General features: G+C 34.4%; 2 long non-coding RNA genes and 2 other non-coding genes across 6 annotated transcripts; 2 read left to right on the forward strand and 2 right to left on the reverse strand.

The window, feature by feature from the left end:
• Positions 1-22,881: 22,881 nt before the first annotated feature.
• TRNAA-AGC (transfer RNA alanine (anticodon AGC)) lies at positions 22,882-22,954 on the reverse strand. Its single transcript has one exon. It is a non-coding gene; the product is annotated as a tRNA-Ala (tRNA).
• Positions 22,955-30,915: 7,961 nt separating this feature from the next.
• Positions 30,916-38,682, reverse strand: LOC143252566 (uncharacterized). 3 transcript variants are annotated; one of them, XR_013029044.1, is made up of 6 exons: positions 37,913-38,682; positions 36,842-36,915; positions 35,500-35,597; positions 34,160-34,357; positions 32,924-33,043; positions 30,916-31,840 (listed from the first exon to the last, which is right to left on the reverse strand). It is a non-coding gene; the product is annotated as an uncharacterized LOC143252566 (long non-coding RNA). The 3 variants fall into 3 exon arrangements; XR_013029045.1 differs by lacking the exon at positions 34,160-34,357 and having other exon boundaries at positions 37,913-38,679; XR_013029043.1 differs by lacking the exons at positions 32,924-33,043; positions 34,160-34,357 and having other exon boundaries at positions 31,234-31,840; positions 37,913-38,670.
• LOC143252567 (uncharacterized) lies at positions 38,561-40,364 on the forward strand. Its single transcript, XR_013029046.1, has 2 exons — positions 38,561-38,697; positions 38,901-40,364. It is a non-coding gene; the product is annotated as an uncharacterized LOC143252567 (long non-coding RNA).
• Positions 40,365-43,737: 3,373 nt separating this feature from the next.
• Positions 43,738-43,809, forward strand: TRNAE-UUC (transfer RNA glutamic acid (anticodon UUC)). The gene has a single exon. It is a non-coding gene; the product is annotated as a tRNA-Glu (tRNA).
• Positions 43,810-65,410: the final 21,601 nt, after the last annotated feature.

Raw genomic sequence — 65,410 nt, forward strand, 5'->3', positions numbered from 1 at the left:
TAATATTTTTCCATCTCATTTTAAATTTGTATATTTTGAATTAAAATCAAAGCTGTTTCCAAATTGAATTGTGGTTCTGTGGCATTACCACAAATTTTTCACCTTCTAGTTTCTGTACTTTGTCAGCTTTAGGCATTTAATCGGAAACTTCTATAATACATTATTTGTCTGACATCTTTGTTGCTTCTAAGCATTGTAAAATCACGTGCTTACATTAAAAATATCAACAATGAATTAGTTTCTTAGCAACACAGAAATTAGGAAACTTTTATAACCTTAGTTACATAAAACATTTAAATTTTAGTGCAAATAGATATAAAGTTATAGTGGAGATGAAATTATATTTACAAACATTTATTTTTATCACACTCGGTGCTTTAATAACCGCATTGCCCGCACAAACAAGAGATAAACGTGAAGGTATTGAACTCAACGCCTTGAACAGCTTATTGTATTAAGTAGCTAATATCTATTACTGAGTATATCTTTCACTTTCGGACGACTAATTTAGAGATGGCTCGCGCAGCCACTCTCATGTAGCTTTGTGCGAAATTCAAAGAAACAAATCTTTAATTTTGATCTAGGAAGATATCTTTATCTGTAGGATCAACGTGTCAATGAGAAAGCAAAATTTGAGAATGAATAGAGCACTTTGTATTGTTCTCTCTCTTGGGTTTTGGGTATCATATGTACTCTGAAGGGTCAGGTGCTCTTTGACCTCTTCCGCTGTTCTTTATTTATATGATCATGCAGTGTTGGTTGGTGTTAGTTCCTGCTTTAGAGTCAGAGTGGGCTGAATTTACTCCGACCCTTTTAAGATCAATGTCCATGTACTGGTATACATATACAGATATTATTTTGCCTTGTCAGTAAGAAGTCTAGTTTGATGGTGGCCCTTTTTTAAATATATATTATTATTTTATCTTTTTTTCATTCATTTTTTGTGTGTTTAAAATATGTGTTGATCGGGTAGAAGTGTTTAGGACTACCTTCATCATGTACGAGGTACCTCTCTAGTTCCATTAATAATTCATTTTTCATCCAATCTTTATCAAAATACTTTTTTGTACGATGTAAGAGTCTATTTGGTATGGTTGGTATGTTTAAATATTTGTGTATGAATTTGAATGCTGCTTCTCTGGGAACTCTATATGCTGTTGTGAGGAGTGTGTTTTGAATTGTTTGCAACTTCATTTTAATTGTTTTGTCACTTACTATGCTGGAGCTGCATAGTCACTTACTGGTCTGATGCATGTTTTGTATATTTTTCGTATATTGTCTGTTGATGCTCCACTATTCTTGCAAATAAGACTCCAAGCATAGTTGGTTCTTCGCCAGACTTTAATTTCGTTTACATGGTTAGTTTTGTGTCATAGGCTAGACTTAGAAATTTTGCCAATGTGGTAGGCAGAAGTAGTGTTCCATTCACATATACTTCAGGCTGAAGTATTTTTTTGTATCTTGTCAACTATGTAAAGACGACAAGTTGCGTTTTTGCTGTATTTATTTTTATTTTGTATTTTCGACAATAATCGTTTTTATTCTGTTTAGTTTTTGTTGTATGTTTATGGCTGCTGTTGTTGGTGCTGTGGCACTTTTCCATACTGCCACATCATCAGCAAACTATGAGGAGAATCCATGCTTAGGATCCTTCAATGGCAAATTGTTTACATACATGATGAAGAGTATAGGGCTGACCACCCCTCCCTGAGGTACACCAGCTTCTGAAGTAAAGTACTCAGAAAAGGTTCCCTCTACATTTACTCCACATTTTCTATTTTTGAAAAAGGTAGATAACCAGCGAATAATTCCACGTGGTAGTCACATTTCCTTCACATGTAACTGTAGACCATTGTGCCATGCAGTATCAAATGCTTTCTCAATGTCAAGAAAGCAGGAGACAGTGCATTGGTTTTGTTAAAGCTGTCGACTATCTCTTCAGTGAGTCTGACTAAGTGGTCAGTTGTTGTCTAAATTTTCTGAATACGTTTTGTTCTTCTGGTAACTTTCATGTTATCTCCAAGAATGTGGAGAGTCTGTTACTGACTATTCTCTCAGGAATTTTGCCTACACAGCTGATCAGGCTGATTGGTCGGTAGCCATTAGGTTTATCTGCTGGCTTTCATACCTTATGGAACATTAGTACATTAACATGCATCCAAGAAATTGGTATGTGTTCTGAGGATAGTGATAAGTTAAAAAGTGCTTTTTGGTGATCAAACAATTTCGGAGTGCCCTTTTTGGGAGGATGGCTTGTATCTCATCTTCACCCGGAGATTTGTTTCTGTGTTTTTTATTGCTTCAAGAAGTTCATGTATGAATATTTCTTTCATTAGGATCGTGTCTTCATAGTTTATGATGTGTCTTGTATTTGCCTCAGATACACTTGTTAAGAAAAATTGGTTCAAATTGTTCTTTGTTGTTTAGTATATAATTTGTGACTTTGTTGTAAAAATATGCATTTATATCCAGATCTGTATGCATTTTAAATGTATTCTGTGGTTGGTTCACTTAATTTTGTTTGTTTTAAATTTCGCACAAAGCAACACGTGGACCTGCTGCACCAGCCGTCTTTAATTTAGCAGTGTAAGACCAGAGGAATGGCAGCTAGTCATCACCATCCACCACCAACTCTTGGGGTACGCTTTTACCAACGAATGTGGGATTGACCGTCAAATTATAACAAACCCGCGACTAAAAGGTCGAGCGTGTTTGGTGTGATGAGGAATCAAACTCGTGATCCTCAGATTACGAGTCGAGTGCCTTAAACACCTGGCTATGCTGGGCTATTTACAAAAAAAAGAATACTGAACAAAATTTGTGTAGATATTATAATGTACATCAATTAATTGATAAGGAAGTGACTGAAAACAGAAAGGAAAAGAAAACCTCTAGAAAATTCTTAAATCTTCTCAAGTGTGAAAACATTTAAAACTTTGCTAAACTAGTTTAAACACCTGGCCATGCCGGGATCTGTTTACTCTCTCTTCTGTAAAAGATGATAAACTCAAGATTTCGTAAATAATTTTAATATTTTTGGAATATCTTCTTTCAAACATTTCCAGTCACTTTATGTTTTTCTCTTATTGTGAAAATGTGTTGTTCTTATAGCAAAGCAACAACAGGAAATCCTCTCTGTCTACCAATGGGAAATCAAACGCTCGATTTTAGGATTGTAAATCCTAACTTATCATTAATTATGAATGTATTTTGAGTTGAAACCTGTTGTGATTTACAATACCACATATATATTTTAGGCTCATAACAAATTATTAACTACTTTTCTTCAGGAAAGCTCATAAATCAAAAATCCTGTTAGATATAAACAAAGTTTAACAAATGTAGTTGATAGTTTATTTTGCTCTGTACCTATTTAATAAAAAGTATTTTATCGACTTCTAGAAGTTTGGTATAATAATATTAATGCCATATCAGTTCAAAACAACCCACCCTCGTTGCATAGCGATATGTCGGTAGACTTCGAGTGTTAGAAATCGAGTCTCGATATCCGTTATCCATGGTGGACAGAGCACAAATAGCTCATTGTTTAGTTTTATGTTCATTTTGTAGGGTTGTATCGCTTCTCTGTCTTCATGAGTCATTAACTTTTGAAGTGGAGTCGTGCTTATCCTATTTACTAGTACAAATACCCAGCATACATATGATGTAAAATTTGAGGACTTAATTTATTATTTATAATTTATCAACATGTACTGGTCCCCTAGTAGAACTGGTATCAACAGAAACAAAAGTATGAGAAGAGCAATTCTCTCCCAAAGCAAACAACTTGGAAGCATGAAAAGTAGTGGAAAACTAAAACTCCTGAAATGGTGTGGAGTATGACAGACTAAAATAAAAAGTGTTGAAAAAAAAGAAAAACAGAGATTCCAAATGTCTTCTCATTGATTACATTCTCACTTAGAAACATTGTTTTACTGAAAAGAAGAAGAAATCACTGGCAAAACCCATGAATCTAATTTCCTGAAAATTAAAGTCTGCATATAACGTTGAACTAAATTCCTGGGAATTCTTACCAGAAGCATGTTCAGCTATAATGGGAATTTCTATCGTCAATACACTGATCATATATTACTGCAGCAGTAATTTGGTTTATCAACATATTAGATACCCAGAGCTCTCAAGATTGTGAACAAATGTTCTTAATGTAAGGCTCAGGGAAAAGAGGAAAAATATCAAAGACAGGAATTTTGTTTCTTTTGTTGTTGTGGTTTTATTTCTGAAAATATTTTTGACTATTTGAAAGCTGCAGGAATATTCTTCTATGACATCATATGTTTATTCTGGTTTATCAAGTGCAGTATGTAATACTTAACTGATTGAAATCCAAATTATTTATTAGATAAAAATTCATCTTGACCAAAAAATATAGAATTTAAACTTTTTATATTTGAAAAGAAAGATATAAACCCTTAACAGAATTAGATTTATCTTCATTAATTTTCTACGAGGTACAACATACTAAGAAACCAAATAAACACAGCCATAAAACTATGCTCACCAGATAAAATTAACGATGAATTAGACAAAATAAAACAATACTTCATCAACATCAATAAGTTTCCTCCACAAACCGTAGAAAACATTATACGCAAACACCTAGACAGAAAGCAAAATCAACCAACTAAAGTAAATACAGCTCACGAATCAAAAAACCACGAAACCATATACTGCTGTATACCATATATTCCTGACATCAGCAAACAAATAACCAACATTTGGCAAAAAATAGTAACAAAATATGACATTCCAGTTAATACCAAATTTATTCAAAAACCAGGCACAAAACTGAGGTCTATACTATGTAAAACTACACTGACAAACACCACACCAACATTATTTATAAAATACAATGTGATAACTGCCACGACTTCTATATTGGAGAAACAAGTAGAAAAATGGAAACCAGATTCAAAGAACATAAAAAGTCACCTTCACACGTTTTCGAACACTGCAAGTCAAATAAACACAACATAACCATAGAAAACACTCAAATACTAAATAAAGAAACAAACATAAACAAACGCAAAATTAAAGAAGCCTTACTTATACAACAACTTAAACCCAAAATAAACCAATATAAAGGAACGCCTTTATACCTATATTAATATAATAAAATAAATAAAATTATATATTCAAACATCTAATACCGCCCTCTACATTTCGACACACAGTTACACAACCCCTTTCAAACATGTGGTCAGCTTCCGGTCAGTTACCTCTTTCTTTGTGAACCTGACGATGACCGAAGAAGGTCGAAACGTTGTTCGCTCTTCTATGTAAAATATTTTCTCAACCCAAACGAGACGTTTTTGCATATAAAACATACTCTACTGTCACAGGTGGCAGCAGGCTTCCTATTAATAGTAGAACACAGTCTTCAAAATTGACAGAAAAGAAGCACCAGAAACAGGAAGTGTGAGGAGAGTAAAGTATCTATCGGAAATATGTTTTCAGTGTAAGGAAATATTAACATTGATACGATATCTTACCAAAAAAACACATAATAACAGGAATCACATTGAGAAACTCACATTGACTAGGTGGAGGAACCTAGACGAGCACCCCTCGGAAAGTGTCCTCAGGATGATGTTCGAGTGTGACTTCTCTTCTTGGAGGAACACACTAGTGAGATAACGCACAAACAAGGTATACTCTTCTCCCATGTTGAAAGTACGAGTCACTAAGTTGGGTGTAAAAATGACATTCTTAACTGTAGATATGGTGGTCGGTCCACCTTTTTTCCCATGTTGGGAGGAGGGGCATCTTAGCAAACACAATACATATAAAGTAGTCCACCTTCTTTCCCAGGATAGGGTGAGGAGCATGCTTACCAGCGCAATACCTCTAAACGGGTCCACCTCCTTTCCCTTGATAGGGTGGGGAGCATCCTAGCGAATACAGTACATCTCAATAGGTCCACCTATTTATTATGATAGGGTGGGTAATATCCTAGTTAAAACATTACATCTAAAGTGGTCCACCTTCTTTCACATGATTGGGGGGGAAGCATCCTAGCCAACACAATACATCTAAACTGGTCCACCTCCTTTCCATACAAGATCTTCAAAGAACCAACCTGCAGGAGATGGTATGAAAGGAGTTTCTCAGCCGACTGGTATATTCTTTGGCTGGTTCAGCTCCTTCTGAAACAGGACAAACCTTTTTAACACAGATGAGGTATCTTCTCTGTTCGTTTGCCTTAAAGATTTGCTCTCTAAGCAACTGCCATCTTAACTCAAGAGATTATTTATAATACAGCATATGTCTTCCAATAATTTCAGAAGACACCAACTTCCTATTTTCGAGATATCTCTATAGTTTTGCGCTCGTGAAACTTAAAAAACTTGTGTTTTGAAAATTTACTAGTTTTTAATGAGAGAGATTTGCTTTGTTTTTCGATTTATATTTTTTACAAGTTCATATTACTATTTCTCTCTCCTAAGTGAACATCTCTATCCATTGAGGACAGTATTCGACCATTCTCTCATTAAGCTGCATAATTTCTCATGTATGTATTTGGGATCTTTCTTAATACCTTTTGTATAAAAGTAATCCTGATGCATTTCTTGTTTTTCCTCTTTTATTTACATTTGCAAACATACTGATTTAGTTTTAGACCAACTACGTTCTTAGAACAATATGTCTGGTCCTAGTAGTCCTACTAATTCCTTCATTAAAAAACTGTAGTGATTCACAGACTATGGCATACATTTTGAATGTTTGGAAAGCTGATGCATTAAGTCCAGTTCAACTATCCAGCACACAATTACACCATAACTCCACTGTTCCTGATAGATATTCCCCTCGTGTTGTCTTGAACGAAATTAGAAAACATACTATTTCTAATTCCTTTTTTTTTTTTTTGCATATCAGGTTTTGTCAGTCTCTTTTGTAATAAACCCAAGAAATCACACCCCTTTAAGTTTGTGTTTGTCGTTATTTTTACTCCTCTCGTCCCACATATCAACGAACGGATGGATCACCATCATTCTAACACATGGGCTTTCACTTCAATTTTATTTTAACTTACTATCAGTTCTCAACCTGTTCAGTTTCATCATCTTTAGAATATATTCTATCCTCTTTAGGTGTGAAGAAAATTACCAACCCTTTTACAAGGATTTACTTGTGATCCCTAAGAACACCAGGGAAGCCGTTTGTTTATTAATGTGTCCAACGTTTTTTATTTGAAAAAGTTCTCTTCCATTTATTTGGCTGTTACTCCTGGCCAGTTACTCCAAAATCAGGTCCATATCTCTAATGTCTTTTTTTTTTATATTCCCATTGCAGTCCTCCAGATGCTTCCTTTTCTTCATCCATTGCTGTTATGTTTTCATGTTTCAAACACTACTTTGACTTCTATGAGTTCAGTCATATGGTCATAAACTTTGCTCTATATCTTTTTTGACTTGGCCTATGGTTTTATGACATGCAAAATGACCTTCTCTTTTCATACTCATGGAAAAAGTCCTCCAGCCATATCTTTATTTTTCTGATGGTGGTAACCCATCTTGGGTAAAATTGTTCAAATCCTTACTCATTCCCACTCAATACATTATCCCATTGACCCAACCATTTTTCTTGTCCCCTACTGTGCTCGAGAAACGTATATAGTGAGTAGATCAATCCATTACCACTATTTTGGCTCCTCTACCTCAAATCATACCGAAATTACACCTCTTCAGAAATGTTTATTTTTACTGGCTGGTAAAAATTATTGAACAACACTCTCACCTCAGACATATGTACCAACATAAGCAGTTCCTCCACATCAATGTGCCCGACCTCTGTTCTGTTCATTAAACTTTGTATTCCTTACCTCTACTAGTGGATTATTTGAATATGATCCATTCCGACAATTTCATGCTGATTTTTACATCAATCATAGAGCAGGTATAAGATTTTTAACTGTTTCAAAACACTCGACCTTCTTTATTTCGCACCTATCCAATGGATTTGCAGTGTAGATACTCATGTATTGGAAGCGATGAATCATGTTCTGCCTATCAAATAGCCGCTTCACCCACAAGTTTTCTGATGCGTGTGTGTCTTTTTAGGTAATTACGACTTATTTCCTCCTCAATAATGAAATTTCATGAGTATAGAGGGAGCTAGTAAACAGGGAGTTCATGTTTCTCTCCTATTGAGAGAGGGATTATCCATTAATAAGAATCACGTGACTTTAGGTTGGAGTTGCCTAAAAACTAGTGTCATGCAGATACTCAAGGTAGATGTTCACAGAAGATATAATCTCTGTGTAAAATGGTAAGTACCTAATGGAAACACATTTTCATGTGGAAAATGTTAATTTTCCAAAACCAAATGTTTTCTGAACTAACCAGCAGGAGATTGTAGAATGAGGGTTCCTATCTAACTCTCTACATTTGACAGAATAGTTTTATGATGTGTTAAAATTTTTCTTCCTGCTTCTACTTTAACGTTTATCATGCTGTTTATTACTTTTTATTTTGTACAGTTATTAAGTAACTGTAGTTTCAAAATTCACTCCAGTTGAACACGAATCTAAATTTATATTACTTTTCATACCCTCTTCACCTTTTCTCAACACATTTTGTAACCAGTCTGAGTTTTTGTTTTTAATGGAACCTTGTAGCCATTCCTTAGTTACTATCAGATCCTTTGTACCGTGTGTTCTTTCAATACCCAAGTATTCTGATAGTTATCCAATCAGTGAAATACTCAACATCTGTACACATGTTCCACCCATCTCAGTATGAAAAGTAACACGTTTTTGGATTTCAGTACCTCATCGTTCTGCATAGATGGTAAATTCATTTTATTAAGATTGGACCAAGTTATTATATATATGCATGTTTCCCATCACTCACTCCACACCAACATATGTCCTTTTGATAACACCTTTACGGCAAGCTAAAACTTAATTTCCAGTCCTTATCCTTGTTCAGAAAACATCCTCCTCAGTACTTCCCCCTTTAAATATCACTATTTCATCAGACTCAGTGTCAAATTATCATCCCGTTATCGCCACTCTCTGTTTTGAAACGTTGCTTCTGGACTAACTGCAGATATAGCTTATTTAATTTTCATTACCACATATCATTTCTCCTTTGTGGTATGCTAGAGGACGTTATAACTGGTGGGTACAATCTCCTGCTAGTTATTTTGAGGAAGAAGTGGTTTTAAAAAAGATACTGGACCAACCAAATAATATTAGTTGGTTAAGAAACCACCGTCATATCTTCTCCAACAGATTGATTCCCGGGAGGTCTGATATGAAAAGGAGATAGACCAAAATATATGTACTGTGTTGGCTAGGATATCATGGGAAAGGTGGATAAACTATCATATTTACAATTAAGGATGTCATCCTCTTTTTAACACTCAGTTTAGTGAAACATACTGTCAAGATGGGCGAAGACTGTACCTGGTTCATGATTATTTCGTTCTCCTTTTTTTTTTTCTCTAACTAGAGATGTCACACTCCACAGAGATGAATTTGGGTGCTCCACTAGGTAAATTATACACAGTTTCCTCAACCAAGTCAATGTGAGTTTAGGTAGGATATCGTAATAATTTCTTACACTGATACCTCGACTCACACTTCCCACTTCTGGTACTTCTCTTCTTGGAAGCAGCTGCGACAGAAGTAGTAAGGGTGGGTGGAATTTTCAAGAGTAGTTGCGGGCACAAACTAAACGAAAAAATGATCATATGAGAAGAGGTATCTATCGGAAATATATTTACCGTGTATGAAAATACTAAGTTTTCATAAATTTACAATCAGCCTATAACAGCCTTTTGTTTAAAAAACATATAGATGCTACAGATGTAAGACAAAGCTGAAAATCGACATTACGAAAAATGTATTCAAATTTTATGTGTATAATGTTATGTTTATATAAATAACTATACAGAAACCTTCATAACATGTTCATTCCTACCCGATTCATTCAATACCAGAAACTGGGCAAGAAAACATTTCTACATTTACTGAAATATTGAAATTGTTCATGTGTGATGATTTAATACGATCACATTTTATATTTTTAGTAGACACACAGGATCAGAATGTTATATTAAAATTATTTTGAATAACCAAATCAACATCTCGAATGTAAAGTTCCACTGGTTCAACAGCAACAAAGCTATATTTCAACATTATTTGGTATTTAGTATATAGTTTGATGTCACTAAGACTGTTATATTTTGGAAACTGTGTGATGTTCAGGAAAATTAACCAAGTCCGTGGATTATGAAGATGTGTTCAGCTAAAGGACTTTTCAAGAATCCCTTTCCCACCAAACTTGTTTATCCTTTAACTCACTGAAGCCTTATAAAGTTACGTTTAGTCCCACTGTTCATCACTAGGAGCGTAGCTTAAGAGTTGGTGGTGAGTTGTGATGTCAAGCAGCCTTTCCTCTAATCCTTCACTTATAAATTAGGGACGGCTAGCGGAGATGACCCTCTTGTAACTTTGAGCGAAGTTCAAGCTACACCAAACCAATTAACACAATATCACTGGTATGTCTTATTACGAAACGGATATATTTGACTTTTATTTCGATATAGTTTCGTTGAAGTGGGTGTTTAATGTAAACTACTGTAATAATACCGTTTTTACGAAATTCACACCAATAACAGCTTTGCCTCAGTCACATTATCATGTTGATGTCTCAGAAGTCACACTGACACCTGTAGAGGTGGCGTGACTGACAGCAGGGCTAGTTTTACTATTGGACATTTTGTTTGTAAACATGACGACTTTCTGTAACGTTTATTGTATTCAGGAAAACTCTGTGTTTACAGCTTTGACTGATGATTTAGATGAACCGTCGCTACAAGGTAAAATGTTAGTAATTTGGAATGTCTATGACGAACCCGAATTCCAACCTTCCAATAATAACCAGAGACTTAGTTGGCGGTTCATTAATGTTGTTCACAGAGAAACAGTTACATAAAACTTGTATTCTAACGTTACGTTACATCTACATTTGTATTTCATTGACCATGTACCAGTAAAGTTTTTAATGTATGATTCTATCCAAATATTCACATTTCTCATGAACCAAACACAATCTACAGGCTGCTAAGTATACTTACAGTTTCTGATCTAATGTGTTAATTATATATATGTAATTAATTTATTAAAATGACCTAACACTCACAATTTATAACAAATGTTATATTTTCATATGAGTGAACTACCGATTCTGTTTGACAATAAAATGATAAAAACATTAGGACCAACACAATTATTAAATTACCAGTAGTTCACACATTAACAAACGTTTTATAAAAATGCTATATTTCATATAATAGCTTGTATATATAATCATAACTGTAGGCTGAGATGGAGTATTGTGTTAGATGGGGTTGGTTGGGCATGTAGCAAAACATGTTTCCTGTTCTTGAAGCTTTGGGTTCTATTATTAATATTCATAATGTTCTCCGGTGAGACAGTGAAATGTCTTCAGATCTACTTTGTGCATTTAAAGGTTCGATTCCCCTCGGTAAACACATAAGATAGTTCAATATTCACGATAATTTTATTCTTCGAAAGAAAACGCTTTTGATACATTACGAATATGTTAGTTCCTACGTCAATCACAGCGACTATCCGACAACCCTTTGTATGGGTTGTAGTTCAACTAGTGGGGAGCACTTGACTGTACAATGTACGTGTATAACATAAATTATTTAATGTTTCTCACGTGCAAGAGCCACATTATTCTACATGGAGACACCAGCAAAGGTGACCAAAGTTCAACCCTGTATTTTATTCAGCCAACTGGTATTATTACATGATTTAGTTCTAAACTTTTAACTGAAAATAGAGTCATCGTTATTTCACTAATTTGTTCAATATGGCAAAATAGATAAAGGCGGCCAGCTACATGACGTCACGTGCATAACTTCTATTACGGTTTTGTTTAGTTTGTTGTGAATTTCGCGCAAAGCTACACGAGAGTTATCTGCGCTAGTCATCCTTAATTTAATTTAACTGTGTAAGGCTAGAGTGAAAGCAGCTAGTCATCAACACTCCTGGGTCAACTCTTGAGCTACTCTTTTATCAACGAATAGTAGGATTTACTGTCACATTATAACGTCATTATCTCATCATCATCTGCCACTCGATTCCTTCAAGGAACATAGGGCCGCAATCACTCCGGTTTCTGTAACAAGTTGATTTAAGTGAGCAGGGAGTTAGCCCACTGCACCGAGCCGTCCCTAATTTAGTAGTGTAAGACTAGAGGGAAGGCAGCTAGTCATCACCACCCACCGCCAACTCTTGGGCTACTCTTTTACCAACGAATAGTGGGATTGATCGTCACATTACAACGCCCCCACGGCTTGGAGGGCGAGCATGTTTGGCGCGACGCAGGCACGAACCCGCGACCCTCGGATTACGAGACGCCCGCCTTACGCGCTTGGCCATGCCGGGCCCACATTATAACGTACCCGCGGATAATAGGGCGAGCATGTTCGGTGTAACAGGGATTCGAACTCGCGACCCTCAGATTACGAGTTGAGTGCTTTAACCACTAGGCCATGCTGGGTCTTCTGTGTAATGGTCTCGTACACGTTACTGTTTCACCTGTATACAGACTCAAGCCAGTCACACTGAAGAATATAACAACGTTAGTCACAATGCTATCCCTAATACCAGTCACACTGACACCTATAATAGTTTCTCAACCGTCATTCTGACACCCAAGTTGTCTCATAACAGTTATACTGACGTAATATAATCACCCGATTTACACTGACGCTAAAAATAGTCTCACAACAATCACATTGTCTCTAATTTAAACACTAAACCATAGATGGGGTTACTGTTATAGTTTTATTAATTTTGAAGTGGTTACGTTAAAAATAATATTAAACACATACTTATTGATTCCGAAATCATCTTTTACCAATGAATAATTTTTAATCATTTGTTGTTGTTTTTTGCTGTAAGTTTACCATATAAAACAAAGTATAACTAGAAACTTTCAAATTTTCTACCGTGAATACGTCATGGGTTATTAGCAGGTTGTTTGCTTACTGTGTTTCTTACAAAGATGTCTTCTTTTATAATCTCTAATATTTGAAGTAATACACTAAAGGGAAGGCAACCAGTCAACATTCACCAGCCGCCAGCTCTTGAATTGCTCTTACCCAGCGGGATTGGTCGTCACATTATATAGAGCTTTCACAGTAGAAATGGTAAACATGTTTAACGATGGGTTTCGATCCAGTGATCTGCAGATTACGAGATAAACATCTTAATCATTCTGTTATGTCAGGCGTCACTAACAAATAAAAATTTCCAGTAAAAACTTGAAGTTTCGATTACAAGAAAAACGTTTAGCTGAGCATTTTATCTCTTAAAATTTGTGTGATAAATAAAGGGAAGCAAACAAAAACAGAGACTCGGATAAACAAATAAAACACAATGTATTATAATCAAACAATACAATTAAACAAACTAGTCCTAACAACGAAAACGAAAAATGATGTTAAATTTTATTATTTTTTGTGTTTTACTTGGTGTAGAATCTGTGTTTCTAACTATAGTAAAATGTGTCTCTACAACACAAATTGTTCAGTGGTAAATGTAAGCCTTCTAATGTTAAAAAATCTGATTTGAATATTCATGATATGCAGACCACATTCCACCCTTTCTATAAGTTTATGCTTAAAAATAAACAATCACAGGTGAGACGGATACGTAAGAAAAGTAAACCTTCTTCCTATAACATAAAAATTAGTTTCTTTTTTTCAAGTTTTTGAGAGTTATGTCAGATCCCCAGTAGCACAGAGGTATGTCTGTGAACTAACAACGCCAGAAACCGGCTTTCAACACTTTCAGCACAGATAGTCCGTTGTGTATACTTAACTACAAATAAAAGTTATATTAATTTTAAAACTTTAGGGAATTAAATTATAAGATACAAGCTTCGAACTGAAAGTATGAAATAATGGATGGATATAAACCTTGTTTATAAAATACGAAACACAGTAATGGTAGATATCATACAGCTATTGTGGGGTTCACGTATACGTTCTTCTATACTTCTATAGATAACCTATTATTGTTGTTGACATCTTTTGTATTAAACGGTAAAGACAATTAGTGAGACTGTGTACTACTAAAACGTGTTAGGTTTAAACTAATTGTTCTCTCTAATTAGTAACACAGACTGTAAATTAAATATTCTGTTTGTTATATCAATGTATTAAGAAAAAATAAATAAGGCTTATCCTTCATTAGAGAAACAAGTACAATGCAAGGTATTGCCACTAACTTATCACTCAGTTCAAATGTTTAAAAACTTACTATTTATTAGCCATATCTAGAACTTCTGTAATCTAATGTGGTAAAAGAAACATCTCAACTGGTATATAATACATTTTAGTGTTATCTTCATATTCCTTGTGTACTTCAGTAATGGTGTAAAGTTAACACTGTAGTTACTAATAGTACAGGGTGATATTCAACTTCTGTACATCATGAGATAAAACAGTTAAATCTGTCTGTTTATAACCAAATAAACAAGTTTACAGTTCTTCCTCTTTGTTATATTTTATTTTAGAATTGTCTAATTACTTTATCTTGTTAACAGTGATGGCCAACTCAGAGTGAACTGTACGTCTAGAAGTCTGGTGTCTTTTATAAGACTAAAAAATCTTATTAGGGAAGAGACTTAATGTTATTTTATGTTATCTATCATTCCTTAACATGTCTAAAACTTCTAAAAGGAGGTGTATTCATGTTAGTCCCATGTTGATTGTTTAATAATGTGAATGGTTTCATTCACTATATCAAACTATGTTTACTGACAACCTTACTTTTTCCATCAGTGTTGTGGCTCCCAGAAGAGAAATGACAAATACTAAACGTGTAAAAATCAAAGTTGTGGTTATTGAAGGTTATTCAATGTGACAGGCTGGTCCAACCTTTTATGCTCTAGTAAAGACTGTATGTTAATCACTTATGAGGTATGTGAAACCGACACTGTTAACAATAGAAGTAGTTGATATACAAAACGAAGCTTAAGTTTCTTTGGCTATATACTTTACATACAGTCAACAGTAGAATAGATATCGTGCTAAATACTTTATGTAGATAAAGGTTTAATTGTTCCCATAAAACAGTAAAACACACATTACTACGAAGTAACTAATCTCAGTGAACTCTGCAGAAACCACCATACCAAATGGCCGAAATAATTATTCGATCACAAGTATTGGGAAAAGAAAGCTGTAGACATGTGCTTTTTACAGCAAACATTGGATATTAAGTTTTCTTATTTTCATATGGTTTGGTAGGAAAAATTAAAGTATTCATATTTTTATTAAAAGACATTGGTATAGTATTTGTATTCGTTGAATGATTTCATGAAAACTTAATACTGAAAGAGTACATTAAAGCGTATTTCTTGTGATCAAACTGTGCTTGTAGGTTTGAAAAGAAACGTTTGAAGTTTTAGAAATAAATTAAAACAAATCCAAGATTTTAGAGATGGAGAAAAGTATTTTAACCTTATCTTTTTGTTTGTTTGTTTGTTTGTTTTGGAATTTCGCACAAAGCTACTCGAGGGCTATCTGTGCTAGCCGTCCCTAATTTAGCAGTGTAAGACTAGAGGGAAGGCAGCTAGTCATCACCACCCACCGCCAACTCTTGGGCTACTCTTTTACCAACGAATAGTGGGATTGACCGTCACATTATAACGCCCCCACGGCTGGGAGGGCGAGCATGTTTGGCGCGAACCCGCGACCCTCAGATTACGAAGCGCACGCCTTAACGCGCTAGGCCATGCCAGGCCCTTAACCTTATCATAAAATTCACTTTGCATGCAGACTAATTAAAACAAATACATGATATATTCATGGAAAAATATTTAGTAAAAATACTGCAAAATTTTGAGAAGACAAATATTGTACTAAAGGTTATAATATTAAAACTATATACAAGTAAAAATGGTCCTTCTGTTGGTCTCTTTAACTGACACAGTATAGAGAGTTAACTTTATTGACATTGCCTAAACCCATCTGACCTAACTCGTAACCATTTGTAATTGTTATAGTTTACATACTAGTAACTTATAATATATTCATTGTATCTTCTGTTTGTTTGTTTTTGGAATTTCGCACAAAGTTACTCGAGGGCTATCTGTGCTAGCCGTCCCTAATTTAGCAGTGTAAGACTAGAGGGAAGGCAGCTAGTCATCACCACCCACCGCTAAACTAAAACTAAACTAACGTGGCAGGGGTTCAGTTTAGAGAGAGAGAACTCTTCTGATTTCTCTCTCCAACTGGGGTGTTCAGGAACTTTGTGGTTCCTCTTCGTCCCCTTTCGTGGATTGTTATTAAGATTAAGTGGTGTTTTTTTAATAAATTAATTATTGTTATTATACTTAACTTTTTGGGTGGAGGATGTCTCTCTAAATGTTGTCTTCGGTGGAGGCAAAGGCAGCAGCAGAAAGAAAGGCCGGGACCTGTTCCGAAAGGAAGAAGTTGAGCAGATGTGAACATGAATATAATTCAAATCCAGATCAAATCAAACGGCACGATTCAGGGTCTGGCAAAAGAGTTGCCTGGGCTGGGATCTAGAAATCCAATGCCTAAAGATTTTGATGTGGTGGGAAACGGGAGCGCCCCGAGAAAAACCCACTTTCACACGACAGGCGCCGAAACCACCCACCGCCAACTCTTGGGCTACTCTTTTACCAACGAATAGTGGGATTGACCTACCATTATAATGCCCTCACGGCCGGAAGGGCGAGCATGTTTGGCGCGACGCGGGCGCGAACTCGCGACCCTCGGATTACGAGTCGCACGCCTTACGCGCTAGGCCATGCCAGGCCACATTATATCTTTACAAAATTTGTTAGACTTAGTAAACTTTGCAAGGCTTTTGGACCTAAAAGCTTGGTTTTTAATGAAGTATTTTTATTAATATTTCTTCGTGAAATTGTTCATTATTTCTAACAAGTACGTGAGCAAAATTATTTTCCTTTTGAAATTAAAAATACTTTTCTTTGTCTCGAGAATCTCATATTTCCCTTCTATAGCCTCTTAATCACGAAATTTCAAGCTATAAGAGGCCTATCTGTACTAACAGTTTATTCACAATATAATGCAGGCATACAACAAATCACCTAACTAAAATTAATTTATGTTGTAATAAAGTCATTTGAGACATTAAAGTTTTATTAAAAACATAAACTGATCAACCAAACTAACAAATTAAATAATTAGTCATAATTTTTTCAGGAGTTAAAATGTATTAATACACATTTGAATTATCTGAATTGCTCACAAAACTACAGTTAATGAGTTATGTTACCAGACTCCTAATCCACAAAACTTTACAGTTGGCACTATGCATTCAGGCAGGTAGCGTTCTTCTGACATCCGCCAAACCCAGATTCGTCCGTCAGACTGCCAGATAGTGAGGTGTGATTCATCACTCCAGAGAACTTGTTTCCATTGCTCCGGAGTCCAAAGGCGGTGTACTTTACACCATTTCAGTCGATGCTTGTATTATGCATGGTGGTATTAGGCTTGTGTGCGGCTACTCGTCCATGGAAACCCACTTCATGAAACTCCCGACGAACAGTTCTTGTGCTGACGTTGCTTCCAGAGGCAGTTGGGAACTCGGTAGTGAGTGTTGCAACTGTAGACAGACGAATTTACGCGCTACGCACCTCAACACTCTGCGGTCCCATTCTGTGAGCTTGTGTGGCCTACCGCTTCGTGGCTGAGTTGTTGTTACTCCTAGACGTTTCCACTTCACAATAACAGCACTTTCAGTTGACCGGAGCAACTCTAGCAGAGCAGAAATTTGACGAACTGACTTGTTAGAAAGGTGGCATTCTATGACAGTGCCACGTTGATAGTCACTAAGCTCTTTAGTACAATCCATTCTACTGCCAATGTTTATCTATGTAGACTGCATGGCTGTATGCTTTATTTTATGCACCTGTTAGCAATGAATGTGGCTGAAATAGCAGAACCCACTAAGTAGAAGGGGTGTCCACATACTATTGGCTCTGTAGAGTATATATATATATATATGTGAACGAAAAACAGCAAAATGTAGATAAACTTAGAGACCACCCTCCACCACCATTCCAAAGGACGACAGTAAGGAATGGTGGTAGAACCATGTTTTTGAATTTCAATTATATTGTGGTGTTTTTATTTACACTAAATATATTATGGTTTTAGAGTGCTGATTTTAGTTGCATATGAATAATTAATGTATTGTATAGTATTGTATCTACATACACACAAACACACACACTTAACAAAATAGCACAGGCTATATTTAACAAACCTATCAATCAGACACCATATACACTCAGTGGCCATTTTATTACGTACACCCGCTCTTTACGCAAATAGCTATACAGTGAATCACGATGCTGCAACTCAATATATAAAGCATGCAGACATGGTCAAGAGGTTAAGTTATTGTTCAACCAAACATTAGAATAGAGAGGTTGCGTGATCTAAGTGACTTTGACCATGGAATGATTGTTGGTGCTAGACGTGGTGGTTCCAATATCTTAGAAACTGCTGACCTCATGGGATTTTACGCACTATAATCTCCAGAGTTAACAGAGAATGGTGAGAAAAAATCCAGTGAGCGGCAGTTTTGTTGGTGAAAACACTTTGTGAATGGGAAAGGCCATACTCGTTCAAGCTGACAGGAAGACCACAAATACACAAATAACCACTCCTTACATCAGTGATATGCAGAAGCATGTTGGACTACATTAACAGAAGACGACACTGGGTTTCACTCCTGTTAGCTAAAAACAGGAAGATATGGCTACAGCGGGCACGAGATCACCAAAACTGGATGATTGAAAATTGGATAAACGTCGCCTGGTCTGACAAATCTCCATTTCTGCTGCGACATGCACACTGAGAAGCACACATCAACAGACAACTAAAATACTCTGAGCTGATGACAAATTGTGTTAAATGGACGCAAAAGTTACCGACTCTATTTATATATCACTTTATTTAGCTTTGAAACTAGTTCCTCAACATGTCTCCCACTTCTGCTGAACAATAGCTTGAGTGGACGAGACATTATAACATGTCTGTATTTCACCAGTAGGTGGCTGAAAGCAGGTAAAAATTAAGATTGGCGCACTCGAAAATTTTGCAGAAGAAGGTGGTTCATCTTCCATTACTGATGAGTTTGTATCTCAAGCACTACCTATAATAACAACGTGGAAATGTCTAAAACTAATCTATTAGAAGTTATAACAAAGATGTTCTTCACAAACAGGACAACACTTCTAAAGCTTCTCACTCAACACAGAATCTCTTTATGTAACACCTCTAAAGAGCTGCTCTTGCTACACTAATCGATAAATGTGTAAATTTTACAAAACTGTCAATTTATCTTCTTGGTGACAATGGATAAACAACAGAGCCAACAAGTTACCTCCCATCACACATCTCTGACCACAGGAGATGAACTAATCAGTTTCTTGTAACTGTAAAAGAGTTATAATCAAAATAGTTCATGTTCCAAAAAGTAATTACCAAGTTACATTGTGTGTACAGAGTTTCTGGAGAAAGGTTCTAGAGTTTGAAGAAACCAACATATCTAAATCAGATGGAGATGATGAATAAAGTACAAAACTAAAGTTCATCCTAATCTGATAAACATTTCTATCGACACAGTTCATTCTTTTGGTTTGTGAATAGTTTTACTAGGTTTGAGTCTCTGATTATTTTCCTGACCTGCTTATATTGTTTAAATATTTATAATATTAATGCATAATATAAACTTATTTGTAAGTATTTAGCTTTAATATCAAAGGTATGACATAATGAAACCTCCATTTAAAATATTTTACAGAATCCCCATTAATTCATTTATTTTTATCACGATATAATACATTTTGTAACTTACATGTTTTGTAAGGAACTTCAGGAAAGGAAAAATAGAGATAAGACGTCTACACTTGTGGTTCAAGAGCTGTTTGAAAAGTTAAATGTAGAACAACAGTGTATTGAAATTGATGAAGAGGAAGACATAAAAATGTAGAATATAAATTTAATAAAAAAATAGGTTTAATAGAAATAGTAAAGATGTTAAAACTAACTAGATATGACTACTGGTGGGAAATATTGAATAATAACTTAAGTTGATCATTTTAAATAAATATATGAATTGTGAAGAACGTTATGTAATTAAAACAGTAGGAAGACAAACAATGATTTATAAACATAAAGAAATGTTTTACTGATGATAGAAAATAGTGAACATAGGTCTTCTTGAAACATGTAATATGTTCCACCATGGATAAAACTATTGTTTTTGTGCTTATAATTAATTGTTCGCCTATCTATTATTTCAACAAAATTTTGTAGACTTAAGAAATTTATTGTAAGTCAATAATAATGTATTTCTCGTATAACAAAGCCACATCAGGCTATTTACTCTTATAAATACATAAACACGACGCTGTACCATCAGGGGACAGAGTGAATAATAGACACATTCTTTTACATTTTGGTTTACAGATATTATAAATCAATCTAGTGATAAACTGACAATGTCATAAATAAATTTATTTGTTTTATACAAATTAGCAGAGAAAGTTCAAAATATGATGATAATTACATATATATTATGATTAAAACATAATTGGACTGTTAAGAAAATATATCAGCACCTTAGATTAAATTATAAACATGAAACTGGTTGTGTGATGATATAAAACTGTAAATATATGATCATGTAGTTTTCACGTTTATGTACAGAAATATATTTCTCATGTTTAATTTAAAGTATGAAACATTTTTATTCCTTTAGGGTTCAGAAAGAGCACATAGAAACTTATTGTGTTGATTTTTCAAATAATTAGAAAAACTATGAAGAAGTTGCGAGAAAATTGAAAATATTTACAGACAGTGATGACTGTGTCTTTACTATACCAAATGTACCTACACAGTCAGTATTAACTTTTACCTTTTACAGTGGAGTTACTCAGGATTTAATAATGTCTCGATATATAAATATTTAAAAAATGAAAATATTTACAGATAGTGGTGACTGTGACTCTACTATACCAAATGTACCTACATAGCTGGAACAATTACCAGTGTTAACATTTACCTCATACAGTGTAGTTAATCCATGATCTAACAATGTCTCCACATATAAATAATAGAAACTGCGTTGTGAGGTGACTGTTAACCAACAATGTCTTAAGTAGGTTTGTGGATCTGTTGGAGCCTGCTATTATTTTTCTTGAAGAAAAGAAAAGATTCTATCCTCAAATGGGAAATGATGAATGGGTGCAAGATCTAATGTTCCTTACTTGTATAATGATTCATCTACAAACTCTCAACTTGGCACTCCAGGGGAAGGATAAGGTTGTTTCTGATCTTACTCAGACAATTTTCAGTTTTCAAAATGAAATTAGACTTTTTCAAAGAGACATATTGTCAAGACACTTTAGTTACTTTCCCAATCCCAAAAGGAGAGTAAATACATTATCTGATAATGAAATAAAAGATCACAAATTGGAAAAATATAAAGATAAATTACAAGAACTCCTTCATAATTTGCTAGATACGTTTGAGAACTTGTAGAAACTGAAGCCATGCTTCGCCTTTCTTGTAAATCCGTTCATCATTGATGTGGTCAATGATGATTGTCCAATTGTCGAACCTCTTGTTACAGAATCATCTGCTGTGGAAATGGAACTAATAAAAAATATAGGAGGATCTGGGTCTCAAGATGATCCATAAATCCCATTCTACAACAGCGTTCTGGAAGCAAGTTCCAGAAATAAAATATCCTGAACAGAAAAACAAAATGTGCAACTCATCTCATTTTCAGCACAACATACTGCTGTGAATCACTGTACTCTGTAATAAAGTTTGTGAAGTCGAAGCATCGTGCAGTCCTCACAAATCAACACCTGACGGAGCTAATTCGTACAGACTTGACAACATACCAGCAGGTATTTCAACGATTCACAACCAAGATGGAAACTCACAAGACCTCTACTAGTAGTAAATAGCCTGATAATTGTATCAATATCTGTTTGTGTTAGAAAAATATTATGATAAGAATATAATTTTGTAAGGTGGTATCTGATTAAAATATCTCTAATTTTATTGTTTTGCATATTATCCTCCATGTTTTGACCAGATATTTACTAAAACAAATTAATATCATTAAAATATCTGTTTTTACCCATTTTATTTTTATTTTTGTCAGTTTCATTTAATGTTAATGAAATGCAAATTTGCATGTTTTTCATAGATGTTTCCGTAGTTCATTACCGTATTAAAAACGCTAAATATAGTTAAATCAATAATCAGCCAGGATTTTGAAAATATTTGTTACATATATATATGTACTTTATGATTATTGAAACTAATACAAACTAACAGTTTAAAATCTACATACATGAATAAATATTATTACGTACATTTATTTTTAATATTTATATAAAATTTATGTAACAAAATGTACATGTAACAATAAAAACGTGTATGTAATATTTGTTCATGTCTTGCGGCTCTCAAACATCTGAAGTTTATCATATGTGGTTCTTAACGTTAAACAAGTTTGGGCACTTCTGGCATAAAACATAATCGGTTGCAGAGATTTGTCTATATTGAAACATACCGATGCCACAGTTAGCTTAAATTGTGTGATACTAACACGACTCTTTGTAAGAAAATGAATAAAATAGTCATTCTTGTATATACATAAATTGGAAGGAAAAATTACTTACATTTGTGTTGAATAAAGTAAGTAATTATTAAACAACTTGTAACAGACAGAAACTTTTTTACGAAATATAAGTCTAGTAATTGTGGAACCTTTTGAAAATGATCAATTGGAGACGCCGGGTATCGATCCCGGTACCTCTCACATGCTAAGCGAGCGCTCTACCACTTGAGCTACGTCCCCTATTTCCCAAATTTTAATAGTACAATATTTAATTAAGATAAATATCGAGATTTATTTTTGTTTTGTTTTTTAACGTTAAAAATGTATTAGAACTTGTTTAGCTAGAGGCACAAATGTATGTCAGTAAGTGCCGTCAGATTAGTCAACACCTAGACAAGCCCTATTTTACATATAAGGTTTCTTCTGTATCGTTTCTTGGTTCACTTAGTACTATAAAAACTTTATAAAATATCTGAAATAATAAAATACGTATCTGTTTGTTTGTTTGTTTGTTTTTGAATTTCGCACAAAGCTACTCAAGGGCTATCTTTGCTAGCCGTCTCCAATTAGGCAGTGTAAGACTAGAGGGAAGGCAGCTAGTCATCACTACCCACCACCAACTCTTGGGCTACTCTTTTACCAACGAATAGTGGGATTGAACGTACATTATAACGCCCCCACGGCTGAAAGGGCGAGCATGTTTGGCGCGAAGGGAATGCGAACCCGTGACCCTCAGATTACGAGTTGCACATCTTAACACGCTTGGCCATGCCGGGCCGATAAAATATGTAACGTCCCTTTCTTCCCTCAAAATATGATCAGTTTATCTTAAAACAAAGTCATGAGTCTAATGATAAAAGTGAGTTAATATAAAATAAAAGAATATTTCTGTCACATAAAACTAACATTTCAAAGTTTGTAAGTAAATGTTATGTTTCTAATGCAGCATATCTTCATCTTTATTAACATGTCTTTATTTGTGTAAAACTTTATCAAACATATGTTATGTTACAGAAATATTCTTTTATTTTATATTAACTCACTTTTATCATTAGACTCATGACTTTGTTTTAAGATAAACTGGTCATATTTTGAGGGAAGAAACGGACGTTACGTATTTTATAACTTCAGATATTTTATAAAGTTTTATAGTATTAAGTGAACCATGAAATGGTTCAGTAGAAATATTATACGTGAAATAGACCTTGTCTGGGTATTACCTAACCTGGCGTTCACCATGTAACGTGTGTTCTTATCGCTTGTTAAACCAGTTCTAATATACCTACAGGGCTTAAAAGTATCAGATTTTATTATCATTGACTATTATACAAGAAAAAGTTTCAAAAGGTTTATGTATCTCAAATGGTAGAGCGCTCGCTTAGGAGCAAGATATACCTTTCCTCGAGTGGTGGGTTCTTACGTTAAGGCCATGAGAGTCGCGGGTTCGAGTCCCCGTCGTACCAAGCATGCTTGCCCTTTCAGCAGTGAGGGCGTTATAATGTGACGGTCAATTCCACTATTCGTTGGTAAAAGTGTACCCCAAGAGTTGGTGGTGGATTGTGATGACTAGTTGCCTTCCCTCTAGTCTTACACTGCTAAATTAAGGATGGCTAGCGCAGATAGCCCTCATGTAACTTTGCGCGAAATTCAAAAATGAAAAACAAACAAAATATTACGTTAAAAGTAATAACCTGAAGGACATTTCTTTTAAAGAAGTGCTTCAACTTTAATACCTTTGAATGGTATTTCAGTTGAACAGTTCATCATGGCAATAAGTGCGCTGTCAGATGCAAATATGAATATGGAGTTAAATGTATTAGATCTAGAACATAAAACGGTGTTACTTTGTACAGAAGGAATGACTTTTGAACAAATGGTAGACACAGTAGAATTGTTATACAAAGTTGGTAGTATACAATCGATAGTTTAGAGACCTGAGAGGTATGAGATTTAGTTTAAGTATTCGTATGGAACATTTACACCTCAAATGTTTCCTATGCGCGATACCTTCCTATTTATTCAAGAATTACAATTCAAACTACCTTAGAACAAAATGATAGTTCTGACGGGAGATTTCAATAGCATTTTGGAATTATGTTGGCTCATACAATCAATCAGACTAAAACGGGATCTATTGTATTAGTCTGATTGATTGTACGAGCTAACATAATTTAGTGGATGTGTGGATAAAATTCCATCCCACGGAGACGCAATATACATGGAAAAGAATCTATCAAGATAAAATTATTCAATCGCGGATAGATAAACTTTTACTTTCCAATAACAACATAAATCATGTAAAATCATGTAAAATCACTTTCTGCACATTTACAGACCACGACCCAGTTACATGTAACTTTGATTTTAATCGGTTACCTCGAGGACTTGACATTTGGATCCTCAATAATTCGATTTTAAGAGGAGAGGAATATCAAAAAATGATAAATCGAATTATTGATAGTGAAATAAAACTTATCAATAAATATATTTTGATGATGAGATGGTACGAACAACTAAAACACAAATTTATTGTATATTCCAAAATATTTTCTATACGTAGAAAATCTTCCACTATGCAGGTTAGAAAAGCTTATATTCGTGTCTAGTGAAGGCCAAACAAACCAGAAACATTAAAAGAATTAAGGACAAAGAAGAACAAATAAAATAATTTAATATAAGAAAACAGCCGGTGTCTGCTTGAGAGCAAAGATCAAATGGGTGGAAGAAGGTAAAAGGAGTTCCAAATGTTTTTCATAGTTGAACAGCAAAGACAAGGGAAAAATATGTAGATGGTTTAGTAGATGAGGAGGGTCATGTTTACAATGACCAATAAAATCTACGGGACTATATTATACAAAATTATGTAAATTTATATAAGTCGGACCAATTGTCAGAACAGGGCATGGATAATCTTCTGTCTGTGTCATCCACTAGGTTAAATGATTTAGACAGGTTAGTGTTGGAATGTACTATTAGTATTCTATATATACAGGAGGTCCTAACTTCCCTTAAGACAGGCACGTCTCCTGGGAGTGATAGGCTAACAGTAATATTCTACCAAATGTTTTTGACAACATTTATTGAAGAATTTCATCGTCTTATATCTAAAATCCACAGAACTGATACTTTACCAGAGAGTAGGACACAAAACTATTAGCTCTTGTTAGTAAAATACTGGCTAAAATTTTATAAAAAAATCATGGATCACTTAGTTTCACTACATAAATCTGGTGTAGTAAAGAATAGAGAAATCAGATACAGCTATGGTTATAAGAGATGTCATTCGTTATTTCGAGGATCAGAAATAAAGAGGAATTCTGTTGATTGACCAATCCAAAACATGTGATCGAGTTAATCATAAATATCTATTTGGTGAATATTTTATTCAATGGGTTAGAATATGTGATTTTGAAATATTTAGTCGTTTTAAATTTAATGGTTTTCACTCATCACCAACACCAATAGGTAGAGAAATACAATACGTCAGGGATGTGTCTTGTCAGCCATGCTGTAAGTTATATCAACGGAACCGCTTCATTTCAATTTATTGAATCATAAACGTATACAAGGAATATTTATCCAAAACAAAGATATTTACCTTCACTATTAGCATGTGGATGACACCACAATTACTGTAAATGACGTTAGTTCTTTATTGTACGTACGAAAAATAGTTGAACGTTTTGAAAAGCCTTAGGATCAAAGGTTAACTGGATAAAATCCAAAGGTTTATGGTTAGGCACCTTTAAGAACAGAGTTCCAACCGAGTTTCTCAATTTCAAAGAACCCTTTAACGATAAGAACGACATGACTGAACTTAATTACAATAAATGTTTAAATAAAGTATGAAATGTTATCAATAACAGGTTGAGTAGGAAATTATCTTTTAAAGGTAAAGTATTAATAATTATGTAATTAATATTGTCAGTAATATGGTAGTCCGTCCTGACCATTATATCTATGTCTGACAAATGCATGCAGAGACTTAAAACATCAATATTACGTTTATTTTGATACGATGGTATTCATATAATTCCTTAAGTGTAATAATATCCAGTGTAGCTAATGGTGACTTAACTTTACATGATATTAAATTGAAGAGACAAACATTGCGAATTAAATGTATCAATAATTATTTAAACACTAACAAATCATTATTATATAAACCTTTAATGCAGTATTACCTAAATTTATAGGGAAATCTTAAGTTAGATGGGATAGTTTTTAAATGTCATATTCAACCTTAATAGACGAAAGATATACCACAGTTTTACAAAGAATTATTGTTCGATTGGTCTGATATAGGTAAACCTGCACCAAACATGCTCGCCCTTTCAGCTGGGGCGTTATAATGTTACGATCAATCCCACTGTTCGTTGGTAAAAGAGTAGCCCAAGAGTTGGCAGTGAGTGATGATGACTAGTTGCCTTCTCCTTCAAGTGTGTTGTTTCCCACGTGTTTTTACTTCGTGGACTTACTATATATGAAGTCTCCAAGTGCACTGTTTTCCACATGCTCTTTGGTTCATGGACTTACTGTAAATGAAGTCTCTCAGTGTATTGTTTTTCCCCGTGTTCTTTAGTTTTTGGACTTACTACATATGATAAATTCTGATAGTCAGGTCCACAGAGTCTCTATATTTGAACTGGTAACTCAATCAAAACCTTTATTACATGTATATGATCTTTTTTTTTTATAGATAAGAATTAAATAAATATTTCTTTACTTCATATAAATAACTTATTTTAATGTCAATAAAACATTTATTGTATCAACAACCTGTCTTTACTCCATTATTTTGAAAACCGGATGTTTTAGATAATACTCGGTCTTCCATATTTGGATTCGTCTGTTTTTGTACATAAAATGTATAAAACGTACACATCAAGAACACAAAAACGATGGGTCTTCGTTCATATATACAGGTGAGAAGATTAAGACCCTACGTCTCAAACTTGTTACTGATATTGTATCAGGTAAGGGTGGACACGGATTTTACTGTGTTTGTTTATGTATTATAGTTCATCGACAGGCATTCATTAACGCTTTAGGAAGCAATTTATGGACCATAATCTCTTATGCTAAGTCTTTTTTTTATGAAGAAATAGTGCAGGCGTATTAAAACTTTATTCTTTAATATCGGAGTCATGACAGGTCAGAGACCAAAGCCAATTTTTTTATGATAAACTTACGATATTTATAATAACATTTCATCGTGTTCTTACCCTGAACTAACATATTGGCTACAATGATAATTGAAATTATATTAGAATTTTAAACATAATAATAAGCCGTAGATATCATGTGGAAGTTATAACACGGAATTCTACCATTAGAATATTAAATATAACGATGACTGTGTCCCTGGTGTCTTAACGCGGAACTCTACAAGCATATGTTTTTTAAGTGTTAACAAGTACGTAGACAAAGGACATATTGAAGTAAATTATAGATTTGATGTACACGTGCTATTGAACGTAATATCGACGTTAATTGAAAAAGGTACTGTGTGAATTATTGTTGTAACATAATTATTTGTGAAATAATGAAAACGCTTTGGTTCACAAGGACTAAAATCTTTTAAAAATTCAAGTGTGAACATTCTCAGATTTTGAATCCCTCAAAGTTTTTTATTCGTTTAATTGTCAAATGTCATGTCGTAAGATATCCACGCGAAAATGAGATGAAGTGATTCAGCCTCAGAAGTTATTTGGATCAAATTAACATTTGATAACATAATTGGTATTAATGTGTGTACAGTACTGTTCAGTTTGAAGTTGGGCTCAAAGCTATACAAGGGGTTATCTGTGCTATGCCCACCACAAGTATCGAAACCCGATTACTATCGTTGTTAAATCCGCAGACATACCTCTGTGTCACTGTAGGTCAATGATATTTAAATCTATACATTGTTCTGATTGAGTTATTATCAATTTTTAGTTGATTTTATTTGTATAGTTTTATTTGTGGTTTATATTAATAAGCAAGAGGGAATCTTCAATAGCCTTGCCACTTCAAAGCATTTAGAGAAGATTACATTAAATTAACATATGACACATTTTGTTATTTTAAATAGCGGTGAGTGTTGATGACTAGCTCCATTCCATCTTATCTTAAGGATGGCTAGCACAGATATTCCTCATGTATATTTGCACGAAATTCAAAATAAACAAACAAAAACCGTGAGAAAACGTGACGTTTATTCTGTGCATTGTTATTTCTCATTCACCTGTATATGTATACTTACTGTATGAGCCCAGTTTTTTTTGTTTTTTTTATAGGGATTCCTTTAGGTTAGGCAATAAGATGGTAATTCTGTTACATGAAGATTTCAATACAGGTAATACATAAGTGGTCAAAGTGTTAAAAAGTCTAATAAATTTATAAACAGTTTGTGGTTCAAAAGGGAATGAATACATTTGTTGTATTTCGTGTTGTTGACATGTGAAAGGTCAGAGTCAATGTAATATATTATCTTTTTAGATGTTTGATACAAGCTTAATATCATAAAGTAACCAAAGCAATAAATCTGTTACTATGTTTACAAAACTACATAACTCTTATCAATTTTTACAAAAATTACATAACTCTTATCAAGTTTATAAAACTACATAACTCTTATCAAATTAATAAAGCTGCATAACTCTTATCAAGTTTATACAGCTACATAAACCTTATGGTCTTATTATAATGTAGCTCAAATTTCAGAAATTAGCACACCAGTTATCACTAGTCATAAGTGGATGATATGTTTATAAATAGATAGTATTTTTACAGCTGAGCAATAAACAAAACAGTTGAATTTTACACAACAGTGATATGTTTCCAATTTAATCAAGAAAACAAACTTAAAAAATGTATGAATTTCTTTAATGAAAATCTCACGGGTGTCACAACAGAGAAACGAGGCACTTTCATTGATAACTGTGTCTGTAAAGAAATACTTCAAATAAAATATACACTTTGGTGATAGCTCATTCTTAAACTAAAATCTAAATAAAATCATTTTTCTCATGGATGGTGAACATTGTTGAATGTCAAGTAGAAATAAATTATCAGACAATTCCAGAAAAAGCCACAGACCAGATAGCCAGGAACTATCAGTTATGCCTATCTGGAGAGCTGATATTTCTGTAGTGTATATAAACCTACATGATTTTTGCCTTTTCCATGAATTATTGTTACTTGAAACAAATATGTTATTTGTCAAGATAAAACTGTTTGCTTATTTTAGAAAGAAATACACTAAATATTTTTTTATTTATCAGCCATAACTTTTGTAGATGTAGAACATTTCAACAATGAGAAGGAAATATATTAGTAAGTAATTATCAAAATATGAGCAAATAAAAGTTGTATTGTATTGTGGGGAAAAGAATTAATCCGGCGTGGTGAACTCGAACCACTGACCTATGGATAAAAGATCTCACCTATAGTACACTGCTCTTCCACCTGAGATATCATGGGATATATATACCTTCTTTCTCATTTTAAAAATTGTATTTATTAAAATGTTTTTGCTAATTATTTTATAAATTATTTTTCTGTTATTTCTTTTTAGTTTAGCATTTCATATATAATAAATCTTAAAACATTCTCTGTCTCTATATCTCTGTATCATTAAGTTACTGTAGTGTAAGTCTTACACGTATAAATAAACTACCATTCTCTGTATCATTAAGATACTGTAGTGCAAGTCTTACACGCATAAATATACTACCATTCTCTGTCTCTATATCTCTGTATCATTAAGTTACTGTAGTGTAAGTTTTTCATGTATAAATATACTACCATTCTCTGTCTCTATATCATTAAGTTATTGTAGTGTAAGCCTTACACACATAAATATACTACCATTCACAAAATTCACACCAACAACAGCTTTGCCTCAGTAACAGTGACACCCATACTGATGTCTCAGAAGTCATACCAACACTTGTAGAGGTGACGTGACTGAAAGTGGAGATAGTTTTACTATCTGGCATTTTGTTTGTAAACATAATGACTTTCTGTAACATTTATTGTATATAGGAAAGATCTGTGTTTACAGCTTTGACTGATGACTTAGACGAACCATTGCTACAAGGTAAAATGTTAATAATTTGGAACGTCTCTGACAAACCCATATTCCATCCTTCCAGCAATGACTACAGACAAAGATACATATTCATTAATCTTGTTCACAGAGACACAGTTGTGGATATTCCAGATACGGATAATCTAGATATTTTCAGTTACCTAGGGTTCAGTGCCTCATATTGAAGGCATAAAATGTTCAGATGTCTTGTAACAGGGTAGTTGTTCTGTGACAGACTCGTTAGTTTTGGTAATGTAGTCGAAGGTAAACAACTGGTACAAAAACTATTAAATGGACCCAGATGTGTTCTATATAATCACCTTTACTTACTTAGCAGTATTTCATGTGTGATGACGGTTGATATCTTTCTTTACCTAAAGAGAATCAACTTGTTTGTTAGGTTGTTTAATAACGTTTACCACATCTATTAGTGTTAGACCTGGATTGTTTGAAGTTGGTTTTGAATTGTCATGCAAAGCTACACAAAGACTATCTAAGATGGTTGGAGAAGGATTCAAACCCACAGCTCACAGGCTACGAGTTGAACTTGCAATATGTAAGACCATAAAACAGTTTTGAGACTAAAAGACGTATATTTTACAAAATATCAGGATGAATCAGAATATATATTTGTTTGACATCAACGTTCCTTTTATTCATTTCTTTCACTTTTGTCAACAAATATAATCACAAAAAATGTTCACTGTGGTAAACAAAATAATAATTTGATCTAAACAAGGGTGTTGTTTCTTCCTAATTTATAACAACATACTTACGTGGTAGAGAAAATGAATATTATTTTCAAAATCTATGAAACTGAATTATAGGAAATTATGCACCCAATATACTACCGCTCTTGGAGAAACCTAACAAACACAATTTGTTAATTTTTTTGTCATAGAATAATGCCAGTCTTCGTAACAAACATATTAAAACATGTATATTGGAATATTTGGTTTTTGAGCTATTAATGATTTTAACTGTATATCTGGTTATCACTGTAATGGGTTGTAGAGTTTTCATTGGTCTGCTACTTCCATGAACGGATGCTGTGTGAAAAATAAAAAAACATTTGTTGAACAAAAATGCTTGTTGTACATCACATACATTTTGTTACATTAGTCTCTGTATACAGTACTGTGTAAAAATGTTAGGACAAAAGAATATTTTGTCATTATTTCCATTTTATGGGCTAACTCTTCCATGTCATTACTGATTGTAAATTTAAACACCATGGTAATGACTCACTGAGCCAGAGTGAGAACACTTATTTTTTTTAGAACTCCCTATACTTGTACCATGGACATGTCATAAGGGTTATGTTTGAATGAGCATAGTGATCAAATATAGGGCTTGAAATAAGTGTCATGGTATTACATGCAATGTCTTAACTGTGTAGAAAGAAGTTAGCATATTGTGCCAGTATATGCTAGAAGGAATTAGTTCAATAGCAATCCATACATCAATCTTGATAAGAACAATAATAACAGATGTATGATGTTATCTTGTCATTCTACAGCCCAAGAAGAGGAGCGAATTGTCAGTAGATCAGAGAGTTTGTATAAAAGATTTATGTGATGCTAGTTGGACTCTCAATCAAATTTATATGTAGTGGTCCCAGAAGGCTGATTGCCACTGGTCTCAAGCATAACATAAACAACCATGTACCAAATGATAGAAAAGTGTGCAGATCTTCAGTATCAAAAAGACTTGATGATAATGTAACATTAGATCATATAGCAGTTAAAAACCTTTACTTCGTTCTCCAAATATTGTCAAAAAATTGGACTGCTGATAATTGGAAAGAAGTGACATGGCTGGATGAGTTAAAGTTTGAAATAGTTGGTTCAAAGTGTACATTGTACATCCAGCAGAAGAAAGGCAAAAGATACTTAAATACATAGCACCTGTGATAAAACATGGTAGAGACAGTGTGATGGTTTGGGGGTGTTTCTTCTTCTGAAGTGACAGGACAGTTTGCAAAATATGTGGAATAATGGACCAATGCAGGTACCACCAGATATTGATCCATCATGGTGGACCAAGTGCTTTGCTAATTACTGATAATGAATTCTACTATCAAGAAGATAATGACCCCAAACAATCATCCAACCTATCCAGAAATTACATACCTGTGAGATAAGCTGCTGGGATTATTCAAATGATACAGTGGTTCCCACAGAGTCCTGATTTCAACCCAGTTGAGCAGATCTAGAACTTGATAGATATAAAACTTCACCTTTCAACAATGCCTGAAAGATATTTAATGGTTATTAAAGGAAAAGGGGGACAAAGAAAATATTCACTGTTTGCTGAACTCTCACTAAATTCCTCTTGCACTAAATGTGAATAATAATAAAATATTGATGTTTTACCTTCAACTGTTCTTTGAAAGTAGCCTGACTTTTGACTTTGTCCTAACACTTTTGTACTACAGTACTGTAAATGGGAATGGATGGATCTAAATATAACTAAACATTTTTGCAGAGTAAAAGCTGATATCGTATGGAATTATGAACAGTACAAAATAAATAAATACGTCACTATGAGATGGTGCCATAGTAAGTAGAAGTTTTCACACCATAAGATGAACAGCTACATATGACAATTAATTCTTACATTTAATTATACTACTTTTTTGGTGTAACTTATTGGGATAATAGGTTCAAGTCAAACCAAAATAGTCTAGTAAAATAACAGTAATTTATGTCACACCTTTAAGAGTTCAGAGGCAGTGTATTGTTTATTTACATCCACTTCTAGACACTTGTCCAGGAAGTCTTGAAATACTAGAGATAGGTTATTTTTATTCTCAGTGTTTGATTTCCCATTTGTTGATATTAAATCAAATACCTGAAAAAGAGTGTGACTTGACGAGTAAATCAATAACCTAACTTAACAGTGCATACAAATCTTTGGATAATCCTTCCTCATAATGTCTAAATATCACTAAAGGTATACCTTTATAATAGTTAAATACCAAGGGTGAATCATCAATGTGTTAATGTTTATTTATAGAGGGTTAACAAAATGGTAGTGATACTATTGCAGAAAATACTAGTTTAAGAATTTTAAAGATAATAATATAAGATGTACATTGCACTACATTCAATAATTAACTGTTTGTTACTGTATACAGTCTTGTCAAATGTTCATTGTTGCTTTCATCTTTCCACTATTCATCATTATCTTCAATACATCTTCATGTTTGAATAACATGAAAAGTCTTGTTTTTGTCTTTATTATAGTTATTTCCTGTAGTTGCTGAAAGATATTCTCGACAAAGCAGACAATTGTGTTTTAAAGCACAAATGTGTAGCTTTTAAGAATTTGAGTATTGGCTGTAATTACTGGTTACCAACATTTACCATGTAAGTATTTTCCTGATGATAAGGAGGTTGACCATTGGCCATTTCAAATGGCTGTTATACCAAGGGATCAAATGTCAACCTCATGTCCATACTCTATCCCTCTTACTAATTCTGGAACCATCCAGCGACGAGTTCCAACTAATGATTTTATCTTATTTTGTTCTGGGGAGAGCTGAGCATTTGTTCCAAAATCAGCTATGTGATGGAAAGAACCAAAAATAAAGTTACCATGTGAGAGAAAGAGAAAACAGAAATAAGTTGTAAATAACTGCTAGTCAGCTTCATAAAATTAACTCTAATTTAGATTTCTTCTGCTCCTGTTGAAAATTTTGACTATAAAATAGAAATATATAATCATCCAAATGCACAAATAAAACTTGTCAACATACAAAAAGTTGATAGAAATCTGCTATTTATATATGTATGTGTGTGTTTCTCGCTTTGTTCCACAACAAACAGTTTTTATTGAAGTATTATTTTGAAGTTGCTGGTCTTAAAAAATGTGAAATCCAAGTAAATATACAATTTATTTTAAAATTTCCAAATACCTAAATCCAACACTTATAAATACAGTCTGAAAGTGAAATTATTTCCTTTTTGCAATCGATTTGCCACAGATTTCCTTTTCTTTCTTCACATGCATCGTACATTTATAACCCTTTAGGTATTAAATCAGAAAATAATTTGTGATAATTTCTTGCAACAAAGTGGGATAGTAGTTAATTTGACACAGATTGTACTGTTGTTGGTACATATACATAAAATCTGCCTTTTATGTCAAGTTATAATCCTATTAATTAACAGCACAATAAGTAGCTGTGTAACATAGTTAGATTTATTTCATTATATGTTGTAAGTTTACAGAAAAAAATCGAATTAAGATTTTAAAATATTCAGTGCTTTATACAGCCAGAAAAAGTGTATTTTTGGTTGGGAATTCTTTCTCAATAATATTTTTAAAATTAGATATTGAAGTGAAAACAAAGAAATAAAGAACCATAGTGTAAAGTAATACTATGAAATATAACAGCAACTATTTATATTAATAAAATAAAAACATAGATGTATTCTCTTAGAAATCATTGAAGATATATCAAATTCTAAAATGTACTGAACGTGAGAACTGGAAACATTCGTACTTAGGTGTACGTATTTTATGTTGCTAAGTAAGTTTTCATATAATCAAGTAGCCCACTGATATCATGTGATTTTTCTACATCTTCATAACATATATGTATATATTGTCAAGTAATCTACACAGAGAAAACTCTTAGAAACAACCTAAAATACTTAGAAATGTTCGTGTTCACTGAGGCATTATATGTCTAAACACTTACCTAGTTTTATGGTCCAATCCTTCCCAAGTAAAATGTTGTCACTTTTAATATCTGTGAACTATGTTGTTGAGATGAAGAAATTCTATTGCCTGGAGAATCTAAATGAAATAAGAATTTATTTCAAAGTTAACTGTTTTAAGACAGAAGTGTAATTTTAATTCAGTGTGCTTGTTGTATTCAATATTTTATATATGTATGTATATATTGTGATTGTTGGAGACAACAACACAAAAATTAATTAGAACAAAAAATATCAGTTTTTTTTTACATTAATAACTACCAGAAGTACTTTCATCATATTATTACGCTGATATATTAGTTGTTTTACCATCTGTTGCCAATAGGTAAAGGTTCTTACTAACACTAACATCCAACAAAAAGCTGGCCATGAGTAAAGTGTGGGCTATGTTGGTTGACACCCACAAACTTGAGTGGCTACCCCTGGGCAATTTCAAACTTAAGTCATTTCTAAATTAAGGTATTTTCTGTTATGTCACCAAAGCTTTTAATGAAAAATAAAGTTCTTTAATCAGTGGAGGCTCTAAATTAATAAATCAACAAATATTTTCCAATTTTGTTATTTATATATTTCATTTTTCAAGTTTCTTTCCTTTTGGACCTATGATGGTCACACATACACAAAGATACATGCCATTTTATTATTATAGATAAACAATGTTTAGCATAATATTGCTTGCACAACATCCACAGTAGATTTTTCATGTTTCCATCTAATCTTGAAAGACTAGACTGTTGCCTGCAGTAGTTTTAAATGTGTGTTCTTCATAACTTTAATTAGTTTTGCGATTTTGGATAAAATCAATTCAATAATTGTAAATTTTTAACCCACTTTCATGCTGAACTACTTTGTAAGTTTATACAGTATGCATTTCATTTGAACTATCATTTCTTTCTTAATGTTACTCTATTTTCAAATTAATAGCTTGTATGATAGAAGATTTAAAATGTGCTATGCATTTAATATCACAGGTATAAGTTTCTTGCAATATTTAGTAAAGTTAAAAATTTCCCAATAGTAAATTAATAATAATTTTTGTTCCCTTGTTGAAGATGTGCTCCATATAATGCACTGGAAGTGAAACTTTCTCTTACTCTAGAAAGAACTCCAGAGAGTTTACACTAGATGGAACTTCATTATTACTCTCGGAAATGTTATTTAAAATATCATCTCTCGAGAAATGAAAGTCTATGGAAGCAAATATCCAGACTTTTGACAATGAACTACAATGACTATTAACATACTTTTAAATAAATTACAATCATGATTTCTCTATTACAAAAAACTTCTTAATAGTTACTAACAACAATCAATATAACATACTTCTTTACAAACTGCTGCTATTTCATTTTCATAAAGACTGGTTTGGGCAAGAACATCAGTCATACAGCCATCTGCTAAATATTCCATTATTACTTAAACAAACAAAGTTTAAAATTTCTCTTACATTTTATTTTTAATAAAATTATACCTTAAATGAGACAAAATAATTTATTATTCATCTTTTAAGATTCGGTCAGTAATCATATATCTAATAAAAACAAAAAAGTTTTTCAAACAATTGTTCATGAAGTAGGAATTGAAGTAACAGTTCTTTAACATTATTTAAGTGTGAGATTTTTATTGTTTAGAAAGATCTGTGTTTGAGAAAAAATATACAAACTCAAAAGTGTTAAGCAAGTGTGAATTAGCAAAGACAACTTTTCTACATTTTTGTTACTTCTTTAATTTTTAACTTTTACTTTTCTACCTCATAAGATGTTTTACATTTTTTGAAATATGCTCTTTCAGAACTAAAGCTGCAATCTGATTCTCAACATTTATAAAAGATTAAATTGGATTGTACTTTGTGTAAGAAACTGAAAATTTAATATTTAGTGTATTACACACAAAACAATGTTTACAGTTTTGTAAATAATACTTTGAGAGTATTGTATAAGCTGCTAACAATTTAACAAACTCAACCTTTCCTGAAGAAAATAATTTCAACAACCATGTATATAACACTGTGTGTGTGGAACATACAAGGAAGATAAATAAAGTATGGTAAAAACTAAACAGTGCTGGTAAGAGAGAATATACTGGTTGAAGCTAAGAATGGAAATATATGAAGTTATTTCAAAGTTATTTGTATATGGAATGAATCAAAAGTCATTGTGTCAGAAACAAATGTGGCTACAACCTCCCACACTAAAACTATCACTTATTATTTATAACTACAATTTATAAAAAGCAGACCCGTGAGAGTGATATGTAAAAATATTCATAAACTTGTAGGGTTGCTTGAAATTTACCACTGAATTATATAAAGACAATACATTAACCTACATTGTATAACAGGTAAGATTAAAAATACAAAAGAATTAACTAATATGTAACACTAACAACACTTACCCATAGTTCATCACCATCAATATAGCTATCCAAATAGTTTATTACGTTTTGATGTTTATATTTCTGCATTATTAAAACTTTGGTGATGATAAGTTCTTTTCTACATTGCTTGGTTACATTAATCTTTTTAATAGCAACTTCCAACCCAGTTTCATTTGATATGGCTATATAGACAGTTCCTGAACCACTAAAACAATAAAAGAAAGTACACTATGTAACCAATTTTTTACTTTTTCATGTTCCTGGGCAGAAAGTGTTATTTCCCAATTGCTTATGCCTAAAGTATCTATTTTTCTCTTCAAACTTTGCTTTTGTGACCTGGGTAAAGAAATTTTCAAATTTATCCATTTTCTAGAACATTCCAGGTAGATTCAGTGCTGAGAAGCTGGCAGATAATTTTCTCGAGCTTACAATAATTTTCAAGAACTTTTTAGAATGATGGAGAACATTAGAAAATTTTCAAGAACCTCTTACATTTTCCAGAACTTTCCATAGTGATATACGTACATAGGTTCAACACTTCAGTTTAGTTCGAGCCGCCTAAGTGAACACATAGACCTATCTGATTTTATCAGAGATGGCATCAAGAAGCTGCAAGCATTCTCCAGACGCATTCTGCTATGTATGTGGCCAATTTATCAAGAGAAGAGCGAAAAAGTACTCTGTGACAGCATCTACTAAAATGTGTGAAGCCAACAAGGCATATTTCAGCATGCCTGTCGGGGATCAGATCAAACCCTGGGCACCTCGTTTTATCTGCTAGCACTGCAAAAAAACTCTAGAAGGTAAGAAGGACAATTTTTGCTTGCTAGAATAGTATGATTTTATATTATACAAATTTTAGACCTTTTAAAATATAAATATCTTTTTTATTTATTTTTAATTTCCAATAGTATACATATAAAATATTTTGCATGAACCTTTTACACATTAGTTGTAGATAAAATAAATTTATTCTTCATAATAATTTTATTTTGTTCTTTTGTAGGATGGTATAGAGGGGAAAAGAGAGCCATGAAGTTCGCTATTCCAAGAATTTGGTGTGAACCCACTGACCACTCAAGCAATTGCTACTTCTGCATGGTGGACCCTTCCAAACGTTGGGCTGGCAAGAATGCATCTGCTATCATGTATCCGAGCCTGCCATCATCCATCGCCCCAGAGCCACTCTGCCAGAGAGAAAGCAGCCATCCTCAGAAAAGAGCAGCAAACCAGAAGAGGAGGTCGACGTTGAAGATCCAGATTACAATTTCAGAGATGCAGCTGGTGAGAGAAACCAATAGTACCCCAACCTCAATGACTTGACCAGAGATCTTGGTCTGACGGAGTCGAATGCCGAGATTATATTTGGGGGCTGATACGTGAAAATGATTTATTTACATTACAGTCGCAAATCTCGAAAAAACTCACTTCTAAACATTTTTGTATAACTTTAGTATAAACACATGTAGATCTTAATTCATATGTTGTTTTATTCGGACCTTATATAAAAAAAATGTGAAAATTTGCCCGTTTTTATATAGAGAATAGGTTAATTTCTAAATTTCATTATCCTGGTCACAAAAACAAGATTTGAAGGGAATAATGGCCATTTTCTGTACTTTTACAACATAAGAAATTAAGTTTGTTTGTTTTGGAATTTCGCACAAAATTACTCGAGGGCTATCTGTGCTAGCCGTCCTTAATTTAGCAGTGTAAGACTAGAGGGAAGGCAGCTAGTCATCACCACTCACCGCCAACTCTTGGGCTACTCTTTTACCAACGAATAGTGGGATTGACCGTCACATTATAACGCCCAAACGGCTGGGAGGGCGAGCATGTTTTGCGCGACGAGGGCGCGAACTCGCGACCCTTTGGATTACGAGTCGCACGCCTTACGCGCTCGGCCATGCCAGGCCCAAAGCAATTAAGAAATAACACATACTATCCTGGAACAAAATTTGTGCTACATAGTAGCATCATTAGAATTTGTAATGTGTTAGTACGTGAACATATTACCACATGCTACTGATAAAATTATTGCACCTTTTAAAAAGTAATGAATTATCATATGTTTCTAGTCTTATATTTTTGTAAGGTGATAAAACTGTATACTTGTAAATTTATTATACAGCAGTTAGAAAATTGTGGACAATTAGTTTTTTAATTATACAAATTCTACTCTAAAATACTGATAAAAAATAAATGGTACATAATATTCACACAAGTAAGCATCATTCCTTTCATAACACATTAATAACGTTTTGTAAGTGTGTGTAGCTGTTATATTCACAATGTCCTGTTTTGAATCTTTAATACAACAGTTCCGCTAAGATTATATGCAGAAATTAATCCATTTTAGTAAATGTATGCTTTTAAGCCTTACAATATTGATAACACTATGGATTATTTTGATCTATAAGCCTTGTAACCATTACTGTGATCACACATTAAAAGTTCCTTGGAAATAATGTATTTCTACACTGTTATTTTATTCTTCATAATTTATCAAATCTCACCTTTAAATCAAAATGTACAATTATTTAGTTACAAATTTTTGACACTTTCTGAATTATACAACTGTTTTTGCTGGGAATGAAACAATTATTCTTGAATATAAACTTTTGTCGATATAAGATCTTTATGGGTGATGTGAATCAAATTACCAACTCTACTTTTTTCATTCCTTGGTAGGTCAGAAAAAGACAAGATGTTTCTAGTATTCAACATTTCTATATTTTGTGATTTAAATTGTATTTTCAATACATCAGGAATACCATTTTACACACTGGTTTAATCTGCATATTTATTTTCCATATGCACCAAATATTGTATAATGTTATGAAAGCTATAATTTTCTGTACTGAAAATGTATTTCCGATAAGTACTTATCTCCTTTTATTCATTCAGTTCTGCCCTCTATATGTAAAACGTATTTTCACGCATGTCACAAGCCTCCCTCCACTGCAAATTTCTCATTAAAATTATCATGCGACAACCTTCCACCAGTGAAAGTGCTAGGTATTATCGTTACGTTTAAGTCTTTTTCTGTTCAATTCTACCAGATGTCACTTTGAGTTCTACTTGGAAGCCATCATGTTTTATTGCAGAGGAAAGGTAGGAAGAATGGAATGAAATAAGAACCTATCGGAAATATATTTCAGTTTAGGAAAATTACGACTTCTGACACAGTATATTACAGTCTATCACATAAACAGCTAGAACTCTTGAAGAAGAAAGGTCCATCTTTCGAAAGTGCTCGGGTTATAAGGGTTTCTATTTCAGTTTTATCAAGACTTCTTGGACCTACTTCTTTTTAGCACATCATGAATAGCTAGAATTTCACATTGAACAGGTGTAGGAACCAGTGTGAGAGAAGAAAAGAAGCATCCTTCAGAATCATCCAAAGATCTTACCCGGAGACAAGAGTCAAATTCGAAGTACTGATGTAGGAGACAGTACCACGTCTGAACCAGGTATACTCTCCTGGTTCTATTTAAGAAAGGTGTGGTAGGTACGAGCTGTAAATCAGAGGAGCACATCCAAGTGGGTGTAGAGTGGCTGGAGTGTGACACATCGCACTAAGCAAGCCAACTATATCCAAAACTCATGTAGCTGGGAGCTAACATACATGCTGTGGAAGGATGATCATCATACTGTCTTCACCTCAAGTTCAAAAGATTGAGAGAATCTCAAACCATCCCCGACTTCAGAACAGGGCACATTTTAAGAATGTAAAGTGTTATATCAATCTGGGAACCCAACATCCAGCCTTCATAAAATGTCTACCACAGAGAAATAAACTCTCTCAAGAGTAAAACTGACCAGAACCAACTCAGGTGCAGTAAGATCCTCGGAATAAGATACATCGATTAAGAGCAGAAGGGAAAGAACTGTAACATTCCTAAGTACCTCCACTATGACCCACGACACAGATGGAGTATATAATTGTGGGAGGAAGATCGACATCTGTAATACACGTGTGAGGACTTATGTTGATTGGTTTTACTCTAAATCCAAAACTCAAACATTGGCAACTGACATGGAGATGTGGGTAGGATGACGGATTCCACTTTAAGAGATCAACTGAAATTTAACGTCTGTTAAACATCTTTGGTTTTTGTATGCCTTAATGTAGAGGTTATCATGCCTTCTACACCAGCAGAACACCACCACCCTACTCTGCAGTGAATGATATTTCCACAGGGAATTTTTAAATCATTAAAAAGTATGCCTCTACAGTCCACCAACCCATCAGCTTGGAACTGGAATGTAGTAAGGACTCTAAACCTCCATTAGAAAAAAAAAGGGAGGCGCATAAAACACAGTGGAGAGTTTAAAGGAACAACAACACCTGAAACAGTGCAATGGATGACCACAAAAACTCTGTTTTTAAAAGTAGGCCATAATGATTTACTCAATACAAGGCATGGTAGGGATGGACAGCTATTCAATTGTTCTTCAGCCATATAGTCCATGAATGGTATTGTCAGAGACGAGTGTATTTGTAAAGAAATTCCATTGTGAGGAAAACCTTCATGTTATCTTTTCAATGGTATGGTGGCCCAGCATGGCCAGTTGGTTGAGGCACTCGACTCGTACTCCGAAGGTCGCAGGTTCGAATCTCTGTCACACCAAACATGCTCGCCCTTTTAGCCGAGGGGGCCTTCCCTCTAGTCTTACACTGCTAAATTAGGGACGGCTAACTCAGATAGCCCTCGAGTAGCTTTGCACGAAATTAAAAAAAAAAAAAAAAGAATAATTTTTGTTAATACGACAATATCAGATTTAATCAGAGTATGATTGAAACTAACAAAGTTTTAGAACATTATATTTTATGCACTGCTATTTCAATTTCTAATACCTAGCCCTCCAGTGACACAGCGGTATGTCAGCGGACTCATACTACTAAACACCGGCTTTCGATCCTCATGGTGGGTAGAACACATATAGCACAATGTGTGCCGTTATACTTAATTCTAAACAAAGAGTTATAGTATGTGTGTTTGTTATGCTAAGTCATAGCGATTTTGACTAGCAGGCTTTTAAAGTTAAAATCGCACTAGGCATTTGGATGGAATGTTGACACTTAAAAATATGTTGTTATTGATTTGTTTAATGTTGAGTTAAAGTCGTTAACTAGTATGCTTTTAACAATGTTTAAAGTGTTTTAAACGGGTCTTGCTGAGAAGCTTAAAGGGAAAACTACGATATGAAGAGGACGTTTATTGGCTGTCAGTAGCTTTGTTTTTGTGTTTGATATATGTAGTTTTATATTGTTTTACTAATACTAATGTGAATACAAATATAATAACAAACATTTATTAATTTATTCTTAAATGTACAAATGTAATATATTTGCAATTTACTCTTCATTTTTTTTACACTTACACAGTGCTTGCTAACTGAGAATAATGCGTAAATAGCCCTCGAGTAGCTTTGCTACAAAAACAAACTGGTAATGACTCTAATAAGTTAACTTTCGAATTTTATCTCACATTTAAAAACTTGTAAAGTTTCTGTTATTGTTTCATAGCATCGGAATTTATAGATGCTAGGTTACTGAGTTTGTAAAGTGTTTTAGTACGAGTTAGTTACTGTACAACTGATGTCAGTGTATTTGAAAATTAATGATCTCATTGGTACAAAGTATTTTAATATGGGGGATAGTTATTACTTTCAGATTGTTCCGGTATAATAGGGCTATTCCACGAGTATTAGGTGCTTTGGTTTATGTATTATTTTATAAGTAGGAAGTTTAAATTTCTTATTGTACAAAACTACATATAATAAATAACAAATAAAAGATTTTATTATTTTCCAAAGCTCCCGTAAATATTTGTTAGTCCCATGTGGTCTAGTGGCTAGGATACCTGGCTTTCACCCAGGAGGCCCGGGTTCGATTCCCGGCATGGGAAGTATATTTTCTTTCGTAGTTTCTGTGGGTCGTTTATTTAAAACAGTGGTATCGAACCTTTTTTATGCCCCGCACCCCTAAAAAATTTTAATATGTTCTCGCACACCTCACAGTAATTATTTATTTAATAATAAAGGTGAAGGTGGCCAAAACAAATGTTACCCCGCACCCCTGGTTGGGAACCACTGATTTACAGTAAAATAATTTTTAACTGTTTCTACAAATGTTAAAGAGTTAATAATTTTTATGGCATAGAATAATATACTCAAGAGCTTTAAAAATGTTGGCCTCTTATTCAGGGTCTAACAATCCAAGTTTTTACTTGAAGAAGAAATGTCTTCATGTTGAAAACTCTCATATTATAGGGTATCGTTCTTTTGTGGTAAACTGGTTTATTGAACCTATCTGTTTCCCTAAGATTATTGTTGTTAACATTATTATTATTAAGACATTTATTGTCCCATATTAAAATATTGTTTTAGTATTTCCTCCCCAGATGGAGCAGTCAGTATTTTCAACTGTATTTATTTCTGTATGAGAAAATTCGCACCTCTGCATAAAAAATGTTCTCAACCCAAACTAGCCATTTTTACGTATATATTTGAATATATGTGGCTAAAGTTGTTTTTTTAATTTAGAACCTAAATTTTATGTTTGATTGTCTTGTGAATTATGCCTTGTCTTTGACGTACTGACAAGCATAAATACAAATAAAGTATTTCTGAAACTCAAATGGATTTCCTTAACATTTCTCCTGTCTTCTTCAAGCATTTTATCCAAATTTGCTCTCAAATGCTTCTTTATGACACAGCGGTATGTCTGACTCAAACCTCACTGTCTCAGTGAAAGACTCGCAATCTATATGTCACAGGATCAAAGCATATCGCCGATCATGTTCACCTTTCATCTGTGACAGTAAAACACAGTCTTCCTTGGTAGAAGTTACCGGTGGATGCTTTAGACGAGTTATCTCTCCTCTCTCTCTATCTGTAGATGAAATATGGACGGCTAACGCAGCTAACCTTAGAATTGAGATTTTTTTTTAATTTTGCGCAAAACTACTCAAGGGCTATCTAATTTAGCAGTATAAGGCAGCTAGTCATCACCACCCACCGCCAACTCTAGGGTTATTCTTTTAGTAATAAATAGTGGGATTAACCGTCACATTATAACGTCCCAACGGCTGAAAGGTTTGGTGTGACGGGTATTCGAACCTGCGACCCTTGGATTACGAGTCGAGTGCCTTACCCATCTGGCCATGCTTGGCCCTCTAGAATTGATTTACGAAAATTTAAACAAGCAAACAGAGGATCCAAATCCACTAGAATACCTATCGTATCGCCACCATTTCTTCTAATACAATGTAACGCTTTCCACGACTTAAATCTTTCAATAACAAAATAAATATGAACTTTAAATCTTCTTTAAAATATCCCAGCATAGCCAAGCGCGTGAGGCGTGCGACTCGTAATCCGAGGGTCGCGGGTTCGCGCCCGCGTCGCGCTAAAAATGCTCGCCCTTTCAGCCGTGGGGGCGTTATAATGTTACAGTCAATCACACTATTCGTTGGTAAAAAAAAAGTAGCCCAAGAGTTGGCGGTGGGTGGTGATGACTAGCTACCTTCCCTCTAATGTTACACTACTAAATTAGGAACGGCTAGCACAGATAGCCCTCGTGTAGCTTTGTGCGAAATTCAAAAACACACTTCTTTAAAATATAAAAAGTCAAACAAGTCGTAAACATTTTATAAACATAAAAAGTTAGATGTTTATGTCTTCTTCTGTGCCTTTAAATATCAATTCAATCGAGACAGCCTTCTATAAATAACGCAGTTATTTCTATTTTAGTCCGTCCATATAAAAATCCTGGGTTCGATTCTCTTAGGTGAGCAGTGTGCGGATACATAATCTAGCTTTAAAAACAAGCAAAAATCATTATTGCAGTTGTTTTTTAAAGCACAAAATTTAAATATATGAAAAATATTTTCTTTTTCCTGAAATCTGTGCAAAATTTCCTCATCGATTAAAAATATTATGACATTATGTTTTCACAAGAAAATTATTTTAAGGTTGAGGTTTTAGGTTTTTGCATATATTATTGTCTATTTTCTGTCCATGTAACTACTTCTCAAGGTTTGGATGGATCTTCAACACAATTGATATAATGGTTCATTAGGTCCATTGGGGAGTACTACAGGTTTTTTTTAGGTTTGAATTTTGCGTTTTGCGGTTTTTATGGGCGTTTTTTGTGGATGGATCGTTCAGGAGGTTTTTGTAAAGAAAAATACAAACTTTCAGTTTCGTGGTTTCTATGGGTATTTTTCACAATTAATTACTTATCAGATAAACAATTTTTATGTTCTACGATAACCTTTCTCTAATCGCGAATTTACATAACTTCCGTCCAGGAGATGGATACTTCTGGTAGTTAAGTGAGAATTTCACAAAACAAAACAAAATTGTAAATTACTAGTACCGAAAACTTCACGCAATTTTGCACATTGCTCTACAGATGGCTGAATGTACATCTGACGAACGAAATATCACAAGATGGAAAACGTTTTTTGAGCACAAAACGGCTTATCGCTGCTATCTGCGCTCTATTCATCACAGAAAGTAAAACCCTAGGTTTAAGCGTTTTCAGTCTGTAAACTTATCGATGACCCACCGAAAGGCGTATTGGACGGATATTGTGCGTACACGAACATTGAAACAGTGAATTTATTTGTGCCTTAATTTTACAGCTGGCACTATTAGTACAGTGCAATGTTATTTGGATATTTTGAAGTGTTATATTTTAATGTGATATTTGCAGCCTTAAGGTACAAGTATTATCCACGTTTGTTAACATTTAGGATATTTTTATTGCTAAAAACCAGCCCAGTCTTTAAGCACCAATTCACTCTGGTATACTGTTCACAGTAATAAGTTAATTATATATTGAAATCAATCATTTTGCTTATCGAGTCTACTTAACGTTTCTGAGACAAAATATTACTTTATTAAAATTAATAACGTGTAGAAATAGTTGTCAGTACATTGACGTTTATAAAACATTTGATATTGCAGATAGTTGACGTGACTAAACCAAAAAATCAACTACCACACAAATATACTAGTTAGTCCCCTGTATTTCCTGGTGGAACAGCGGAAAATTTACGAAAATCTAGTGTTCAATTCCCAACAGTGGACACTGAAGAAAGCTCGGTATGTCTTTGATCTAAAACAAAGAAAACAAAAATGGTCAATCCTCTATTAATGTCTATAAGTTAAGTTTACTTATTTTTTTAGAAAATAAAAGCGAATATTTACCTCCGAAGATAACTTCAGAATGATGCTACAAATTTCTGAGTGGAATTTGTTCAAAACAAACATCACAGTATAACAATTTGTTTCTTTGCCACATTTGATATAACTTTCGGTGCAGTAACTCTAAGTTGTCAACAACAGCTACAAACAATATTTCGAACTTTTCTTTTGCTGTAAATGTGACATTCGATCATATAAAATTTTCAGTACAGTTGCTACAATTACCAAACAATTGTTTTTAAGTTACATTATCTTCAAAATCCAAAATAATAAAAGTTTACGAAAGAACAAGTTAACGGGCCTGAGGAGCATTGCTGTTACATTCTGAAAACTAAAACTTTTTTTTTCACAATAACTAAAGGTTTTCAGCTGTATATATTTACATTATAAACCTCATATACGTTACTACTGTACATTAAGCGTATGCTTCACATAGTTTTGTTTTAACTTTGAATTCAGAAACCTGAATGCTTTATGCAGTTATTTTCCTTATTTTGTAACTGATAAGTAATTCGTTGCAACATACGGTAAAAGCTTCCCCTACATTAATTTTCATCTTTAATTTCCAGTTTTGTCTTATCAGCTCGTTTTCCTAGCTGTGGAAGCTCAGCATGACCAAGTGGTTAAGGCACTCAACTCGTAATCTGAGGGTGGCGAACTCGAATCTTCGTCTCACCAAACATGCCCGCCCTTTTAGCCGTGGAGGCGTTATAATGTGACGGTCAATCCCACTATTCGTTGGTAAAAGAGTAGCCCAAGTGTTGGCGGTAGGTGGTGATAACTAGCTTCCTTCCCTCTAGTCGTACACTGCTAAATTAGGGTCGGCTAGCGAAGATAGCCGTCGTGTAGCTTTACGCGAAATTCAAAACAAACAAATACTACGATAAACAAGCCACGTAATATTTTTTGTTTTTGAGTTTAGAAATGGAATGATCTCGAAATGCACCTCAGATAAAATACGTAAAATACACCTCACAGCAAGTGAAAGATTAGTCAATCGTATATGTTCTATGTTCTGTTTACATGGCATTAGTAATATATCGACTGATGAGTATAGTAAATTTAATCTCCCATCGGATTTAGTGTTAATGTGATTTATTTTGATAAAGCAGAAGCTGCATTGTGCACTTAAAAATTTCGTTTGGAAAGTGTCTTCAGTGTTTTTGTTTGTCTGTTGTACTTCTCGATAAAATCAATTTTAAGTCAAGTTTTACTTTGTTAGACGATTTCTTTTGTATCTTTCTTTCCCTGGATTAATTCCGGAGAGCTTGTTTTTGTTTTGTTTGTTTTTGAATTTCGCACAAAGCTACTCGAGGGCTATCTGTGCTAGCCGTCCCTAATTTAGTAGTGTAAGACTAGAGGAAAGGCTAGTCATCACCACCCACCGCCAACTCTTGGGCTACTCTTTTACCAACGAATAGTGGGATTGACCGTCACTTATAACGCCCCCACGGCTGGAAGGGCGAGCATGTTTGGCGCGACGGGGATGCGAACCCGTGACCCTCAGATTACGAGTTGCACATCTTAATACGCTTGGCCCGGAGAGCTAAAAAATAGTTTCAATGGTTTTTGTGATTGAGTTCGTTTACTGTCACGAGTTAAGTAAGAGTTGATTTAACACACAAAAATATATAATCTTTTAGCTTTACAGCTTCTTTCATTTTACTGTTAATTTTTTCACACTGTTTTTAACGTTTTCTCAGTATTTCTGAACTATCCACTTTTGAACAGAAATTAGTGACAATACATATTTTAATCTTTAATTTATAACGAACACAAACAATACAAGTACACGTAACATAAAATTATTAAAATATTTACTTTTGAGTGGATCAGTAACAAACGTAACGGAATTCGTTATGTATTTAATCACTTGCTTCCACGTCATCTTTGCATTCATTTGGTAGGCCTAACAAACCATGTCCATTGTAAACAGCTTCGTGTAACAGCTCAAAACCACTATTAAAACTCTTTGTTGATAGGATAACAAGCTATCCAAATGTGTGCTAGAACAGGGGTTACCAAACTTTTTTCACAGGGGGCCAGATTACTTGGGAATGAGAAGCGCGGGCCGCATGGTCATTATGTTCAATACACATAAGCTAGAACGAAAGCTCTCTGTAAAAGACTTAACACTAGGTTAGGATGCCACATTAGCCATGTGGGAGTAGCATGCAATACACACATATAATAAAAAACAAACAGAAATACAACCAACATTTTTATTTACCGAAAGGTTATCAAAGAAGGTGACATTAGCAAAAACAATTGTCACATCGCACATAGTGAGTACATATCTGAATTTCACTAAGCCGCAAAAAAGTTAGTGAGATTTATGAAATTGGCGTTTGGTTTTCAAAATATCTTCAATGTTCGGTTCTGAATTGCTGCATCCAATCATTAGAATTGCTTTCAAATGTTCATCAGTCAACCTTGATCGATGTAACGACTTCACATACTTCATTTTTGAAAATGCTTGTTCACAAACATAAGTTATTCCAAACACTGATGCCATACCAGATGCGAACTGCTTCAGCTTTGGAAAATCATCTTCAGGTATGCAGCTGTAAAATTCAATAAGTTGCCCCTCTCTGTGTTTTGCTTTCAACAAGTCATTTCCTTGCAAATCAATGACCTCCAGCTGAAGTTCCACTGGCACGTCATCAATGACACAATCAAAAGGATTCTGAAAAAGGAGAATGTCACTTTCGATTCTGTCGAGATCTGAAAATCTCTCTAAAAATGCTTATTTAAATCACCAATAATCTTTTTCTGAAACTCCAGGTTGACATCTTCTGTGATTCCAGCATGAAACTCATCGAAACACTGAAAATGATAGAGATTTCCTCCTTCCAAATGTGCTTCAAACAATGACAGCTTTCTCCGAAGTACTTTAATAATTCTATAGAGATCACAGACAAGGTTATTCTTCCCCTGAAGTTTCAATTTCAATTTATTCATGTGGGATGTGATGTCAACGAAAATTACAACTTTGACAACCAGGTTGGATCCGACAGAAGTGGATCGGCTCTATATATCTCCATGAGAAATATATCTATTTCTCTTCTCAGCTTATAAAAACGAGACAAGACTTTACCGCAGCTGAAACACCTCACCGCCGTGTGATAAGGCAAGTCACAGAAATCCGAATCAATTTCTTCAAGAAACGCCTTGAACTAGCGATGATTAAGTGCATGACCCCGAATGAAGTTCACTGCAGAAATGACTGGTTTCAGTACGCAAGAAATATACAAGTCTTTCCCACAGAGTGCTTGCTGATATATGATGCAGTGTATGAACAGAGCGCTTGGGAGTTGAAGATCTTCCAACTGTTTCCACCAGACCCTTCTTTACTCCATCCATGTTTTTTCCTCCATCAACTGTTATACCTATAAGCTGATTCCACTGAAGGTTATAGTCTTGTCAAAATTAACTGCACGAATGAACACGAGAAGTTGTGACGTACGCGAGAGATCAGTAGACTCATCCAGTGCCAGAGAATACCATAGGAAGTTTCTAGCTTTTTGACGTATCTGTAATGCGATGTTCTCTCCAAGTTCTTCTGCTCTCCGTACAACTGAAGTTGCTGAAAGGCTGATACTTTCAAAGAACTCGGCTTTTTCAGGACACAGTTCATTTGCTGCTTCCATCATACACTCTTTAATGAAGTTGCCGTCAGTAAAATGTTTTCCTCGCTCTACTATCCTATGCACTATTTTGTTACTTGTATGAGTGACAGATTCATTTTCAGCAAACTTTCTCGTGAAGAGATTATTTTGAGATTCAAAAACACGTTTCATGGATTCAAATTTCTCAGAATGGAACTTTCCTGAAAATTTCAAATATGTTGATAGATGTTTTGTTTCATAGTGACGCCGAAGACTGTACTCTTTCAAAACGACAACACTTTCGGTGCATATCACACAAGTAGCTTTCTGTTTTTTTGTTTCCACAAAGAAGTGCTTTTCTCCCCATTCTTCATTGAAAGCACGACACTCAGAGTCCACTTTTCTTCTTTTAAAAGCAGCCATAACGATGGGTGATAAAAAAACAGGATCTGAAAATGAAAAACACAGAACGCTGTGAGAAAAGTATTTTACTGGTCCAAGAACCCACAAACAAAATATATTGAAACGTATGTTTGCCAAGACACTTACCTAAGAACGAGTTACGAAAAGCGCATAACCCGACTACTAAGAGAAATGAGCCTGCTGAAGCGGTAACTCTAGGCCGCTGAATTTGCAAGACGAGTCGATAGAACAAGGGTTAAGTCTGTACTTGTTTTCGAAATCCTAATGCTTTCATAGCTACGTGACTTGATATGAATAAACGGGCAACAAGGACGAAAGAAGAATTTTCCTATTGGTTCAAAATTAGCGTGACAGCCTTGTTTCATTTTATCATAACGTCTTGTGTTTGCCAGCTTAAAGCGACCATCGGTGTGATTTAATTTGTTATGATAGTTGGACATTTGATGAAATGCCACTTTTTATTTCCAAGCGGCTAGCTGCTGGCGGGTCGGACAAAATGACCTCGAGGGCCGTAGTTTGGTGACCCCTGTGATAGAACATAACCGAAAGAGAAAATGAAATCAAAATTATTAGCGTAAAAATTAATAAATATTGTACTTTAGCTTGTGCTTGACTCCCCTAGCGTAAAATTAATAAATACTGTACTTTACCTGGTGCTTGACTCCCCTATCGTGAAAATTAATAAACACTGTACTTCAGCTGGTGCTTGACTCCCCTAGCGTGAAAATTAATAAATACTGTACTTTATCCGGTGCTGAACTCCTCTGACGTGAAAAAAATAAATAATGAATTAATTAGAAATTAACAGAGTTACATGAAAAGCTAAAACGTAACATATTCACTAGAACTTCGTACTCGTTTATTCTTAAAAACCCCACATACATAAACTGCTCATTCGATATACACGTTAAATTATTCTAATTCATTCGATGTATGCATTAAATTAAATTACTCGCGATACACTTCTTAGTTGATCTTCGTTTTCCACAAACAAATGAATTTGAAACACTTGGGAGTTTTGCTAACTTCATTAATGCGTATCGTCCTAAAAGTTGATCTTATCACACAGTACGAATATATCATGTTAATTCTATAAAACAATACAGTGGTACCACGGTTCTCGAACTTAATTCGTTTCAGAAGGCTGTTCGAAAACCGAATCAATTTTTCCCATAAGAAATACTGTAAATTAAATTAATACATTACAGACCTCCACAAATTACGCATTATGAAGCATTTTAAGTAAAAATATTGCTTATTTATGCCTGTATAATAATACTTACATGCATAAAGTCAACGACAAAAACTATAAACACAATAACAAAACAATAAATGAAAATTTAATTGCACTTTACCTGTGCTGAAGAGAGCTAATGGCGTAAGTGAACGGTGGTGAGGAACGAGGAGAGTAGGAGGGTTATTATTGTTTGTCTCTTTGTACCGCTAGTCACCACTCCATAAAAAACGTCAGGTAACTCTCCTTCTGGGGTTCTTTACTGGCATTGTGATTTTTTGCTACTTTGCATCAACAAAACTTTGTAACTTTCCTCATTTTCACACTTGCTTGAGACTCACTGGACATATTTCTCACTAAAAACTTATCTAATGAGGTTTGTTTCAGAGGTCACTTCAAAGCACCTTTGAAACAGTGCTTTGGTGTAGGGTTTTTTAAAGTTCGATATGACCTGCTGGTCCATGAGCTGAATGAGAGGAGTCGTGTTAGGGGACAAGAGCTTCACCGTAATGAAACTGTACTCCTCCACCAACCCGTCCTTTAAGTCTGGTGGGTGAACAGGTGCATTGTCCATCACAAGAAGGGCCTTGAGTGGCAACTGTTTTTCCGTAAGGTAATTCTTTACACTTGGGGCAAACACTTCATGGACCCACTCCATAAAAAATTGCCTGGTTACCTATGTTTTTCTATTAGCCCTCCACATAACATTTAGTTTAATTTTCAGGACATTATTTTTCTTAAAAACCCTCGGGTTCTTAGAATGGTACACAAGCAAAGGCTTTAGTTTTAAGTCCCCACTTGCATTACTACATAACAATAGAGTTAGCCTGTACTTCATTGGCTTGTGTCCTAGCAGTGACTTCTCCTCCTTGGTGATGAATGTCTTCTTTGGCATTTTCTTCCAAAAGAGGCCTGTCTTATCACAGTTGAACACTTGTTGGGGAATAAAACCCTCAACTTCTACATAGTCCTTAAATTCCCTAACAAATTTATCAGCATCGTCTTTGTTAGAACTGGCACTCTCCCCATATCTCACCACATTATGTATGCCACTTCTCTTCCTAAATTTTTCAAACCACCTCCTACTAGCCTTAAAGGCATCACTTGTATCAGCACTTGTTCCAGGGGTGTTGTTCAGGAGGTCAGCATGCAACTGCTTTGCTTTCTCACAAATGATGGTCTCAGTAATGCTATCACCAGCTAACTGTTTTTCGTTTACCCAAATCAACAACAGTTTTTCTACCTCTTCCATTGTTTGTGATCTTTGTTTCGTAAGCACTGTCACTCCTTTTGCAACATCAGCTTCTTTGCTGACCTCTTTATTTTTCAGTATAGTGTAGACTGAGACTGTAGACTTTGCAATACCAACTTGTGTACCAAGATCAGACACGCGAAAACACCACTCTCATACTTCGCTATGAGATCTTTTTTTCACCTCTATTATGGCTCTAACAACTTTTCTTTTTGGTTTGCTGCTTTCATTATCCTTCTTTGACCCCATTGTGGCTTATTTAATCAGAATATTTAGAAAAACGAGAACGTTCACAGCAGATTTTAGCGGGGTGTGGACTGAGCGACAGGTGCGGGTAAAATGTTTTGGGCAAGCTTGGAGTGGGCCAAAAATGGTCGAAGTGTCGTTCGGGTCATCATTCGGTTTATTTCGGGGGTTCGGGCAACGAGTTTATGTTCGACAACCGAGACATTTTTTGCTCAAACAATATGTTCAAAACCGAATTATTCGAGAAGGGAGTCGTTCGAGAACCTAGGTACCAATGTATTGTGGGGATTTCTAAAGCTGTTTGAAGGAATTTTTTTGTTGTTTGTTTAATAATACGTACTAATTTCATTGTCCTTGCTAGAAGTAATAAGTAGAGCTTGTAATTTTCGATTTTAGCCGATAAAAAACATCCCCGATAGAGGGTTTGGTTTGGTTTGTTTGGGAATTTCGCACAAAGCTACTTGAGGGCTATCTGTGCTAGCCGTCCCTAATTTAGCAGTGTAAGACTAGAGGGAAGGCAGCTAGTCATCACCACCCACCGCCAACTCTTGGGCTACTCTTTTACCAACGAATAGTGGGATTGACCGTCACATTATACGACCCCACGGCTGGGAGGGCGAGCATGTTTAGCGCGACGCGGGCGCGAACCCGCGACCCTCGGATTACGAGTCGCACGCCTTACGCGCTAGGCCATGCCGGGCCTGCCCCGATAGAGGGAAAAAAAAACGAAAGAAACAGATGTTTGTTTATTTTTTTTAAATTAAACACCGGAACTAGTTTCTGAGATTACATTAACTTTCTCGAATCACAGTGATTGCGATTTTTTTTTTTTTGAATAATACTCCAAAGGATTGTTTGTTTTGTTTGTGTTTGAATTTCGCACAAAGCTACTCGAGGGCTATCTGCGCTAGCCGTCCATAATTTAGCAGTGTAAGACTAGAGGAAAGGCAGCTAGTCATCACCACCCACCGCCAACTCTTGGGCTACTCTTTTACCAACGAATAGTGGGATTGACCGTCACATTATAACACCCCCACGGCTGAAAGGGCGTTTGGCGCGACGGGGATGCGAAACCCTCAGATTATGAGTCGCACGCCAAACGTTTTGTCTGTTAATGATAAGTTTTTTAGGTTTTTTTAATAATTTAATATAAAATTAGCTGTTTATATTAAGCTTTACCATAAATAGAACCGTGTTTTATATCTGTTGTCACCCCCGTTAGAGAAATTAGTGTGCAAAGCATAAACAGTGTATTAGTATAATCATTACTGTATTTAAAAATGAAAATTCAGAAAAACACGACTTTAAGGCAGCTACGTAGCATAACTCTGAACACGAATACTCCAAAAGCGCCGATTTCAAGATATCTAACTAAAATTATGAAACAGATAAAAATAAAATTGAAAAACTAGAGTCATAGTAATATGGTAGGCTTGATCGCTTTACGTACCTGAGTTTGTTAAAAGTGTAATAATTAAATTTTGGTCATCAGCCGGTTCAATTCAGAATATGTTAACTTAGATGGCAGTGCTGTACGAAAATAAGTATGCGTGTGTTTTCTTATAGCAAAGCCACACCGGGCTCCGCTGAGTCCACCGAAAGGAATCGAATTCTTGAATTTAGCGTTGTAACTCCGCAGACTTACAACTGTACCTGCGTGGGACATACGAAAATAAAAGAAATGGGCAAACAAATTTTGATTTTGACTTGTAAGATTCTTATCTCTTTTTGCGCATTTTCTCATCACTAAGATTAAGTATAATATCACTACAGATTTTAAACCTTATGGGAAAAAATTATGAAAAGTGAAATTTGTGTTCTTGTTTCACAAAAGCATAAATGAACAAATTAACTTTAATATCATACGAAATATTGCTCGTTTAATCTTTCGTTTATGCAAGTGCTTGTTTGTTTACTTATGTTTAAGGTTTCGTTGTTTGTTTTCAACCACAAAACTTCATAATGGGTTGTCTTCGGTTTTGCATAGCCAGGTAGTTAGAGCACGCAATTCGTAATCTGTAGGTTGCGGGCTCGAATCCCGGTCACACCAATAATGCTACCCAGTTAATCCGTGGGAGCGTTATAATGGTACACTCAATCCCAATATTCGTTGGTAAAAAAAAGTAGCCCAAGAGACAGCGGTGGGTGGTGATGACTAGCTATTTTCCTTCTAGTCTTACACTGCTAAATGAGGGACGATTAGCGCAGATAGCCCTCGTGTAGCTTTGCATGAAATTCAAAAACAAACAAACAATCGGTTGTACTTACTGCAGGTATCAAACCTGAGTCTTAGCGTTTACCATTTAACACCGAAGAGGGATTATTTTAGTGAAAAGAACAAGATATTTTGATAAATCACAGAAAGCGATAAAATACCAATTCTTAAGAATTGTTTTGGGGAGAAACGAGTAAAAATAGCAGTCTTTAATTTCGATCACTAATTATTTACATTATTCCTCCAATGAAAAGATGGATCTTTAGTGAGTGATTGTTTAATTGGTCGACTTGTTCTACAAAGCCATTAAAATGAACGAGAAGCCCCTAAAAGACACAGCAGCATGTCTGCGGACTTAAACCATAAGAAACCGGGTTTCGATACCTGTGGTGGACAAAACACAGGTGCATAATAACAACCAACCAACTAAAGGAGAACTGGTGATGAGCTAAGTGGCCAGGTAAGAGACCTCTGTGGCTCAAGTATAGCATCGCCTAATTTTGAAATGCGCACAAGAGTCGACAGCACTGCCGCCTGGAATGTTTTCCTTAACCAAATTATGAGACTGACTGGCTTGGTTTGTATTGAATTTAGCGCAAAGCTACACGAGGGCAATTTGCGCAAGCCATCCCTAATTTAGCAGTGTAAAACTAGAGGGAAGGCAGCTAGTCATTACCACCCACCGCCAACTGTTGGGCTACTCTTTTACCAATGAATAGTGGGATTCACCGTTAAATTATAACGCCCCCACGACTAAAAGGGCGACCATGTTTGGTGTGACAGGGATTCGAATCCGCAACCCTAGGATTACAAGTCAAATACCTTAACTACCTGGTTGCCAGGCCGAGATTGACTGTCTCTCTTATAACTCACCCAAAGGGAAGTGTATTTGTTATCACCACGTTTCGCATCCAAAACTGTGGATTCTCATTCCAATATTCTAACCACTAGGCCATACTGGAACCAAATTCAAAATTAACAGACGTAATAGTTTCTTCAGTTTATCCTGTTCACCATAGAAATTTACGAAAGCCACGTTTCTTCTTGTTTTAAAAGTAAGCCATTAAACTGATAAACGCATCATCCATGATAGTACCTTATAATGGTATGGCTAAAAAATAAAATTATACTCAGCAGTTCTAGTTTTCCATGAATATCAAACAATAACGTATGACGTACTTTATACATAAAGTTTCTCGAGGCAAAGCATTGTTAAGTAGATCACTTTTTGTTTGTGCTATTTTACATAGAAGTATGAAAACGTTGTTAACTACAATCAGCTTTTGTTTGTGCTGTTTTACACAAAAGTGTGGAAAACGTTTTCAACTAGAATCTGTATTTGTTTGTGCTGTTTTACACAGAAATGTAAAAACGTTGTTAACCAGAACCAGCTCTTGTTTGTTCAATTTTATAAAGAAGTGTGATAACATTGTTAACTATCATTAGATTTTGTTTGTGCTGTTTTAAATAGAAGTGTGAAAACTTTAAGTATCATCAGTTTTGGTTCGTGCTATTTTGCATAGAAGTGTGAAAACGTTGTTAACTAGAATCAGCTTTTGTTTGTGCTGTTTTTCACAGAAGTGTAAACGTTGTTAACTAGAAACAGTTTTTGTTTGTGCTGTTTTACATAGAGGTGTACAAACGTTGTTAACTAGCATCGGTGTTTGTTTGTGCTGTTTTACATAGAAGTGTGAAAACGTTTTAACTATCATAAGTTTTGGTTTGTGCTATTTTACATAGAAGTATGAAAAACTAAAAAATTTGAAAAAAATGTGTATTACTCAAGTACAAGGAATGGATACAATTCGTAAGATACTCAGTAAGACCAAAATGAAGTATCTCAGGACGTAACTTACAGTTATTGGTTTACATGGGAAGGATTAATAAATATGTATATATATACAATGCAATAATATATATATATATATATATATATAATAAAGCAATTTGTTGAGAAAGAGCACGTGAAATAATCCCGTAAAATATTTAATTGCTAAACAATGTCACGCCAGATGAAACTCGTTTACATGTCAAATTAAATCACGTGAATGTGTTATAAATGAGCTGCCAAATTTACCGTGTTATTCTGAATAATTCTTCCAATCAACGATGCACACTACAACTAGATTCTGACGTTTTGGTATTCCGGCGATGAACCAGTTATCCTACTTTCGCGGATGGATCATTAATGTGGAAGAATATATGTAGTGATTTGTCACTCGTAGAATAAAAGAGACGAGTGATGACGTGAAGTTGAAACAAACACTTACCGGTAAAGTGTAAATGATAAACGTAGGTTGTCTAGTGAGACTGTTGCGTTGTAATGTGAGTTCAAAGAGCAAAATATAAGTAAGAGAAAAAATGATTTAAAGAAATTGTATGTGATAGGCGAATAAGGGGACAAATTCTGTTATAACAGGATGTCAGCCTCGAACCATATGTGAATGTATTTTATAGCAAAGCCAGATTGATTTATGCATTGTAAGTCCGTAGACTTACTGCTATTCCACAGAGAACACCTCACACCGTCAGAGGCGCGAAACGAAACGGTTGAACGATTTGATTGTTGTAATTTCGTGCAAAGATACATGAGGGCTATCTGCGCTAGCCATCCCTAATTTAACAGCGTAAGATTAGAGGGAAGGCATCTAGTCATCACCACCCACCGCCAACTCTTGGGCTAGTCTCTTACCAACGAATAGTGGAATTGACCGTAACATTATAAGGACCCCACGACTTAAAGGGCGAGCATGTTTAGTGAGACGGGGTATTCGATCCTTAGATCCTCGGAATAGTAGTCGACGTTCCTAACCAGTTGGTCATGCCGGGTCATCTGTTCAACGAAGATAGGACTTAATTTGTCGAGTCCTGCAGGGGTCAAATGAGAAACGAATATGCTAAAACTGCGGTTACAATCTGCTTTATTTCTACAGCTTTCCTATTACGAGAAAGACTGGATTACAAAAATCAGGAAGTATGTCATTTCCCAGCGACAGTCATAGACTAATGAAGGTCTTCCATACACGTAGTAAGGTAGTGTTAGATAATGCTATTCCACGAAACATTAACTAGTTCCCGTTATCAGAACCTGCTACAGAAAAGATTGGTACAAAGGCATAAAAGTGTTATCTTGACACTGTCCAGTGCAGAGAATCAAAACTCGAATGTTTGTTTTGTAGGTTCATAAACTTACCGCTGACCCACCGGAGGACCACTATGGAAGTGTGTGGTATGTGATATTTTTATAACACAGCGCAAATTCTTCGTTGTTTTATCAAAAGCTTGGCAAGTTTATAGCAATTGAAGGTTGTACTTTTATCCTTTCAAATAACCTTCAAATAATTATTTTAGAAGGTTTCAACTATGTTCTATGGATTTGATACCGGGAACATCCGGGGACATATATGAATCTTTCGTAGATCTTGATATCATATACCATTTGTATTTTATGGTATGTTGGAATAACATATTGACCTGCTGACATAATATCTCCGTATTGGTATTCATTATGAGACTGTATTAATATACGTTTTCTCTTGGTATCTACAAACATTTCAAAGATGTATGCCAGGTCCAATATACAGAATATAGCTTACATCATAATAACCTGTCACCATGGACAACAGTTACCACGGTGGAATTGTTCTATTGTCAATCAACCACCAGTTCCTCATTTAGCCGTCACTTCAAAACAGCTTAAAGCAATTCAAAATTTCAAACTAACAAGTGTATAACTATTATCGAGGTTGTGGTTTCAATGAAAAATGCAAAATTAAACATTCGTGGATTGCAAATTAAAAGCCCCCAAAGAATTCATTCACATCAGTCACACTTGATGTAGTAAATTCACAGTGCATTTGCTTAAACGGGTTCGAATCCCAGTTACACCAAACATGCTCGCCCTTTCAGTCGTGAGGACGTTATAATGTTACGGTCAATCCCACTATTCGTTGGTGAAAGAGTAGCCCAAGAAATGGCGGTGGATGGTAATGACTAGTTGCTTTCCCTCTAATCTTACACTACTAAATTAGAGACGGCTAGCGCAGACAGCCTTCGTCTAGCTTTGCGCGAAATTCCAAAACAAACAAACTTTGAGGAATTTCAGAGAGTTTTAATAAAATATTTTTTCCGTTGTTTGACCTACATTTTTCAGTACACAAAACAAAGTGATATACATATCAATATACGTTACAGATGCGGCAACGTTTATTTTCTTTAGCTGATCAAAACTAGGGCACATTTGTCATCAAACCTTCTTGTAATTTGAACACATTATAACAGAGTGTCAGAGAGGGTTAAAAACAAATATTTATGTAAAATACATTGGAACTATTAGTAGTTCCATAAATGCCTTGAAGAGTGTCAAAAGTTCCCTGTTGAGGCATGGGAAAGTCTATGGATTTACAACGCTAAAATCAAAGGTTCGATTCCCCTCGGTGAGCACAGCAGATAGCCCGATATGGCGTTGCTTTAACAAAAACACATACACAAAGTGTCTCAAGGGTGCTATCAAGGCGTGAAGATTGGCGTACAAAAATTTCTGTTATGGACATAAAGCTACGAAAACAAAAAAGAAACATTTCACAAAATAAAAGCACATACTTCATGTATATAGGAGTAATAATACAAACAGCAACAATGACATTATTAAATATCGTCATTTCAGTACGCTTTGTACTGCGTAAAGAAAATGTATAATACAATAAGCCTAATAACTATATAATATTGTTGAAATCGAGCACTGAGTGTTTACCGTAAGAAACCTTTTACACAAAATAGAAACACGCTCTAAGTGCGTTGTTTATCTTTTCTTCGTATCACCTTGAACTATCTCTGACAGCAATGCCAAATAGTTATAGACAACAATACGCACTGTCCTAACTTTTTTCTTGTTGTGAGTTAATAATCGTGCTTTGAACTGGCGGTTCCGCGAAAGAGCAGAACCATAGATCATATATATATATATACACAAAGTATACTCTAGGAAATGAAAGGTTCACAAACCAGAAGTTATAATTAAATTTAACCTGATCCAGTGTTAACCGATTTTTTACATTGTGACATGAACCTAACATTAAGTCCACTACGTGGTATTTTTTAAACTTTCTGAAATATATATGATGTGTAATAATTTGCGAATATGTACAAATAAATTCGGTATTAAACAAAGAACACTGTACAGACTTCAGTCATTCTTAACATGCTTACATACTTTATACCAGAATGAATCTTATCATACTTATATATTTTAACCAGAATGAATCTTATCATACTTATATATTTTAACTCAGAGTGAATCTTATCATACTTATATATTTTAACTCAGAGTGAATCTTATCATACTTGTATATTTTAACTCAGTGTGAATCTTATCATACTTATATATTTTAACTCAGTGTGAATCTTATCATACTTATATATTTTAACTCAGAGTGAATCTTATCATACTTATTTACCAGGTCATCCCTTAGGTTCAGAAAAAAAAGAGGACTAAAATGCTTTCAAATGTTATTTAATCAATAATATAAGTTCCGTTATTATTAATTACTTCCTGCCAACAATTCACAAGCTTCTGAATGCCATCTATAAAATTATTGTGGTTTGGAGGAAAAGAATGTAGAGAAGGTGGTTTTCACATCTTCATGTGTTCCAAGCTCTTTTCCATCAAGATAGTTTTGCAAACTTCGGAATAGATGATAATCAGATGGGACAAGATCTGGAGAATAAGGAGGATGTGGAAGTTTTTCACAGTCTAGCTCTTCAACCTTTGCAGATGTGATTCTTGCTGTATGAGGCCGTGCATTATCCTGGTGTAACACAACATCTTCACGACTGATCAAAGCAGGCATCTTTTCTTTCAGTGCAACATTCAAGGGCTGTAATTGTTGACAATAAAAGTCTGATGTAATCGTTACATTGAGTGGCAGCAACTCAAAGTGGATCACACCAATAATATCCTACCAAACGCTTAATATAACTTTTCTAGAGTGGAGGTCCAATTTGGTCTGTGCTTTAGCCAGTTTACCTGCACTGAGCCATTGTCTGCGGCGCTTAATATTTTTATAATATATCCATTTTTCATCTCAAGTCACTTATTTGTCAAAAAAAGGTGAGTTACGCTCATGAGAGTGCAGAGAAGTGCAAATGTACACTCTTGTTCTAAGATTAGCTTCTGTCAAATCACGGGGACCCATTTTCTAAGTTTCGACACCTTTTTAAGCTGTTGCAGATGACGGTGAGCTGTTAAATGGGTTGAATTAAGCTTCTGTACTAGTTTTTCAACTGTTACAGCACAATATTCATCAAGTGCAGCCAGCAGTAAGTCATCATTAAACTTTACAGGACGACCTGAAAGTGGTGCATCACTTAAGCTGTAGTCACCTGACCTGAACTTCTGAAACCACCTTCGACATTTTCTTTCACTGAGAAACCCCGCACAATAAACACTTTGAATTTTTTGTGTAGTTTCTGCTGTACTATTGCCTTTTTTAAACTCATAAAGCATTATATGCCTAATGTACTCCTCAGACACATCCATCTTCATAAGGGTTTATTTGATTAATGATCTAAAAAAGTGGAGTTGGGTTAGTTTCTTTCATTTGTCTGAACATTTTATACATGTCCTACTACATATTTTAGTCATTAAAGCCTTCTACAAGGACAGAAATGATGATGCACTTTCTGTATTACATTTTCAAATATTACTTATAAGATGGCCTGATATTTTAACAAAGAGTGAATCTCAACGAACCTCAAATTATGCCTTAAACAGTTAACAATAAAGAAATGACTGTAAACAGACGATCGACCAAACTTATTTTTTATTTTGGCCTTTCCTTCTAGCCTTCCTTATTTATAGATTCTTTTGTCAAAAGCGACTGGAGTCGTTCCAAAAACTAAAGCACATTATATTCAATGATTTTGTTTTTTACTTTATTGTTCATCCTAGAAATTAAAATCCCTCCTCTCTTTAACATGATAAGTCATAGATCTTAATTCTGTTTTCAAACATTTCATTGAGATTTATATTTCAATTGATCGGTATTTTGAGAGTGGCGACTAATCTTATCGATCGATTATATTTCTCTTTTTCAGAACGAGTCTTATTACATCTAACCTTTAAATCTTCAAACTTAAACTATTTCTCCGACTCGCTATTGTTGTACTCTCACCGAGATTCTTAGCAGTAGCGAACAATGAGATCACGTGGCATTTTGACTAAAAGCAACTCAATCAATTCTTGTAGGAAGTCTCACACAATATGATTTTTTATTTCTGTTTATTTCGCAAATAAAGATTTTTCCGAATATCTTAAAGTCTTAAAATATTTATTTTTTTAGAATTTTAAAATATATATATATATATTGTATATTCATCTTTCATTTGTAAATAATATGAATTACTCCATTAATTTTATACATTGCCAAGAACATTTGTCTGGTACTAATTCAGTGTTCGTTTTTAATACTTACTGGAAACATTATTATTTAAAGACAGATATTTAATTAACAGAACGAAATCAACCTCTGTTGCTATAACGTTCGGATCTCGAGATAGATTTTATTTTGAAACTTTTATAAATCTTACATATACATAAACAATAAGTGACCGTCAATTATCTAGAAGTAGCTGAAAAAAAGAACACATTGTGTGTGTGTGTTTCTTTTGAAAGAGGAGATCAAATTTGTAATCTGCATTTTTTGTTAGACTTTTTTTCTTTAATGAATACTTGTTTCCCTCTAGGTAAGGTAGTAGATACTCTACATAAACAATAGTAATTTGTATTGCAGAATGTTACCCATCGTAAACAATAGTGATTTGTATAACAGGATGTTACACTTCATAAACAACAGTAATTTGTTCACAAAGGAAGAGTAAGACAGATTATTCTGCTCAAAAGGTAGGGTAGACGTTGCTTCATATTAAAAAGTTGATCTTAAGATAACACTGAATTTTTAAAGATTTTCAAATGATTTACTTATTTTGTTACGTTTACAGTATTTTATGTTTTTCTTCTAGATAATGAATGGAAAAGAAAAGAACATTTAGGACTTTAGTTGTGTCTGTAGGTTTGTTTGTTTTTGAAATTCGCACAAAGTTACACGAGGGTTATCTGTGCTAGCCGTTCTTAACTTTGCAGTTAAGACTAGAGAGAAGGGAACCCACCAGCAACTCTTCTGCTATGCTTCTGCTAAGGAATAGTGAGATTAACCGTAATATTACAATGCACCCACGGCTAAAATTAAGAGCATGTTTGGTATGACGAGGATTCGAACCGGCGACTTTCAGATTACGAGTCGAACGCCTTAACCATCTGGCCATGCCGGGCCTATGTTCACTAGTCATCATTACTCACCGCCAACTTTTGGGCTATTCTTTTGCTACCTAATAGTGAGATTAACAGTCACATTACAACGTACCAAACGACTAAAATTGCAAGCGTGTTTGGTATAACGGGGATTCGAACATGCGACCCTCAGATTACGAGTCGAACACACTAACCACCTGGCCATGTGGCCTCTGTGTTTATAAGAGTATTGTTTGGTAACCATTACGTATAAAATCGCAGAAAAATCGATTATATCTACGTAGATTTTTATTTTTTATCTGAAAATGACAACGTTCAGCAGTTGGCTCTGACCTATACTATTTAATATAGATAATTACGAGTTAAGTTGTATTATCTATCCTGTAATGTCAAAATAATACAGAACCTCGTTTCGTCAATCAGACGAACTTTTTGCTGTGGTTCTAGTCAATGTTATCTTCGTTACAAAGAGAAGACAAAGGAAAGAGAAGAGATGTCTTACCTTTGAATTTGTAAATGCATATTAAAAAAAAAATTGAATGCAAATGTACTTAAATTACAGAAATATTTACAGGATTCTTAACAGCGCTAACTTATTTCTTCTTGCTCTGTACCTGTCCATACATATGACATAATTAAGTTTTAGCTTACTTTTGTACAGCAACGAGGTCAGGTGAGAAGTCAAAATGGACAGTTAGGTAAATCATATAGTAACAGATGGGTTATTACATTCAGAAGTCTGGATAATTACCTCATAATTATCAAAATATAAGCCTAGCCTCTCGATTTTATACGTCGTTTAAGTGTAGCAAAAATAAAAGAAGGAAAGAAAAACACTTGTCAGGTTACTCAGCTTAGTTAGAGCTGTTTTCGCGCATAATTTACTGTCGAGCCAATATTACAGACGTCTCTGAGTTCTACAGAGACACTGTTAGGTGTATAAACCATTATCTGACCAAGTCTGTATGTGTGTGTCCGTCTATAAATGTTCGTTACCAAACCTGACAA

The sequence above is a fragment of the Tachypleus tridentatus genome, chromosome 6 (genome assembly GCF_004210375.1).
Source record: "Tachypleus tridentatus isolate NWPU-2018 chromosome 6, ASM421037v1, whole genome shotgun sequence".
In the NCBI taxonomy this organism is placed as follows: domain Eukaryota; kingdom Metazoa; phylum Arthropoda; class Merostomata; order Xiphosura; family Limulidae; genus Tachypleus; species Tachypleus tridentatus.